Here is a 61,331-nt window from a genome sequence, read left to right as displayed (position 1 = left end):
TCAGACTTCAAAGCCCGGGCTCTTGATCTCTCTGCTTCAAAACCACAATACTTATTTTTTAGAGGGGCAAGAAAAGAAATCTAGTCCAACCCCTCATCTGGCAGATAGGCAGCTGAGAGCAGAGGTCTGTGGCACAGCCGGCCTCTGGCTCCGGCTGGAGGCACTGGCCTGAGGCTCAGGCCAGACATCAGAAGCTGGACAGAACCGACTGGTTTTGTGAGTGTCATCCAACACCAGGCCCCACATCCAGGTGTGCTTCTGGTGGACTGCAGACAGGTTCCTCCCAGACCTGGCAGGGTCTTCCTGTTCCGAGGAAGCGGTGTCTGGAAACAGTTCTTTTGCACAGAGTTGTCTGCTCTCATTTCCACAGAAGCACCATGGTGTTCGGAAGTCCCTGCTGAAAGCTTGCACGTTGCGCCCAATAAAACCCAACTAAAGAGCTTCCCCTCTGTCCACTCGTGGACAAGAACACAGGGAAGGTGAGGCTCGCTGCCCAGGGAGCACTTTCACATGAATGCTTGTCAAGTGGACCGAGATGCCCCTGTCATGCAGGCCCACCAGGCACACGGGGTGCAACTCCACGGCACCAAGTCCTCCTGGGAATGAGTCATGCACACTTTTAGAAAGTAAAAAATGGTGTGTGCACTGCTTTCCCAAGACGTTGCCTTATGACTATAAAAGAATGCTTTTCTGAAATTCAGACTTGGAGCAGCATCATCCTCATAGGAATTGTCACCCAGGGACTCTTCTACAACAAAGGAGACCCCTCCCCTGGCCAGGCCAGTTGGCGTCTGCGATACAGATGTTAACGCTTCTCCAGGAGCCGAGGCCAGGCGGCTGCTGGCTCCCCTCTCACATCCTGCCCCACGGTGGCCCACACCTCTGCTGACTGCAGCGATCTGAGCTGAGCAGCCCGAGGGCCACTCTCCTCCCTGCCTCTAAGAACCAACTTGAGGGCTGCGGTGAGTAATTTCCTTCCCACTTCTGTTGTTAACAGAGGCTAATAACGCCGCACCATCAAGCACAGCTACTGAAAAGGAAACTACACAAATTGTGTCTTAAAGTCACCGTCAGAAGAAACGCTTCTCTGCAGGAAACTGAGCTGTTCAGGCGTCTGCCTCGTCCTGCTCGAGTGACCGCTTCTCGGTTGGCGAGCGAGCGGTTGACTTGCCTCAGGATGGAAACAGCTGGTCTCATCCACGGTGCTTGCAGCTTGTTTGGGGGTGGATGTAACTGTGGGAAGCCACCCCACCCAGATTCTGGAACCTATGTGGTCTGTGTCCTTGATGCTTAGGGTGATGGACAGTTAACCGGCCCCACACCCCCTCCATCTTATTCAGGTCGCAAGACTCAGACTGAGCTGAGTATACCCCATTGTATACCCCACTCTGTTTCTTGTGGGGCTCAGTCGTTCCTTCAGTCAGTCAGTCTGTCACGCACAAACATTCATTGAGGGCTCTTCTGTACCAGGCATCGTGCCAGGCCACAGAAAGTCAGCTGTGACCAGGCAGGTGGGGTCCTAACACTACGTCTGCCTCGAATCAAGAGAGGAACAGTACCCAGGAACTCAACCCTACGTTATCAAGATGAATTCTGGAGCGAGGCCTAACACAGGAGCACCAGAGCCCGTGGAACGGCCGCCTTGCTCCACAGTGATCCCCAGTGAGTACTCTAGGTGGATGGATTCAGGAGGCACCAAGTCTCATGCTATGCCGACGTGTGTTTTGTGAGCTTTCCCCCAGTTCCTGTGTCTAGGTGATCCCACTGAGCTGCGGTGTGAAGCACTCCTGAGCGCCCAAGGGCCAGGGTCGCTGGGCCAGCAGATACCACACTCTACCTCCTGCTGAGCACGTCAGCAACGTGCCCTGGGTCCAGGGGGTCAGCGGGCTGCAGAAGCATGGAAAGGACAATCAGAGCAATAGGAGGCTCTCCCCGGGGCCTGCTGATCATGCCACCTTCACACAGAAAGACCGGCGTGTCTGGGTTCACTGGAGCGTGGCCTGTCTTCCTAGAGCTGATATCATCTAGAGACACAGATGCACCAGGCTCAGTAAGTGCCCTACGATGGCATAATGCTTCTATTTGTTGCCTTGAATAACGAGTCGTTTTACCTCTCAGACTGGTGCATTTTACGATGGATGCTGAAGGATGGATCCTCAAGTTACAGTTACACAAATTCCTTGAAAGCAGCCGTATCACCTGAGCTCCTAATTTCCAGGCGGCCCTGTCACTGGCCAGTGACTCAGGCGTCGGAAACATCTCTTTTTGTTGTTACGTAAGGGAACACGTGGGCGGAGGGAATGAGGTCTGGGTGCATCCACCGAGTTGGACTGTTGGAAAGTGGAGAAAGGACCTCAGCCCTCCCAAGCCGGGATGTGAGGTGGCTTAGAATTCCACTTTTGGGGCAGTCCACCATCAAGGTGAAGTAAATTCTCAAGTAGCAAATTGACTCAGCGTGTTCCTAAGCCACAGGCCCCTGAGGTGACGTATGCTAGACACGTGTCATCTGCCCATTTGCTCTCCATGGGTGACAGGGGTGCCATGTATTTTCCCCGCCTCGAACCTGCACAGAGTGGAAGTGTAGCCAGTCCCCCGCGTGGTCTTGTTCTGAATCATGCTTCTAACAATCGAGACACTCTGTACCCGTCCTTCCTCAGCTTTCAACCTAAACTCTCTCCCCCTCTCCACTGTAGTCTTTCGGTGAAAGTAAACAGTCCTCTGTGACCCTCCTTCTCTGGATGGTGCTTCCTGCCCCTCTGCAGGCGGGAGATGTGATGTGTTGAGTCTGTGCACAAGTCAGCGGGGTGGTCGCCTCTCCGACCTCCGCACCCCTGAGGCGTAAGCCTCTACTCAAAGGGGAGTCGAGCTCTGGAGGGGGCCGCCCCCAACCTTCTCAAGTGTGAGCCACAAGAAAGAGTTTCTCAAGCATTCCTGAAAGAAGGCAGGGAACGGAGACTGCATGTTCTCTCATTTGAAAGCAGAACTTTCTTGTCAGTTTTTCATAAAAGACCAATGATTTTTATTGTAAATAGAGAAGTTCCCAGGGCCAAGTGGATACAGAGTACAGAGGATCGTGAGCCTCTGGCTGACACGTCGTTTCACCTGACACCGGTGATCTCAGCCGGCCTCGCGCCAGGTCCCTCCTGGGCCACTCTCCCGCCGTGGTAGCTGCTCATCAGCACTTAGAAGCACGACCCCGGAAACGTGCAGTGACCTCTCTGAGCCTCTGTCCTCTCGCCTCTCCAGTGGGCGATAGTGGCGCCTCCCACCCGCCAGGTCAGGCGGTTCCTAGGCTTGGTGGGCTCTGGGTGGCCCTGGTTGGGAAGAGGCAGCCCAGCCCTAGAGACCAGGCAGACTGTGAGGTCCAGGAATTCATGAGGGGCAGTGAAACCGGAAGGCCCTGGAGGACAGGCCGGGGATACTGCTAGGCCCACTGGGGAGATGCCCGTGAACCCTGCTGTGCAGGTGGGCCGGCCAAGCCCCTGCACACCCCGGTGTGGCACTGGGCCCCCTGGGCTGTCCTGGTGATGTCAGCAGGGGTAGGACACTCAGCACCCTGGCCTCTTTTTCCTAAACTCAGTCTCGCACAGGTTCAGTGTACGCTGGCAGGCTGACGAGGACTGCTCCCACAGACGGGCAGGAGCCTGCGCCTCCTCTCCCCGCCGGCAGCCCCCAGGAGTCCTCTCAGGGCAGTCGCAGCCCGTGCTGCTCGAGCACCACGGGAGACGCCCCGCCCTCCCAGTGCTGCCGGTCAGTGTCCAGCCCGTCAGTGTCCAGCCCGTCCCAGCTCGCCTTGTTGGGGGGGAGCCTTGGCACCCAGTGGCACCGCACGGCACCTGCAGGGAGACTTTCCCTGTCTCCCGCCTCGGACCTCCCCCCTTCTCATCCCAGCCCAGGGACCCACGGCCACCGGGTGAGGTCCAGCTCTTGGAGGACACACCATGAAGGACACTGAGGCTTCATTCCATGTTAGTGTCTGCTCTCGAGGACTTTCAATTCTCCCTCTTCCCTCCCTCCCTCCTTCCCTCCCTTTCCTTCCTTCCCTCCTTCCTTCTGTCCTTCCTCCCTCCCTCCTTCCCTCCCTCCCTCCTTCCTCCCTTTCCTTCCTTCCCTCCTTCCTTCTGTCCTTCCTCCCTCCCTCCTTCCCTCCCTCCCTCCCTCCCTCCTTCCCTCTCTCCTTCCTCCCTTTCCTTCCTTCCCTCCTTCCTTCTGTCCTTCCTCCCTCCCTCCTTCCCTCCCTCTCTCCCTCCCTCCTTCCTTCCTTCCTTCCTTCCTTCCTTCCCTTCCTCCTTCCCTCCCTCTCTCCTTCCTCCCTTTCCTTCCTTCCCTCCTTCCTTCTGTCCTTCCTCCCTCCCTCCTTCTCTCCCTCTCTCCCTCCCTCCTTCCTTCCTTCCTTCCCTCCCTCTCTCCTTCCTCCCTTTCCTTCCTTCCTTCCTTCCCTCCTTCCCTCCCTCCCTCCTTCCTTCCTTCCCTCCCTCCCTCCCTCCCTCCTTCCCTCCTTCCTTCCTTCCTTCCTTCCTTCCTTCCTTCCTTCCCTCCCTCTCTCCTTCCTCCCTTTCCTTCCTTCCTTCCTTCCCTCCTTCCCTCCCTCCCTCCTTCCTTCCTTCCCTCCCTCCCTCCCTCCCTCCTTCCCTCCTTCCTTCCTTCCTTCCTTCCTTCCTTCCTTCCTTCCCTTCCTCCTTCCCTCCCTCTCTCCTTCCTCCCTTTCCTTCCTTCCCTCCTTCCTTCTGTCCTTCCTCCCTCCCTCCTTCTCTCCCTCTCTCCCTCCCTCCTTCCTTCCTTCCCTCCCTCCCTCCTTCCTTCCTTCCCTCCCTCCCTCCTTCCCTCCTTCCCTCCTTCCTTCCTTCCTTCCTTCCTTCCTTCCTTCCTTCCCTCCTTCCCTCCTTCCCTCCCTCCCTCCTTCCTTCCCTCCCTCCCTCCCTCCCTCCCTCCCTCCCTCCCTCCCTCCCTCCTTCCCTCCTTCCCTCCTTCCTTCCTTTCTTCCTTCCTTCCTTCCTTCCCTCCCTCCCTCCCTCCCTCCTTCCCTCCTTCCTTCCTTCCTTCCTTCCTTCCTTCCTTCCTTCCTTCCTTCCTTCTTTTTTGGTTCTAGGGATTGAGCCCAGGAGTGCTGTACCACTGAGCTACATCCTCAACCCTTTTTACTTTTATTTTGAGACAGGGCTTTGTTAAGTTGCCCAGGTTGGCCTTAAACTTGCATCCTCCTGCCTCAGCCTCCTGAGCAGTTATGATTACAGGCATGTGCCACAGTGTCTGGCAAGGCCTTTTTTTAGTTGTTATTTTTTGGTGCTAGTGATTGCACCCAGGGGCACTTATCATTGAGCTACATCCCAGTTCTTTTTTTGTTTTTTTATTTTTTTGAGACAGGTTCTCGCTAAGTTGCTTGGGTCCTCATTAAGTTGTTGAGGCTGGCTTTGAACTTGTAATCCTCCTGATTCAGTGTCCCAAGTTGCTAGGATTACAGTGTGTGCCACCATACCCAGCTTGACATGGACTTTTGATTCTAATGTCTTTTTCTTGAAACCCTCCCTCAGTTCTGGCCCAGGAAGCCTCTACAATAATAAATTTTATTAACTATTTTTGTGTATCAACTATGAGCTTATAGGGAGTGTAAGCCTATCACACAGCCTTCTCTTCCTGGGTCAGTCAGGACCCTGCAGGTAAGTGAAAAAGAGCAATTCTCTATGCTGGATCCCACACAGAATGGGGCAAAGAGCTTCCTCCCTGGTGGAACCTTCTAGACTGCCTTGGGTCTGGTGTGTGGCACAGATGTTGGATGCACGGTCCTGCTCCCTCTCAGGGCCAAGAGTGACACCCAGAGAGCTTCAGACATGGAAGCTAACAAAGGCCAGAGAAGGCTTCCTAAAGACACCTCCTCCTTAGAGGTTCAGAAGGTGAGCGATTTTCCCAGGCATCTGCTCCCCACGCTAAGCAGATATTGCCTTCTTACAAAGTTCCCCGACTTCTGCAGAAAACCAAATATCATTTGCTTCTAAATCAGGAGAAGCAAATGATATTATTGTTTTTCTGTAAAAGAATCAGGTCATTTAAAAAGACTCTCTCTGTCCTTAGAGTGCAATTCACTTACCTTCAGCAAACATAAAGTAGTAACCAGAAAGCTTCACCTGGAAAAGACTGCAATTAAAGTGATTTGGCCTCACAGTGTGGGGATTTGAGAAGAAACAAACTAGGGTGGAGGAAAACAAAGCAACTCGAAGGAAAGAGGAGAAGTCTGGTAAAGAGGAAGGAGGAACAGACCAGAGCGGCAGAGAGCGGCACAGAGCAGCACAGGAAGAGACCCGGGCAGGAGGCTGAGGCCGGCGTCCCCAGGGGGTGGCAGGCGGCTGTCCTGGTTCACAGAGGGCACTGTCCGCCTCCCTCAGCCACCTTCAGCCTTACCCTCCTGTGGTCAGGTCCACGTGTTGACCTGAACAGTGGGGACATGCATCGCCCAGGGTGCAGAGCTAGGCACACGCAGCCCTAGGCTAGATCCCCAGCACCAAAAAGACCACTCTTTGAACACAGCAGCAGCAGCAGGTCCAGGTCCTGCAGGCTGGGTGGTGCCCGCCACGGAGGGCAGAGGTGCAGTCCCTGTCCCCTCATGGCGCTCCTGGGTGACGCGTATCCCGACTGTGGAAGTAGCAGGATGGCTTTTGACGAATACGCGACTCGAGCTGTGGTGAGCAAGTGGGGTGTCCAGGGACGTCGCCGCCCCCTTGGGCATCTGCAGGTGCACGGCCCGCGGGTTCCCTTCGTAAGCACGCTGCTTTCCTCTTCCTCGGTTCCCTTTCCTTCTCTGTGCTGTGTCCCCGCAGGGAACTTTGAAGTCCTAGATGACAGCTGGGGCCGAGGGGAGCGTTCTGCTGCCCTCCTTCCCGACAGGCTTCCGGCAGCAGGTCAAAGACACAGCTGGACCAGAGCCCGGGACCAAGCCCTGGGACCAAGCTGGCCTCTATGTGGTCAAGATAGTCGAGTTCCTGGTAGGCTTTGTCCATACCATTCAAGGCCCAAGTTATTGCAGGAGTCTCTTCATTTCTTTCCCTTTTATGAACATAAAATACTAGAAAATTACTATCAGGTCTTACACTGGGCCAGGTAGTTCCTCTGCAGAGTAAAGGCGAGTGGGGTGCTGGACTGGTCAGTTCATGAACACAAACCAGATGCACAGTTTAGATTTTGGATATCACCAGAAACAATGTTGCAAAAATCAACTTCTCTCCTCACCGCAAACCCTGTGTCAGGGAACACCTTGATTGGGGTCCAGTCCCTTCACGGGTCTCCGCACAGTGGCTCTAACCCATGACGTGGCAGTGGGGGCAGATCCCGTGAGGACAGCAGTGGTCGGACCCTGGAGGCAGCATCCCCAGCGCCTCAGTGGTCACTTGACTTCTCTGGGCTTTGGTCTCCTAGATGAGGAGAGGAAAGAAGGATGACCACGGCACCCAAGTCCATGTTGTGGCTTTTTGACTGGTCGAGGTCTTTCCTCCAAAGGGGCTTCCTCTTCCCCTTGTAGGCAGCTGAAGGTCAGGCCTAACTATTTCTCAACTTAGAAGCTGACTTCAGAACAGCCCTGCAGCCCAGCACAAGTCTCAGAGGCTGCTTCCCTCTCCTGCACCTTGTTATGGGTCCCTGTGGTTCATGGAGCTACCGTGCACCCCGGACCTGGAGAATCCATGCTTCAAGAATTCAAGTTCAACGAAACGAAAAACCCCAAACTGCAAGAAAACAACAGACCTATACACGGTTTCGGGATTCCAGAGCGCCTTGTCCCTCAGAGTATGGCACAAGACTGGCTCTGTTGTGTGTAAAACTCACGTATCACGCCTAGTCTTTGTTCTGCAGCAAAGGTGTTCAGGGCCCGGGAATCCTCTGCAGCCCACGACGTTGTCTATAACCTGAGGGAACCATCTTCAACCACATATGTATTATCATATTTCAAAAACGTGTGTAGGGGCCGGGGTGAAGCTCAGTGGTAGAACACAAGCCTAGTAGGCACCAGGCACCAGCTTCAAGCCCCAGCACAGAAACAGAACAAAATAAAAATGTGTGTGGTTAGTTTTGTGATGAATTAAGTGTTATCATCTAAAAGCTCTCCTGAATCCATCCTGCCTCCTTGGCACTGGGATTCCTCACTCAAGAGCAGCAGCAACCAAACACTGCCATCTGTCTTTTTGGAAGTTAGATGGTTTTTATATTAAACTGGGGCCCACGACAGAAAACAGAAGGTTCTCATTTGTAATGGCATAAAAACGTAAAACCTCCGTATGGCAAAAGATACCATAGAAAGAGTAGTTGGATATGTTTCCCGGGCCTTTAGTAGGAAAAGAGCCCTCGAGAGCAAGGAGAAACAGCTAAAGATAGGGTCAAAGAATAGGAAGGAGGCTCTTCACAGAAAGAGAAACCGCGATGGCAACACACCAGACCTAACATCAGTCACAGGGAGACAAGCCCCCGACAGGGCACTGCTTTATTTTCTCCTAATTTATTGGCCAACATTTAAAATATTGATAATATGTATACACATAGAAACACATCTCTAATGATGGCCGTTGCAGCATAGTTAGTGGTGAATAAAAATGGAGACAATCTGCATGCTCACCAGTGGGTCCTGAAGGGACAATTCCTGGTCCAGCCACGCCACAGAACGCTAATGCAGACATCGACATGAGCCGGCCAGTGTGGGACCACGCTGTGGACAGCCGCCCTGACACAGGCTGAGAGGAAAAGGGACAGTGACAGGCTTCACCGGGAAAGATTAAGACTTTATGTAAAGAACACGCATTGTCCATGTCTCCATCCTAATGTCCCTATCTCCACATAGGATTCTGTTTCCATCAGTCCCTGCCCATCTATTCCTTCATTGTTTTATGCACCTGGGAAAACCGTCTAGAATGACATACGGTAAACTCTCAGGAGTCCCCTAGGAAGCAAAAATTAAGGAAGAACAGGGATTAATTTTATATTCTGCTCTTTCACTTATTTGTACATTTTGAATTCTTTGTTTCTTGACACACCTAAACAGATGAAGAACAGCAGTTTCTCAAAGAGAATCCTCACTCCTGGAAACAGAACTCTGATCTTGAATGTGAGTGCCTTCTGCTGTGGACTCCCCCCCAGGAAGACCTTCTGTGGCCTTTGGGGAAAGGCCAGGAGGGGCTCAGTGGACTCCTTGCAGGAGGACTCACCCACCCCCGCTGCCGGGCTGCTGTCCTTCCATGACCACATGTTGGGTGTTTCAGGGCCAAGCCTCCACCACTCTCAGCTACCCTGGCCCCAGAGCAGGACCTCGGGGCAGGCTGGAGTTAGAGAGAATAGCACTGGTTAGAGACGGGAGGTGGGAGAGGCCGGCGGTGCGGTGGACCTGGGTCGAGCAGTGTGGACCTTCCAGCTCTTTGTCTCCTGGCGGTCTGGTGTGAAGCACTCTGTCTCCAGCCTCCCTGGCCGGTGCCATAGGCACCTAGCATGTTAGAATCGAGTCCAGAAGCTTCCTCAGAAAAGCCACTGTGGGGGGAGCAGGGGCAGTGAGACCTGCCCCCCAGCACACTGACCTTCAGACCCCAGAACCCTGCAGTGCCCAAGGGCCTCAGCCACAGAGCAAGGGAGCGCTGTGGCCCAAGGCTTGGGCTTTCCACTGACACAATGATGGGAACTGACCCTTGGGTCTCCATAGCTCGTTGGCCTTCTTGGAGTTATCCCAAGAGGGAAGACCCTGGGATGGAAAGAAAGAACCTACTATGAGGATGTGCAGTCGCGATTCGGGATCTTTATGTCTCGAATCTCGGGAGGCATAGCCCTTGCTAAGGACACACATGGGCCATCAATACATCACCTGCACATGTCCTAGAAAACGATGCAAGTCAGTGACATCAGCCGTGCATTGAGTTCCGGGGAGGGAGAGAAGTTCCAGGAGTGTCCAGGTGGGTCTCTCCAAGGCACCTGGGCGAATCCTTGGGACTCTTCTCCTTGGTTTTCCTCCCTCAAGCCAAACAGGTAAAAATATTCCAGTGGTTACCTGAACATCCTTGGAAAGTGGAAAAATGACCTTGAACTATTCTAGTGAAACTTCTTCTTGGGAAAAAAATGGCTACCCACCCAAGGTTCAACAGCCCAGAGATGAGCCACTTATCTGCCCACGGTTAGCACTCGAAGCTCAGGAGACCTCCTGCCCCAGAGGTCACCATGGAGAACATGTAACCCTCCCCAGGAGCGGGCAGAGCAGATGAAAGCAGAAAGGGCGAGTGGTGCGTGGAGATGGAAGGAAGGCTGGCCGCCGGGCAGCTTTCCCTTGCAGACCACCCCTCCTGGACACCAGGCCTTTCCTGCCTCCGCTCAGCCCTGCCTCTAGCTGGAAGCTCTCCTGCAGCTCCCTGGCCTGCTGATGCCCTGACCAGGCATCTATAAGTACAGGCCATTAAAGGAAATTTTTGAGGGCTGGAGATGTGGCTCAGGGCCTGGGGTCCTAACCCCAGGACCAGGGGGAAAAAAAAATCTTGCAGCATGCCCCTGAATCCTTGGGAAAGAAGACTGGAGTTTCTTAAGCCCCACAGGGATGGCCTTGCTGTCCTGGAGAGAGCACACCTGGCGAAACTCAGCTGCACTCCAGGTGCTCAGGACCGGGAGTGAGGGAAGAACAGTGTGTGGGCTCCAGGGCGGCCTCCTTGGGCCCCTCAGCCTCTCCCAGGCACCTCGAGGCCTGAGTTGAACTAACAAGGCCTGCAGTGACTCGGACCTCTGGAGGCTGGAAAATAAAAATGGTGGTTGCTTGACAGCTGGTAGAATTGAAGCTTTTTCTCTCCTTTCAAAAGTAAACAAATTCTGCACGTGATTTTGGGAGGCTCATGGAGCTCTGAACACATTTATGACCTCTGGGGTCCACAGACGCCAAGACACTCCCCTGTGCCCAGTGCTGAGGGCAAAGGTTTTCACATAGCCTGGGCCTGGTGGGCCACCTGCAAAACTGAGAAAGTGCACTTTTCATTTCCTCTTCCTTCCCCATCCCCTTTTCCCCCTTCCTTAAGAATGAATCCTGTATCCTAATCTCGCTTGTTACCTGGATATACACAGTTGCTGATTGGGCTCAACTTGAAATTGCAGATGGAGCACAGTCAGTTCTGCTTCATTCTGACATGTGTGTTTGTGAAAATCACTGCACTGTACAAACTCACACAACAAAAACCACAGGCTCATGGGGAAAATGAGGTTAGGGCACGGCAATCAGAAACTTTATCAGTGACACTGAGAAAGAAGACAGGAACCTAACCGTTTGGACACGCTCAGTGGTTAAGAGCTGCACACACGCTGCCGTGTGTGCCTAGAGAAAGACCCGTCGTGGCTCACCGAGACGGGGACAGGAGGGCTGCAGTGGGTGAGCCATCGAGAGGCCTTTAAGGAGGCTTCTCTGGGATGGAAAACAGTGGCAGCGATGTGGATGGGTGTGGCTTGTGACACTCAGAGCCTCTGTGGTGACCGGTGCACGTCTGAGGAGTGGGTGTAGCTGGTGTGTTCTCACTTGGCTTGTTCAGCCACCTGAAGCTCTTTGCACCACCTGCACGTAAGAGAACACGACGCTCAAACTCATGCTCAATTCATGCTCAAACTATTCCTTGAGCTTATGCTCAAATTATGCTCAAACTGTTCCTTGAGGCGTTCATCCCATTAGGACGAACTCGCGTTTGAAAAGCAGGTGCTTCAGCAGACTGATGCATCCAGACCATCAACAGTAACAGCCACTAGACACTGGTGACACTGGACGCACAGCAACAGGCTTGATGTTTGTAAGCAGAGAACAGCCTGCCTAGCCTCGGTGACTCAGCTACATCTGTGCCTCCTGGTCCTGATGTGAGGTCCATCTCCACATGGTGACAAGTTCAAAGGATGGGCAAAGTGGGCTAAGGGACCTTGAAACATGCTGCATCCTGACTGAGACACTCAGGGCTTCCTGGACAGCCCCACGCACCAGCCCTGGACAGTACCCATGCACCTGACCCCTGGGTGGTCCCCCCACACACCTGAACGGTCCCCACTAACCCTGACCCCTGGATGGTCCCCACGCACTCTAATCCCTTAAGAGTCCCCATGTACCTAGCCCTAGATAGTCCCACACACCCTGAACCCCAGTAGTCCCCATGCACTCTGACCCCTGGACAGTCCCCATCATTCTGACCCCTAGTGGTTCCCATGTGCCCTGACCCCTGGACACCCTGGACAGTCCCCATGTACCCTGACCCCTGGATAGTCTCCACACACCCTGACCCCCAGTGGTCCCCAGGCACCCTGACCCCTGAAGCCCACAGCATGCTGCAGCCACACTAGTCTGGCTTCCCTCTCCTCTTCACCTGTCCCGGTCCCCTGGCCTGCGCCCTCCAGAGCCCCCATAGAACGCTGCTGGCTGGCTCCTGTCTTCTCCAGGAGTAGCCCCATCCCACAAGTGTCGCCACAGATGGACCACCTCATGGTGCTGAGGGCCGGAGGTCCACGAGGAGCTCTGCAGGGCTGAGTCGGGATGGCAGGCTGGCCCTGCAGAAGCCTGGGGTCTGCCCCTGGCCCTGCAGCTCCCAGAGGCCACGGCCACCTGCTCCTGTTGTCACAGCTCCTCTAGACCTTGACCTTGCCTCCCTCCCTCCTTCCCTCCCTTCCTCCCTCCTTCCCTCCTTCCCTCCCTCCCTCCTTCCCTCTTTCTTTCCTTCCCTCCTTCCCTCCCTCCCTCCCTCCTTCCCTCTTTCTTTCCTTCCTTCCTTCCCTCCTTCCTCCTTCCTTTCCTCCCTCCCTCCTTCCCTCCTTCCCTTTTTCTTTCCTTCCTTCCTTCCCTCCTTCCCTTTTTCTTTCCTTCCTTCCCTCCTTCCTCCTTCCCTCTTTCCTTCCCTCCTTCCTTCCTTCCCTCCTTCCCTCTTTCCTTCCTTCCCTCTTTCCTTCCTTTCTTCCTTCCTTCCCTCCCTCCTTCCTTCCTTCCTTCCCTCCTTCCCTCTTTCCTTCCCTCCCTCTTTCCTTCCTTCCCTCTTTCCTTCCTTCCCTCCTTCCTTCCTTCCTTCCTTCCTTCCTTCGGTGAGCACAGTGAGCACCTTGGCTCATGGGACAGCCCATGAAGCCCTCCCCATCTGGGAGTCTTGACTTAATCACAGCAGCATCCCTTTTGTCATGTAAAGTGACACATTCACTGGTACCCAGGGTTAGGACAAGGACATCTTGGTGGGAGGCAGTACTGCAGAAGTTCTGACCCTCGGGTTTTGGGTCAAAATTCTGGACTGGCCCTGGGGTCCCTGATACCTTAGTTTAGGGACTGGAGAGAGGCGGGGAGGTCCCAGGAGGTGGGCGTCTAGCACTGAGGGGGGGCACTGGTGGAGAGTCTTGGTGGAGACGCTCATCTCCGTGGGCAGATGAGGAAGGCTTGCACAGACATGGGGTCCTGAGGTGATCCTGAGTCTATATGGATTAGTGAGTTCTCCCAGAGCCCCTACAGAGTGTGATGTTTATGAGGAGAACTTCCTGATCATGTTGGAAAAGTTTTCATCTATTGTAACACCAAACCTGTATATTCTAGATATTCTAGAATAAAAAAAAATCCATAGTCAACCCCCAGAACCAATGAAGTACAAACTCCCATTTATCTTGGTTACATAACATTCCAGAATAAAGTATGGCTGCAAGTAAGTGTGTAACAACATAGATGAGCAATGGGAGTATAAATAACATCCATACCCAGGGTTAGTTTTCAGACCGACCTGACTGTGGAGCAAGGCTCTCTTAGGCTAGAATATTATAGTCAACTTTCTCAAATGGGTAGAGCCACAGAGACAAGAGGCAGAGGAGAGGGGTTGGCCAACCTTTTCTGCTGGTCGCAGACACAGTTAGGATCGTGTGCTCACACCCACAGGTGACAACATCTAGCAGAAGTGGCAGACACTGCCCTCCAAGAAAGCACCATTTCTCAGCACTGCCAATGTCGCTGTTTAAACTCTTGTTTGACTTGGATAGGACCGAGTATCAGCACCTGTCACTCACTTAACTGATGCATCATAGAGAAGAGAGGGACAATAGAAGAATTTGTGGGTGCCTTTTTTGTACCTTTTTATTTTATTTATTTATTTTTATGTGGTGCTGAGGATCACACCCAGGGCCTCACACATACCAGGTGAGCGCTCTACCACTGAACCACAACCCCGGCCCTGTGGGTGCTTATTTTAATGGTAGAATGATATCTTGATCAGGGGGAATACATTTTCTATAGAATATTAGAATCACTCATGTATTTATAAATCAGATTGCTAAATAAAATGTCAGAAGCCAACATTACTGTTGCTTAATGAAGAGTTGGGAGCCAGTTCTATTTTTAGCCCTTCAAACCTGATAAAAACCTAAAATATTCCGGCAAGTTAGGAAAACACCCCCTTTATTTAAAATTTCCTAAAAGGTAGTCTTCCCTCCTCCCCTTATGATGGAATACAGGGTGATTTCAGTCAAAGACAGAGTCTACCTAAAAAAAATTCCTGCCAGTAGGTACTCACTCCACTTTACTCATTATTGAAGTACCCTTATGACTGTCAGAGGGGACAGGTCAGATGCCAGGGGTGCAGAGGAAAAGAGATCAAAGTGTTTTTGTTTACCTCTTTGAAGTATCACAGTACCTGCCACTTAGCACACACTCTCTTGGTTCAAGCTGAACATTGGAATTCACCCATTTCTGTCTTTTTCCTGTGTAAGGTGCAGACGGGGCACATTTCGTTCACTCCAGCGATCCCTGCCCCCACGCACTATTGCATGCACACGTATACCTAGCCAGTGGAAAAGAAAATCGAGTTACTCACATTCATCCATTCTAGAGAGATTTCCAGGCTCACTGGGAGGGCCTCTCCCTGGGGGGGAATAAAAGGCTCCCTGACAGCCTGTCCCCAGTCACACTCCAGTGAGCAGAAGGCTCCTGCCCTCCTGTTGCACCGAGGGGACCCACCCTGGCCACATGGAGAGGATGCTGCTCTGTCTGATGGTCATCCTTCTGGGGACAGTGGCCCATAACTCAAGCTCCCCAGGGCAAGATCGTCGCCTCCTGATTAGAATGCGCCACCTTATACACACAGTTGACCAGCTGAAAAAATATGTGAATAACTTGGTAAGAGCCCACGCACCCCGGCAGCGTGGAAGGGCATTTGTAGGGAGTGTGCAAGCAGGCTTTCAACTCACAAGTGTCAATTGGAATTGATTTCTTTTTCTCTCTAGGAGCCTGAACTTCTGCCAGCTCCGCAAGATGTGAAGGTAAGACCTGTTGAATTTATTTCTGAAAATATATGTGATATGTCTTTAATCCTATAAGAAAGGCATTATGATGGTTATTTGGGAACACACTTGATTTCAATGCATCTGGGCATTTAATAACTGGCAAAATACTTATTTCTATTTTATTCAATAGTCATAGATTTACCAACAAACTGCTACATTATGCTTCTTATAAAACAAATGTCTATATTCAAGTATCTCTAAGAGTACTCTTAAGTAGTTTTGTAAGACAGAATGATAAAACTGGAAAAGAAAGCTTCTGTACAAGGAACAGGGCCCTCGGGCATGGAGATTCTTCAGTCTTCTCTGTAGTCTTATTTAGGGAACACAGACACAATTCCTCCCAGAAGGAGAGGAACTCCCCAATAATAAACTAGAAATAAAGTAAAAAGATAGCGAGAATTAGATTACAGGGACAGCGCTGCGGAAGCCCCAGCCCTCCCAGGAAGTATAATTCACACGTACCTTGGCCCTCGGTGGGGTCTTTCGAAAGGACCATTTTCAACAACGTAGTCCATCTCTTCAGCCCTTCAAATCCGAGTCCCAGGGAGAAGAGCCAGGCAGCTCGTTCAAGAGCAGTGTCTACTGGTCTTTTCCCGGTAACCTCTTCAGTGTGGTCTGCTGGCTTGGCACCCTGAGCGCATAAATGCAATCTGGGAAACCTGACATTCATTGTCACCAACCTTTAATTGCATAAATTAGGATAACTATGAAAGTGCTACCAGTAATTAGGACACTACAAAGGGGCAGATTTACCAAGAGGCATTGCAAAGAAAACAGTTATGGTAAATGACTGTGTAAAACTTTAGAAAGTGAATGAGTCACAACTATTGCTTTCCTCTAAAATTCACTCTCCAGCTCAGAACCTAGCTACTCTCATATTTACTAGGTCCTTTTCTACTAAGTAGCATCTAAAATGAAAGTAGCACAATTAGGAATACTTCTTAATTCAAGGTGCCTGAGTATCAAAAGATGCGTTTTTCAGCATCTTGTGCACCTTGTTTGACTAGGGTTCCTGTTCTTCCCAGAGTTGCCTAGCTGCACTCTTCAACTTGCAAAATAGGAAAATAGCCCATTTTCTAACTTAAACTCATCCAACGGGTAATTCCTTTATATATTTCTAAAGTGTAAATTTTTCATAGCCACTTTCATTTTTTATCTTTCCATTATGATTATTAGTGCATATCCATTGTACACATTAGTGGATCAAGGTGATGTTTCCATACATGCACACGTACCCACACCTCCTAGTCCTGCACCTTCCATTCCCTCCTTGTCCCTGCTCCACTGAAAGACATTTATATCTTACATCTAAAAGAGCGGGTTTTGCCTCAGCAATACCAGAGCTGTCTGATAATCTGCTTTCTATGGTACAGGGGAGTCGTGTGCACCTGAGATCTTTAAGCTCACTGGCTGAAAAGCTCAGGAAGGAAGAAGAGAGTTGAGGCCAAGTTTTTCAGGGCCAGCTCCAAAGCAGGGCCTGTCACAGAATTTAGAAGTTTACTAAAAATAAGGCCATAAATGTGCATTTATGTAACAGTGCTCAGCCAGGATCTCTAACTGGCCCTCCAGGTTTCTCGCCCCTCTCTCTCTCCTTCTTCCTTCAGTCGAATAACCAGGGGTCCTCCAGTAGTGGTGATTTTGCCCCCAAGGGACCTTTGACATTGTCCAGAGAAATTTGGGGTTGGAAGGACTGGGGCTGGCAGGGAGGGTGCCACCGCCTCTGGTAGTTAGAGGACAGGACGCTGCTCAGTGGAGTGCATTAGACAGCTCTGACAGCCAAGAATGGTCCAGGATGTCTGTGGTGCTGCTGTTGCAAACCCTGATACAAGTTCAGTTTGTGGGGGGCTCAGAGGTGATCTTCCCAGGGAGCAAGGCTTCCTGCCACAAATGAGCATGGCTTTCTTTGCAAAAGAAGAAGAAGAAAAAACCTAATAAGTCTAAAAGTAGGCTCTGAGGAGGCAAATGCTTTCAAATATTCAATTGCAAAATAAAGTGAGCTTTTTTCCAAAAGCAGCTCCTGACTGCTTCCCGGCCTGAGAGGAGTGGGTTCTGCTCCTGCTTCTGACTCCCTTGATTCCCTCTAGTCTGCAAAACCCAGGTGGGCCCAGGGAGCTCCTCATGCTTTCCAGTATCGATGGCCCAGGGAACAAAACCTTCCCCAGGACTTTGCTGTCACCCAGGCCCAGCAAAGGAGAGCACAGGGATGCCCCCAGAGGTGCTGAACAGGGACTTGGGCTGGCCCAGGACTCCTGAGGCCAGGGCACCGAGGCTGCCTGGGTCTAGGTCCACTCCCTGCCTGCACACCTCTGGGCAGGTGGCAGGGCAGGTTCTCATTTCTGTTCCTTCCTGAGGCTGCTCTGGCGTGCTCCTGAGGTGAGACCCAGCGGTTAGCTGTCTAGACTAGGCACAGCTCTGCTCTTGCGGGACAGGACCACAAGGCGAACACAGTACTGTCCACACAGGTGGACAGGGAGGGCTGGGAGATGCAGCCCCATCAGCACCAGCCTTGGCACCCATGTACCATCTTCTTCTAATGACAGAGGCTCTCAGAAAGCCTTTCTTAGGGTTAAAAGTTTTGACCATTGGTCTTGATCATTCCTGGTGATATTGTCACAGGGCACTGGTTCCGTAGGGCCCCTGTACTTCTTTGGAACCTAATTTGGTTTCAACATACAAATGAAAATGTTAACTCAGCAAAACAGGCCCCTGTGAGAAATGCTGGTTTCTCAGATCAACACGGATGAAGCAGTTAGTGTTTTCAGTTTCAGCTGGAAAATTTATCTCTTTAAATATGAATATTATTTTTTTCCAGTAAGTTAAGCCGGTTGTGGTCAAAAAGAAGAGAAAAGAAAAAACTTCAACAAACATGAACATGTGGTTTTCAAGGAAAAAAAAGTGCTATAATTAACATTTATAAATAGTTTCTATTAAATAAGCATTTTGGCAAAATTGGAAAGGACACCACCTTGCCGGATGAAAGGCAACCCGGCCTGGTATGAGGAAACCAGATAAGCAGGTTCTCGGCTTGTGGCCACATATGCAAAGCGAAACTGGGGGTTTGTGACTTAGAGATGCATGTTATTAATCAACATCCATGTGGGGTGCACACATGGGCTGGAAAATGCAAAGCAGGCTCGGGCTGCTTCCAGCTGACTGCCCTGAGCAGAGGCAGGGAATGCTGTCCTGCACTGCCCACGCCTCTTTCTGGAGGTTTCTGGATAGAAGGCCATGGCTTCCATGTGCATGAGCAAGGCCAAGATGTGGCATTTGGGGGGAAACAGCATCGCATGCACGGGCTAAAGGAAAACAGGTAGCCTGGACAGAAGGGACCCAGGTACAGGCCCTTCCTAGGTCAGCATCCGTGTGCTCTGGGGAGTGGACTTAAGAGTTGCTCTCCCAAGGAGTTCCATTCCCTTTCTGGTTTGATTGTTAAGATTCTGGCTTCTTCCCTAGTCATTTTGCAAGGCAAGTCTTTGTTCTATAGTGGGAGACACTACTTTTATCTCCTTCCTTCCTTCCTGTGGTGCTAGTGATGGACCCTGGGCCTCTACTGCTAGGCAAGTGCTCTGCCACTGAGCTGTGTCCTTAGCCCTATTCTGTCTTCTAAGGAATGGTCCTGCTCCCATCGGTTGGGCAAATCTCAAATACTGTTCTCGGCTGTGTGATTGGTTTGTTGGTTTGGAATCCTACCCTAACTTACCCGAGGATGTGAACAGGATTTTAGAAAAGCCATGCCTAGCCTTGGGAAGGACCGGAATCTTCGAATGTGTCCTCAGAGATAGGAACCCACTTCCCTTCCCAAATGTGGGCTTTCACTCTGTCACTCACCTGTGGGCTGCACCATCAGTGCTAAGTGCATCTCCTCTCAGCAAGACCTGGGGCCATCGCTGCACAGGGTGGAAAGCTGCTTACAGCCCACCTCTGAGAGGTGCTCTGTGGATCTCCCAGAGTGACAGCTGGCAAACCAGACTGCAGTGTAATTTACCAAAGCCACAGAGCAACTCGGAGCCTCATAATGGAGCAGCCGGGCTCTTAAACCAACGAGCTCTCCCTGGCCACCTGCCTCCCACCAGCCAGACCTCAATACGTACCTCGGTGTGGCACTAAGAATAAAGAGCCATGGAAAAGGGAGGCTCTCCTCTCCTGTCTCGGCAAGGCAGAACCCGTTCCTTCTTCCCAGCACAAGGGGAAATTTACACCCAGGCACCTCTGTCTTCTCTGGCCAACGATTCAGAGGTGCTGCGCTCAGCCCTTCCTGCTCTGTTGAGATAAGTGTGACCCTACACACGCTGGTACAGGTGGAAGGAGAGGCCGGGAGAGTCACTCTCAGCACTGTGATGACTTCCCTAACGTCTGTGCAAATTGGTTCTCTTTCAGGGACGCTGTGAGCAGTCAGCTTTGCTGTGCTTTCAGAAGTCTGCTGGCCAACTCAAGCCACCAAACACAGGAGACAACGGAACGAGGATCAGTTTATTCATCAAAAACCTGAAGAGGAGAGTACCTTCTACAAATGCAAGCAGAGAGCAGGAACTCATTCCAGTAAGACTGTCACTTGTCACCTATCCCATTTGTATTTGTTGACTACCATGCAATATGTCTGTTATGGTGCACACACACACACACACACACACACTCTCACAGCTGGAACCTCTAGGGCTCTAGTGACACCTTGTCACATGTGGTACATTTTGAGAAGTAGCTTGATTTTTTCAAGACCTCAAAAGTGCCCAGAAACCCCGTTAGAATTTGCTGCTAATCTCTAGTAGCTGGACTCTGTTCATGTAGCTTCCCGAGGGGAGTCCTTAGGAAGAGCATCCGACTGTGACTTAGACACTGAGAAGCATTTTCCTCCTGTGATATATGGCCACATACAGCTTGTGCTCTTGTTCATGGGAGCTGGATCCTAGCTTTCCGACAAGAAAAGGGACAGCCTGCAGGAGATCAAGATCATCTTAAACTTTGCTCTTCTCTCTTAAAGAACATTTTTGTCCTGAACAGTAACAGAGTCAGCATTGAACTTAAAAAGGTGTACCCTGTTGCTTGGCTGGGGAATTTCCACATCCCTGGTTTTTCAGATACCCAAGTCTCTCTTGTGTATATCTTCTGATGCCAACTCATGGGCAACCGTAATACTCAAGAACATGAGTAACTGGTGTTCATCTCAACCAGTGGAAACCACATAAAATAAGTTACTCTAAAATTTTGTTATTAAGTCTCCCTCCTCCAAGAAATTCCCCACGTGCTTCAAGTGAAATCTTAATGACACTATCAAAATGATTCTTATTTCCTTTGGCTGCTTGGCCAGGTTGCCATGTGAAAATAGCCCTTTAAAACCTTCCTCAGAATGAAAGGAGCTGGGCGTGGCTTTAGAACCCAACACCTCAGCACTGAACTTGGAACTATCCAGTTAAGCACCTTCCTTTTACAGAGGAAGAGAGTGAGACCTACTCAAGAAGTCGAGAGACTCACCAGGTGCCACAAATAGTTGTCAGAATGACTTACTCATGTCTCTCAGCCAGATGTTGTCACTACATGAAACTGGTACACCTGGAAGAAGAATAGAGAATGTAAATCCAGAGCCAGGAAGGAAGGGAGGGAGGGAGGAGTGTGAGCAGGCAGTTCAATCTCCCAGCCATCAAATGCATGTTAAAACAAGGAAATCTTATTTTTTCCCAATTAAATGAGAATTTGTTTATCATTTTTTCCCAATAATAAGAATACTGTAAGTGAAAAGACATGCAATTATTTTACAATGTATATCAAAAACCTTAAAAATTATTTGTCTTCAATTTAGTTATTCTACTTCTAGAAATTTATCAAATAAACTAAATATCTATGAAAAATGATTTACAGAGGTGGTTTTTGAAGTATTGCTTACCAAAGGGAAAAATTAGAAGCTACCTAGGTGTCCAAAAATGGTAATAATTTCATTCTTTGTTGGCATACAAAGTAACCGTTATATTTAATACTTTTGAAGACTATGTAATACCTAGGAAATTCTTGTGATGTGTTAGGGGAAAAAAGCAGATTATCAACCAGTGTGACATAAAAGCAAAGTAAAAACAAAAATCTTAAACAACACTGGGGGAGATATACCAGACCTTGAAGGCTTTCCCAGGAACAGGATCATAAGTGATTTTTACCATTGTTACCTTCAGAACAATTCTGTGTACTTTCCCAGATTTTTTATTTTTGTTTTGTTTTTGTACCAGGAATTGAACCCGGGGGAGCACTTAACTATTGAGCCACATCCCCAGCCGTTTTTAAAAATATTTTATCTAGAGACAGGGTCTTGCTGAGTTGCTTATGACCTTGCTGAGTTGCTGAGGCTGGCTTTGAACTCATGATCCTCCTTCCTCAGCCTCCTGACCCACTGGGATTACAGGCCTGTGCCATCAAGCCCGGCTGGAAAATAAATTCTAAATAAACACTTTATTCAGTAGGAAGGGGTTTTAAAGAAGAATGTTGCTCTTCCTTGATTTCTAGACATGCCCTTCATGTGACTCCTATGAGAAGAAACCACCTAAGGAATTTCTGGAAAGACTGAAGTCGCTTCTCCAAAAGGTATCTTCCTTAAATCACCCTGCGGCCGTCCTGGGTCTGCGTCTAACCGAGTGCTTCTCAGGTCGAGTGCTCACGGCACACTCTCTCCACAGATGGTCCACCAGCATCTTCCCTAGACACGAGGCAGAAGAAGGTTCCTGGAGACCTGACTTGGAGCTGGGCGCTTCGTTACACACTCTAACAGCAGGCGGACTCACTTCTTGGTACTCTGGGAGCAGAAGTGCAGTCCATTAGTGTGGGAAAAGACCTCAGTAAGTGTGCAAAGCTAGGATCTTCCCCTAAATTAGTATGCCACACTTCAGGGCCAGGAGTCTGACTTCCCAGGTCATGGGTTTCTATGGCTTCTGCATTTTTACTTTATCTCACTGCCCAACGGTGACATTCCTTGGCTGACAGAGAAGGCTAAAATTGTTAACCAAAAATATTCCTCAAGAATTTATTGATCTTCCGTTAACTTTAGTGTTGATTACCACAAGAATGGGTTCTGTCATGACCATACCTTAAAAGTGCATGCCTTCATTCAAGCTGAACATAGAGAAGCACAGGATCAAAATGAAAAGTTGAAATCTGTATTCTTCTAAGGAAATGTAAACTGAATGTTTAAAAATGCCTATCTGAAGATGTTTTACGTTTTATTTCAAAGTGCCTAACAAATAAATATGTAACTTATTTATGTATCAGGGGACAGATTTACCAGATGGGGACCAAAAAAATCCTGCTTTTTTATAGTTCTGTCAAAAATATTTAAATTCTATAGTTATGAATGTATTTATGAAATATACGTGGCCTTTGAGGTGTGCAAACATGTCAAGTGAACTCTGCCGAGGGACAGGCACTGGTGGCCTCCTGGCTCTCAGATGGTGCGGTCATACTACAGGGGACTCAGTAACTCCAGAGGTCTCCCTCCTCCATCTTTGCTTTCTCCGTTTTAAAATGAAACTTACGTGATGAGTATACTTCAGAACAGGTTTCTCGTGTTAGAGACTCTGAGTTCACTTTGGAGAAGACAAATTCAGTCACTGACACAAACTCAAAGCTAGGAGACAAAGTGGCCGGGAGGCCTGTCTCAGGCTTTCCAGTAAACTTTCCCATCTTTTGGTCAAGAGTTGTAAAAACAAGATATCTGCTCCAACTGATCTTTCATATCAATTTCAGCAGAGTGTGTTTAAATAGCAAGTTAAAAACTCTAGAAAAATAAAATTTCCGCGAGACTGGTATAAGCTATTTGAGAATTTCTTATCGTTCAGTGGCTCTGAGCATGCGAGAGCAGGAGGTGGGAGTGCCTTACACTCTGAGAAGAAAACTTGTCCACTTGGAAGTGTTTTCCAGACAGATTCAGATTGGAAAGGTGCGTCCAGCATGGTTCTTTCCTGAAAGCTCCTTCAAGTGCTTTATCGTCAGAAATGAGTCACTTTTCTAAGCCTTTAGAATATGCCATCCCGAGGGACTGTGGGAGCGTGGCCTGGGATGGCCACAGCAGCCTGCTGAGCCTCCGGGGTGCCACCCAGGCTGCCGGGCAGAGCCAAGAGTGGCAGGGGCCAGGGATGCAGCCCCCCTGGAGCGAGGGAAAGACCCAGACTGTGTTTGGGTTTGGGCTTTATACTTGCTGACTTCTTGACATTGTGATGTTCTATTTAATGTATTTATTTTGGTGTGTTTACTGTTAAAGATCTGTCCTAGCCCTTTTGGCCAGGCTCTTCACTCTAAAAGGGAGCAGGACTCTCGGGGCTGGCTGAGGACCTCGACCTTCAGGCTCAGCACAGCCCCAGCGCCAGGAGAGGCAGTGCTGCCCTCTGCAGTGCCGCCTTCAGGAAGCCCGTCCAGAGGGGACGGAGGAGAACCACAGACACCACCGCTCACCTGGGGACAGTGACGCGGGACACCTGCATCCGTGGGCACTGGTTAACTCGGAGGATTTCCACTTCCTTGTGTACGTCCAGGGCGCTGGACTCAGTCCCCAGGGGCTGCTGTCTTCTGCAGAGCTGTGGCCACGCGAGTCTCTCCAGTTCTGGGCGCTCCTGCAGGAGCAGGGACCAGCCTTGCAGCGCAACTCCAGCAGAGCCTGATGCTCCGGTGCTCAGCGTGATCCCAATACCATTTGTAGGAACAGAAAAAGGTCCTGAGAGGAAAGGCACAGAGGGGAAACTCTGCTGTAGGTCCTGGAGTTCAAGGAAGATCAATCTGAATTTTGACTATTTTAGGTGAAACTGTCTTCTCTGGACTCTTGTATAAAATTGTAGCATTATTATTCTATATTATTGCTCTTCTGTATTTACATTTGCATCTGAGAATTTAGTTTTAATATAAACTATGTACTTTATAACTTAATGATTATTTATTATATATTTCATTTTAATTGTTTATGCTCCTGTCTTCTTATTTAAGACCTGATCATATTAAATACTATGCGGTCAGTACAACCGTCTGTTGTGATTCCCTGGAAACCTTAATGCAACAGAAAAGACGGCTCTTGGTTTCTGGAGCAGGTGACTTTACAAGTCCTTGATGAAGACGAGCTTCTCTCCTTGCCTCTGACCACCGACACACACTGTCCACTGCCTGTCCCAGCCTTCGGGGGTCTCAGCAGCCCTCCCACATGAACAGCGGGCCCCGGAGGTGTGAGAGCACACTCCTGGTGCCCACGGGCACCTGGCTCACACGCTCCTGTGCACGCCTTCCAGGGGCTCCCAGTCCTGTTCTGCTTAGTGATGTCAGATCCTGCTCACTGCCCCAGGTTCAGCCAGCACCAGGCACGCTCCTTCCCTTGAACCCAACGTCTGCCACCATCCCAGGTGACTTTGGTGCCCGCCCATGGGGCAGATTCCCACACTGCGGCTTCCTGGGGCCTTGACCTTGAGGCTGAGCACCCGTGTTCTGCCCCGCCCCACAGTCCACCCAGGCTCTCTGAAACCTCCACACATCTCCACCTCTGGAGCCCTCCACGCCCACATGGCCGGACCACCCCTCCACTTCCTTCCTCTTCCAAGGTCTTCACTTTCCCAAGACTCCTGGCTCTGGTGGATGGGCCGGCGTCCCCGGCCTGCGGTCTGCTCCCTCCTCATTCACTGAGGCACTGGGTCCCCAGCCCCCAGTCCCTCCTCCGCTAGGCTCCATTCAGGTTCTCAGCTTTCTCCTCTTTATTCTTTTGGTACTGGGGATTGAACTCGGGGCACTTTACCCTGAACTTGGTCCCCAGCCCTGTGTGTGTGGGGGTCTCCCTAGGTGGCTGAGGCTGGCCCTGAACTTGTGATCCTCCTGCTGTGCTGGGATTACAGGCAGGTGCCACCCCCTCGCTGCCATGGTTACAGTGACCTCCAGCTGTTTCCCGCCTCTCCCTTCTCCTCTGACTACTTCCACATGCTGCCAGACTGAGCTTATAAGTTTAATGAGTCTATTATGCTTAAGTTTTATAAGTTTATAAAACTTGTTCTGATCACAAGAAACCCTATTGGAAACCTTCCCTGAGCCAGGTGTAGCCACGCACCTGTAGTCCCATCGACTTGGGAGGATGAGGCAGAAGATCACTTGAGCCAGGAGCTGGAGGCCAGCAGGGGCAATGTGGTGACAGGTTTGCCTCAAAGCACAAAACCTGTCCCTGCTGTCTTTCAAGCAAGGTCCAGGCAGGATTGGGCCCCAAAACCCACCATCATCCGCTCTACCCAGCGCCGTTTCTTCCCCGCTGTGTGGTCATCCCAGCCAACCCAGTGTGCTTCCAGCCTCCTTCCTGGGGCCTCCCTCCTGCAGGGTCCTCTCCCGGAGCACCCCATCCCCCTCAGAACACCCAGGAAACCCTCCTCTGTCCATCACCGGCAGAATGACTTCCATCTCGGTCTCATGGTGACAGTGGCAGCCCCACTGTCAGAACTCGGGCACACTTTGATCATTAGACTTCACGTGGGTCTGGTCTTTATTGGCATGTCCGCCTCTTTCCAGAGCACAGGCTCTTGGCAGGGAGGCCTGCATCCTGCTGGTGCCGTGCCTCATACGCAGCCAGAGACGCAGAGTAGAAAACAAACATTTGCAAAATTGAACTAAACACAGGACGCAAGACTTATTCATTAACGTCTCCCTTGGCATTCCCCTTACACGCTGAGTCCAGTTATCACCAGAGTCAGTTGATTCTGTCTCAAAACTGCCAGAATCCAATCACTTCATGCTGACAGCCACTTGTGCTTGCTTACTGTGGCTCAATCTCCCACTCAGATGATCACAACAGCTCCTAAGTAGTTTTCCTGCTTTTGTCCCTGTCTGTCACCAAAACCTACATGCAAGGAAGCAAACTGGGTGGGCCTTTAAAATCCAGCCACAGTCGGCCCTCAGCTCAGAGCCTTCCAGGGGCTCCCACGCCGTGTGGGGGAAGGCCTGAGCTGAACGGGGCTCCGAAGCCTCCTCCTACTCCCCTTCCACTCAGCCAGCCACACTGCTGCTTTCCTGTCTCCAGTTCCATTTCCCCCTCGACCTCCTGCCACCAACCACCTGCCCCAGGGCAGCCCCCTCCCCCCACAGAGCGTGTTTCCCAGGGGAGGACGTGTGTGCAGGGAGTCCAGACTCCTAGTAAGCCACCCTTCCAGCATTGACTGGCTGGGAACCAGCCCCTCCCTGGAGGGCCCCTGGGGAAAGCGTCATTGTGACGGGATGAACATGTTTCCGTCTGTTGACGGATCCCACCGTCCTGCAGAGAGAGGAGATGCGAGCTGTCACAGGAAGAGTGTGGAAGGGAAGGAGGCGGGCAGAGGGGCCCTCACAGCTGCCTGGGGAAGTGGGCTCCCTGGAGCTTCTCCAGCGTGCTGAGCCTGGGGGATGCGCTCCCTGTGCCGTGGGTCCAAGGAGAAGTGTGACTGGAGGTGAAAGCCTGGCAGGTGACCCCCCCACTCCCGGCCAGAAGTGCCACAGGCACAGCGTGTGGCAGGGAACGCTGGCCACGTGCCCTTGCTGTGAGCACCACGGCTGTGTTTCCCAGCAGAAGCTCCTCACCTCGACCCGTCAAGTCTCTTTAAAAGGAGAGGACTTGCTGCCACCTAGTGAAGCCACGTGGACGCACCCTGTTGGGTCCCAGAGGACGCTGCCACCCCTCCTGGAGAACCCAGCGCTTTCCCTGCTGGATCCACAGAGGTTCCCACTGCCCAGGGCAGCCCTCAGGCAGCCCCAGCGCCAGGACCTGCAGAAGCAGAGGGAGGAAGGGTGACAGGAGGGTGGGGCCTGTTCTGGGACACTGCTGGCCTGCACGTACAGCAGCCGCCCCTGAGGGGACACAGTAGAAGACCTGGCAGAGTGAGCTGAATGTAGCCAGAGTCCCCGTGGCTCCCTGAGCCCGGTGCCTGGGCCTCCATCTTTCACTCAGAGGAGTCTGAGGCTCTGGGGCTTTCCTGGTGTGTGGGGTCCTGGTGACAGGTGACCCTGCCGGGGTTGGTGCTGGTGCTCACAGGGACGACGTGAGCTGTGGCAGGGGAATGCCTTGCACGGTGTCACCCCCTGCCCAGGAGCAAGCTTGTCTTCTGACTTCTGTTGCCTCTAGGGACACGGCGTGGGGAATTCCCATGGGCCCCATCCTGCGTGGGGGGTCTCTCCAGACAGAGGGCCCACGAGAGCCTCCTCTCCACGAACCTGGCCTCACTGAACCGTGTGTCGATGCCCATTCCATTTCGTAGCCCAAGGAGTCAGAAGAGGAAAGAGTGGGGGGTGTGGCATTTTAATCAACCTCTTCCATGACTGCCTCTGACCGGGTGCCCTCTTTCCAGAGTCCAGCATCGCTGTCTGTGCGTCCGGCGATCCAGGATGACCTGGCGTCCCTCTGCCTTCGCGGCCCTCTGGTCTAGCCTCGCTGCTTCTACTTCTAAGGAGCGACTTCTTTTTCTCTGTGGAGGAGCAATGGCAGCCAGTAGAAGCCCCAGCCTCCGTCTCCATCGGCCTTACGTCTACTCTCCTTCCTCTTTCCCCGGCAGGCTCCTCGCCCAACTCGCAGCCCCTGGGGCTGGTCTCACCCCAGCTGCGGGTGGGAATGTAACTCCAGCCCAGCGATGACCTCTTGGGTTGCTGAGGCCAGGCCGGGGCTGAGCACCTGCTGCTGCCCGTCCCCCAGCCATTCTTCTGAGCACAGAGCAGAGTGCAAGGGCGCCCCGAGGGCCCAGATCCTGCCCAGGACTCCCACCAACCTGACTAGGTGGGACAGTGAGTCCCCTTTTACATTTAAGTCAATTCAGCTGTGTTCTGTCACTTATAACTTAAGAACCCTGAATTAATAGATTCACAATTTTTAAAATCACCTTTAACAATTTCTATTAAAAAATAGAGAGCATCCTCGTCCAACCCCAGGTTAAATGAAGTGGAGGCGTGCAGCGCCCCTTCCCCGGCTGGACATCCACAGAAGACAGGAGGGTAGATGGCAGGTGGGGTCAGGTGCAGAGTCCCCTCCTGCGCTCACCCCTCCCGGGAAGGCCAGGTCAACACGGAGAAGGCAGCCGATCTAACCAGGTGGAAGGGGTTCACTGAGTCAAAGGTCCTGGGTCGGGGGTCCCGGGTTCTGTGCACTGTTTATATTTTCTTCCACAATCAGGAAACATGTTTTGTCACGTGCTGATTGGTACATACAACAGCCGGCCACCTCGCCCCTGGTTTCCTCTGACTGGGAATGCCTGGCGCCTCACAGGGGGACACATTTGGGCTGAACTGAGGAGATTCTCCCTCCTTATTCTCTCCTGAGGAGGGCCAGGGCGGCCGCATCTGCTGTTCGTTTTAATAAAGAAAAAAAATTTTAAAGCAATAATGCATCTTTATTTCTTATTTGCCATGTTCATCCATAATCTAGAACTAACAACACACTGGTTTTTATTTGTATCACTAAACATGAATTTAAAGACCATCAAGGCTAGACAAGAGAGGGGACAGTGCTCTGCAGTGCTCAGACACCCTTCACGTGGCCGGCACAAAGTTCTGGGTTCAATCCCCAGCTCTGCAGGGGGAAGAGAAGTCAAGTGAGAGAAGCACCGAGTGAAAATCCACGATTCGGTACAACGGGACCGTCTGTGGTAGAGAGATGGTCAGCATTCCATGGTGAAGCTTTGGTTCTGGAAGGTGGAGTAGTTCCTACTAGACTAGCTGTCCCACCCGGAGTAATGATAAAATGTGGAAATGACCCTTTGTCATTCTCTGAAAAGGAACCCAAATTGGGAAAACTGTGGAGAGGATTTGAGTCTTGAAAGAAGGAGATCATGTTGATTGACATCTCCGTTGACGTGCTTCCACCTTGGGGCTCTGCCCAGTCCTGCAGGTGTGGAGCGACAAGGACCCGGCACAGCTAGAGCACACGGTTTGGGGTGGCAGAGCCACCACTGAGGGAGGTCTCCATAGAGACCCTCTGGAGCTGCGTCTCATTATTGGATGGGCCCAGGGACAAGGATGGAGATCCCCGTAACAGGTTGGCAACCCAGATGGCACTGAGAGCAACCCTGTGTGGCCTTCGTGGGCAGGCCTGGCTCTCCAAGCAACCCCACTGCCGTGCTGAGGTTGCCCCGTGGCTGGCGCGCGGGTGGCCAGCCGACGGCTGGATAGTTAGGGGACAGTGGGTTGGCTTCAGGTCCAACTGCAGGGGCTGTTCCTGTGAGTAAAGGGAGGGACCGAGGGACAAGCCCAGAGCTGCCACAGCTCCCCTGCTTCAGGAGACTCCTGGCTTCTCCCCGTGAATGGTTGAGACGGCTCCATCTGGGTCCACTCTGACAAAGGAAACCGAGCTCAGTAGGTCTCCACACCCTCGGCCATCAGGTAAGTCCCCCTGTGTGCACACTGAGACCCTTGATTCCACACATCTGGTTCCTTCTTTGAGGGGACATCTGTGGTGCTGCTGGTGTAGGGTCGCAGTTAAGCAGGACGAGGAAAACTACGGATTGTACTCCCTTTTGGTCTGTTCTAGGTTCCCAGCTGTTTGTTGGCCTGAGGTTCAGGAATTGCCTCTGGTTGTCTGTGTTTTGTTGGTATCTGTTACTGGCCCTTTAAGACATGGGCAATATAGAGCTAGTCCTAGTCTCTTGGGAAAAATCTTGGCAGACAGGGCCACCTATAGGTAAAACCTGTCTAAGAAAAAGGTGCTGTTTTACTGTAACAGTTGGGCCTCTGAGTGGCTTTGTGAATTATTATAGACCTTGCAGTTGAGATTGGCCTTAAGGAGGTAAAGTGAGAGGAAGAAATGTGGTTTGCGTAAATCCCTCTGTTTTAAAGTTCTGTCTGTCAGCTTGGTTTCAGGGTCCTCTCTGGATAGGTCTCTGTGGTTCTTTTCTGTTTGTTACTGGCCCTTTAAGACATTGCTCTTACTGGTGGTCCCTGGGGAGGAAGATCCTGGCTGAATGGCACCTACAGGGAGAGCCTGCCTAGGAGAAAGGTGTGGCCTTTGGCTGGTTTCTGTGGATCACTCATGATCTTAAGCAGGAGGAAGGCGTCTGTGCGGCAGGCCTTGGGCAGCGGCACCATGAGGGTCTGAATGGTCAGAAACTGACCTGAAGACAAAACAGCCACTGTCGGTGCCAGGCTGCGTGACGCCCCGAGAAAGGGCTAAAAAAGAAAGGCTTCCACCCTCTCGAGGCCGTGCAGCAGGGCCGCGGGCGGGCACTGGTCTCCCCGTGGGTCGTCCCTCTGTGGGTCAGGGACTGGCCCTGGGCTGGGAAAACAGAAAAACAACCAAACAGGAAGCTGCCTGGGATGCAGACAATGGCCAGAGAGGACTGGCCTCGGCCTGCCTTCAGCCCTTTGGTCGCAGGGATGTGGAGGCTGCTGGCCACAAAGGATGTGGCCATAGGTCCCAGCACCGTCAGTGTATGACCTGGGGACAGGAATGGCCTCCCCCTTTAAGACCTGAGAGGAGACCCACTTGGCCAGGGCATAGCCATCCCTGGGCAGAGCCACCCTGGCTGTGACAGTCTCCCATCACACCAGATGCCTGGGGAGACTGCAGCAGACAACGGCACCCAGAAAAGGGGGCGCAGAAACTCAGGCCCTGTGTTTAGCAGCCTCTGCAGAGGGACCTCAGGAAGCCCAAAGGAAAGGACGGAAGTGCCTCCTCCCTGAGTGTCAATGTGCCCAGTGTAAGGGGAGGGCCCCGCGGAGCCTCTGGGGACAACTGGCAGCAGGGCCCTCCAAGGGGACGGCACTTGATGATGAGGAGGCAGACAGGGCAGGCTCAGTGTCCTGTGATCCAACCCCGGAGCGCCACCCAGGAGGGAAACGGTTCACACAGTTTTGTACATGCCAGGTTGTCTGCTCCCTCTCCTGGTGACGTTTGTTGTGTAAGTTACATGCACAGATCACATTCATGAGGACTGTTTCAGAATATGGATTTTGAAAAGGGGTCTGAAACTAGAAAAGACATTAAAAACATATAGGCATGAAAATACATCTTAGTGTGGAAAATTAGAAGGTAAAAGAAATGTTTCTGAATGAGAAAGTGTTTTGTATGGTGCAGTCATATTCTTGGCTAAAGTGGAAGATGAAAGTGAGGAGAAACCCAAAGACGTAAACAAGTTGTGGGATATCTAAGTAACTTGTAGAAAGTTTTAGAAGGTAAATCTCAAGAAATTTTTGCATGTGACTAAGTTGCCTATAATTAGCACCATCAGTTAAAGTTATTTGAATTTTAATGTACTGGTGTGAAGCAAAGTCTGAACAGTGAACCTCTCTTGTCTATCAAGATGATTTTCTTGTGTTTTACTAAGTCTTAAAGGAATTAGTGTTTGCACCTATTTCAAAGTCTTTTTAATGATTACTTCATAATTTGTTAAATTAACAACAGTTATTTTAACAACATAGTGGACACTTAACAATATGTGACCACATATATGTTTACATATGAGAACTATGTTTGTCTGAGTCTTGTCAAAGTGTCATGTAAAAGTTTGTAAAATGAAAGTTTATGTAGATTTGCTGGCAAGATAACCAATTAGTGCTCTCTTTTATGCATTGTATCTGACATTAAATGACCACACTGCCATTTGGTGACTTGTCTTATATCTGTTTGCTTTGAGTAAGTCTATTTCTGATAATTAACATTTTTATAAATGTGTAAGAGATTTAAAGCTATCTTTTGATTTTTGCTAGTATTTCTAACCCATGCAGACCTGTGATTATTGTACACTATGGATTCTAAATTTTACTTTAAAGGTTAAACTTAGTTAATATAAGGATATCTGTGTAATTGTAACACTAACCATTACTGGCTTCTTTATATATTAGACACATTCATGTCCTCAAGTATGCAAGCCTTTTAAAATGTAAAGCTTGGGAGAATACTTTACCAAGTTAATGTTATCTGTAGCAATAGTCTCCTTTGGATTTATGTAGAAATAACAAATTTGTTTGATATTTATTTATGTCAATTAATTTTTTGTAAAATTTTCTGTAAAATTTCTGGGTAAAGGTAACCTGTTGTCAATAAGTTATATAAAAAATTTTGTGTTACTCTTTACAATGGAATGGAAATTTAAATGTATTTTTGGAAGGTCATAAAGAAGGGCCGGTTGTTCAAAGGTTGATCATATGGAACATGAAAACATTATGCCACTTTTCCCTCAAAAAAGAAGTTAAGAACTCTCTTAGCCTTTCTGTTTGATTCATGTTTCAGGTGTAATGCATTATATTGACTGATATCCAGATACTCAGGAAAGAACAAATGAGAACTTTGTAGAATGATGTTTTGCTGCAGGCTGCTCGCCCGGGCCGCGTGGGCTCTCCCGAGCTCCGCTCTTGCCACTGCTCTCACCGAGCACAGCCTGCTGCCTTTATGCTGGGCGCCTTCCTGCTGGGCTGTCAGTGCACGCCGGTCCACACACGTGTGTGTCTATCTGAGCCGGGGGCTCCACTTCCCCCGGAACACCCTCCTACCATCCTTCCCCAACCAATGGGAACTCTCCGGGAGTCCAGTAACTTGAGTTCCCAAACTGGCCTAGGTGAACAGCAGGAGTCCATTTACCATATGAATGTAATACTTTTGCAGTGGCTCCTAGCATCTGCCCCCTTCTGTTTAATTAAGCAATGGCAATGTGGCTAGGGACCGTGCCTGGTAGGTTGTCCAATTTAACATGTGGTTCTTACCCGTCATGGGAGAACTGACCTTTACACGTCAGTTTCCTGTCTTAGGTTGAATCCACTGTAACCAGATCAACCCGTCACTGACTACCGGTCCAGCATAGCCATGCTTGTGGATAGGCCTAAGCGCCAGTGGGGGGGTGAGGTTCTTGCCTCACCTCTGTTGGCCCCCAAATTTAACCTTGGTGCCAGTGGGGGGGTGAGGTTCTTGCCTCACCTCTGTTGGCCCCCAAATTCAGACCATCACTAGCAGAAGGGAGAAAGATACAGAATTGCCACGACACCAAGCCAATTGACGGCTCCTTTGGAAACACTGGTGACACATCGGCTAAGATATTTAGCACTACCAGTTCGCTGTATCAACAAATAGAGCACAATGCATACAGGTGATACATAGTCCAGGCAAGTTGTGTAAGCAGTTCAAAGTGGAGGAGTCTATCAATATGTCCATTTCCTCCCAAAGTAAATTAAGTCCTTGATTGAGCAGTTCAAAGTGGAGGAGTCTATCAATATGTCCATTTCCTCCCAAAGTAAATTAAGTCCTTGATTGAGCAGTTCAAAGTGGAGGAGTCTATCAATATGTCCATTTCCTCCCAAAGTAAATTAAGTCCTTGATTGAGCATACTTATTGAGTTATATTGATTGATGTATCAGTTTATACAGTTTACTGTGATAGCTATCATAAAAGTTGTAGTTTGGTTTTATCTTAGTCTTCACCGGCACTGGGATGGAGATGGGAATTATGGCCATGTTGCTAAAGAGACATTATCCTGAACAGAATTATTAAATATAATGAAAAGGAAAGGTGAAAATAAACAAACAGATCTGTTAACCACCTTTAAAAGCAAAATTTATAACAGCTGTTTACCTAATGTAAATTAAACCATATAAGTCACGTGACTAAAAATTTTTTTTTTGGATCCTTTATATCTATTTATACATGAGCGCTCCTTATAAATGAAATATGGACATACACACATACAGACATACAACACAAAACAGTGCATACATAACATAGAACATATAAGACAATAGTAAATAAAGGCCTTGTAGCTATAGCTAGGTGAAATCTCCATTGCAATGTTTAAAAACTTTACAGTTAAAAAAATAAAACACAGTCAAAAAATAAAACTGATCAGAAAAACATTAACCTAGGTTTGTATGAGCTCAAAAAATAAGGTAAAATAAAATAAAATAAAATAAAATAGAACTTTATGATGTGGGAAAAATGCAAATAATAAAATAGATATTGAAAAAGGCACCGTGGTAAATCACTGTCGCAGATGTAAGAATAGCCAGGCTGGAACTCTGGATATCAGCTGTTATGGATTTGAGTCAAATCATCTTCTTTTTCTGTAGAAATTGTTTTAGTTAATCTCTCTGGAATCCAAATTGGTTGCTCTGGAATCCAAATTGGTTGCTGTTCCTCCTGTGGAAAAACACAGACGGAGCCCCGACTCCAGACTATTACTGGGTCGGGACCTTTCCGTTGTCCTGTTAGAATATCTTTCCAAAGTACCTTAGGCTTATGTACATTTTTCGGATACATATGTCTTTCCTCAGCACTAAGTCCTGATGAATCCAAATTTAGAAAGTTTAGAGTAAAAAGGGTTATTTTAAGTTTATCTTTGGGGGATATATACCCCTTACTAATTCCCTCCTTTTGTTTTAATAAGTACATTTTAATAGTTTGATGAGCTCTTTCAACTATGCCTTGTCCCTGTGGGTTGTATGGGATTCCTGTTATATGAGTAATACCAAAAGATGAGCAAAATTGTTTAAAAGACTTGGAGGTGTAACCAGGACCGTTATCAGTTTTTAACTGTTTAGGAACACCCACAGTGGCAAAATTTTGTAAGCAATGAGCTATAACATCTTTAGTTTTTTTCTCCGGGATGAAGGGAGCCCATCAAAAATCCAGAAGAAGTATCAACTGTAACATGTAAATATTTTAATTTTCCAAATTCTGGCAAGTGTGTGACGTCCATCTGCCAAATATGGTTAGGTATCAGTCCTCTAGGATTGACTCCAAGATTAACTTGTGGCAAAAATGTCACACAATTTTGACATTGTTTTATTATATGTCTGGCTTGTTCTTTAGTTATTTTAAAACGTTTTTGTAAAGTATTAGCATTGACATGGAACCTTTTATGAAAATTTATAGCTTCTTCTATTGTGGAGAAAATATGTATGTCATGTGTAGATTTATCTGCTAGTTCATTACCCAAACTAAGGGCTCCAGGCAATCCTGTATGTGCTCTGATATGTCCTATAAAGAATGGATCCTTTCTATCCCAGATTAGACTTTGTATAGCAGAAAACAAAGAGAAAACAGTAGAGGAAGGAGAAATCCTACCAGCATCTTCAAGAGATACAATAGCATTAACTACATACTGACTATCAGAAAATAAATTAAATGTAGAATCTTTGAACATCATAAAAGCTTGCAATACTGCATTGAGCTCTACCTTTTGAGCTGATTGTTTGGGTACTAAAAATGTAAAAGTTTGATCAGGAGTAACTACTGCTGCTGTACCATTGTTTGACCCATCAGTGAATATATTTGGAGCATTTATGATAGGGGTTTTTCTTGTCATTTTTGGAAAAACTACAGGATGCTTAGACCAAAAAGACAACAAAGGATTAGATGGCAAGTGATTATCAAATGCAACACTAGATTTACACATGATTATTGCCCAAGTATTTAACTCATTAGCTAACTCATCAATTTGATCCATAGTATATGGAGTAATAATTTTATTGGGAGAAATCCCAAACACTCCTTTTGCTGCTTTTATTTCTTTGAGTATTAATTGCCCTACAGCCTCAGGATATCTAGTAAGAATAGTATTAGGAGAATAAGATAAATGTATCCATAATAATGGACCTTCTTGCCAAAATACTCCTGTAGGAATATTTTTTGTTGGTAGTACAATAAATAATAAAGGCAAACTTATATCAATTCTATCCAAATGCATATTTTCCATATATGTTTCAATGATTTTTAATGCCTTTCTAGCTTCAGGCGTTAACATGCGGGGTGAATTTGGATCTGATGGACCTTTTAGAATATCAAATAAAGGTCCTAATTCTCCTGTTGGTATGCCTAGATAAGGCCTTATCCAATTTATATCTCCCAATAACTTTTGAAAGTCATTAAGCGATTTGAGTTGATCTACTCGTATTTGAATTTTTGGTGGACGGACCATGGTTAAGGATAATAGAACTCCTAAATAATTAATTAGAAGATTTAATTGTACTTTATCTATTGCTATCTCAAGATTATAATTTTTTAATAAGTTTGTAAGCGTGGCATAACATTCTAGCAATGTGTTTTTATCTTTATGTGCCATTAACACATCATCCATATAGTGAAATATCTGTAGTTCAGGATTTTGATTTCTAAGTGGCTGGATTGCTTTATCAACATAAATTTGGCACAAAGTTGGGCTGTTAGCCATCCCTTGAGGGAGTACTTTCCATTCATATCTCTGATCAGGACCTTCATGATTCAGTGCAGGGATAGTAAATGCAAAATGTGGACTATCCTCAGGATGAATTGGAATTGAGAAGAAACAATCTTTAATATCTATAGCTAGAACATGCCAGGTTTTTGGTAGAGCAGACAATTGGGGAATCCCTGATTGAGCAGGTCCCATAATAACCATCTCATTATTAATGGCTCTTAAATCTTGTAATAATCTCCATTTACCAGATTTCTTTTTAATGACAAAAATGGGAGTATTATGGGGAGATACGGAAGGTTGTATATGTCCTTCCGCTAATTGCTGTTTGACCAGGTCATGGGCTACTTGTATCTTTTCTTTAGTTAGGGGCCACTGAGGAACCCACACTGGTCTTTCTGATTTCCAAGTAATTTTGATTGTCTCAGTGGCCCTTTTTGAAAACCCAATCCATGTTTATTTATTTCTTGATCTATTTGAATTGGTGCTGTTATATCTTGTTCTTGATCTCTTAATCTCTTTTCTTTTCTAAAGCCTTGTTTTGCCCTAGTAGTGGGCGCGTTAGGATTGACGTTATTTGTTAATGTCAATCCTAATTGATCTAGGACGTCTCGTCCCCATAAATTTATGGGGAGATGGTCCAATACATAGGGCTGTATAGTTCCTTCACATCCTTCAGGATCTTTCCAATCTAATACCATTGCACTTCTATGGGGATTAGTCGCCACTCCTAGGCCTCTAAGCGTTTGGGTGGCTTGTTGCAATGGCCAGTGCTTAGGCCATTCCTGGCGAGATATGATGCTGAGGTCAGCGCCTGTGTCCAGCAGTCCATTAAAGTCATGTCCTTGAATATTTAATTTTAGCATAGGGCGAGAATCTAAATTTAAAGATAGCATAGCCCAATCTACACCTGTGGAGCCTAATCCCTTGGAACCTCTTTCTACATTACAACTGGAAAATTTATCATGTAGGCTTGGTATTATTAATAACTGTGCTATTCTATCTCCTGATGAAATTACTGATATACCTCTTGGAGAACTAGCTATAATTTTTATTTCACCCTCATAATAGGGATCAATTACCCCAGGACTTATCATAAGTCCTTTAAGTGTAGAAGAACTTCGTCCCAATAATAAGCCTACTGTTCCCTGGGGAAGAGGTCCTTTTACTCCTGTGGGAATGATTTGAACTCCCATCTCTGGAGTTAATACTGCTCTGGCAGAGGCACAGATGTCCAACCCTGCGCTCCCTCTAGTCTGTCTGATGAGGGATCTAATGGATAATGTGTCCTGGGCACCACCTTGATGGTGCTGTTGGGTTCCTCCATTGCCCCGTATATTTGTGGTTTTGGGCCCCGGGGCATTGGGCCCTCCAATTCGTTTTTTGGCAACGGGGCCTGATACCTTTCTCCACGATATCGTGGGTAGACACTTGGTCTTTGTCCATTTTTTGATAACGGAATACCCTCTATGGTGGTTTGAGAACGGCATTCATTAGTCCAATGTCTCCCTCTATGGCATCTTGGGCAAATACCCGGGATTCTACTCCTTTGATACCTAGCTTTGTTAAACCCTCCTCCTATGGGGCAATTTCTTTTAAAATGTCCTTCTTGATTGCAATTATAGCATGTTTTTGGCTTGGTATCTAAAGCTTGTTTTACTTCAGCTGCCATGACTTGTCCTTGTTCATTAATGTCTCTACATAATTTAATATATGTGTTTAAATCTTCATGTTTCCATGGTCTAATGACCTCTTTGCAGCAACGATTTGCTTGGTCATAAGCCAGTTGTTTTATAAATGGCATTGCCTGTTCTGTATTTTCAAATGTCTTAGAGGCTGTTTCAATAAGTCTAGCTACAAAGTCAGCGTAGGGCTCATTAACTCCTTGTATTATCTTAGATAGTTGACCTTGTAAATCCCCTTGTCCCTTCAAAGTTTTCCATGCCCTAATTGCATCTATAGTGATCTGAGCGTATACGCCAGGATCATATCTGATCTGTTGCCTCTGCCCTTCAAAAGCTTCTCTCCCTAGTAACATTTGTAAATCTCTTTCAGGGTAACCTGCTGCTGCATTTCGCCTAGCTGTCTCCTTGCAAAATTCCTCAGTGGCAATTTTCCATAATAAATATTGTCCTCTATTTAGCACAGAATTACACACGTTAGCCCAATCTGCTGGTGTTAAGTCCCAGCTGGTAATAGATTCGACCATACTGACTGTGAAGGGAGCGGCCGGGCCGTAGGTTGCTACAGCTTCCTTTAATTGCTTTACTATTTTGAAATCTAAGGCACGGTAAACTCGTTGTCTTTCTTCTCCCCGCTCAACTACAGGGCATGCTAACTTTTGGGGTCCTGCCTCAGGATTCCGTTCATCATCTATGGAGGCAGGCGAAGCTGTTGGTTGAATTACGCCCTCTGGTGATGGAACGGAGTTAGTAGCAGCCTCCCTATCTGATGGCCGTTTTTTCCCTGAGCTTGCCTTCTTCAAATTTTCTTCTGTCTGACTATCTTGAGAGACCTTTTGTTTTGCTTGACCTAATATGTTTTCTGCCATGGCCTGGACCTCTAACAATTTACTTAACAGTTTTTCGGTTTGTTTTTTACTAGATTCTAACCTACTATAAAGGTAACGTAACCCAATAAGATAGGATAGAAGAAAGCCAAAACAGAATGAAACAGAAACGGAGAGGAGGAAAATGATTATGTCAATTTTCTCTCTCTCAGGGCCGAATAACTTCAAACCTTGAGCCAACCATTTTTCCCAATTCTCCTGAAAAAATTGTAAGGCTAGAGAGCCTGAAATAAAAGCAGAATAAATCAAAACAGGAATACTCATTCTGTCGCCTTTCCTTAGGGGCGAGCGATATTACTCACCTTTAAATTTTGGGCGTTCCCCGTACAGGGCCACCAAAATGCTGCAGGCTGCTTGGCCGGGCCGCGTGGGCTCTCCCGAGCTCCGCTCCTGCCGCTGCTCTCACCAAGCACAGCCTGCTGCCTTCCTGCTGGGCGCCTTCCTGCTGGGCTGTCAGTGCACGCTGGCTTGCAATCTTGCAAACCAGTTGGGCACAAAAACACAAGCCAGTCAAACTGAAACAAAGTTTTATTTTGTGAGAGGCCGTGTGCGTCCCCTAACAAGCCGGTCCACACACGTGTGTGTCTACCTGAGCCGGGGGCTCCACTTCCCCCGGAACACCCTCCTACCATCCTTCCCCAACCAATGGGAACTCTCCGGGAGTCCAGTAACTTGAGTTCCCAAACAGGCCTAGGTGAACAGCAGGAGTCCATTTACCATATGAATGTAATACTTTTGCAGTGGCTCCTAGCAATGTTTAAAAAAAAAAAAAAGGCAAAGATCAGCTTCAGGAATAAAACAGATTTTTCAAGAGTCCAGCCTCAATGTAGGCTGAATCAAGACTCTGTCCCTCATCCTTCTCCATGTCAGGGTGACTCTGGAATAGGCTAGAATTAAGGTTAAAGTTGCATTCAAAAGAGAAATTATTTTTTTTGTTGTTGTAAAGATTACTATGATCTCAAAATAAACAGGGGATATAACAGAACATTTTAAAAGTTTGGGCAAATTGTAAAAGGTATTTAGGTTTGTAAAGGTTTTTTTGTTGTTATTGTTTTGTTTATTAATTTTTATGTGGTGCTAGGATCGAACCCAGGGCCTGGCACATACTGGGCGAGCGCTCTACTGCTGAGCCACAATCTCAGTCCCAAGGTTTGTAAAGGTGTTTAAAGAGTATAACTTGTATGTAGTTGAGTTAATAAATATATGGGTCTTTGTAGAAGCTAAATAGATACCAAAGATACTTTAGTGTTAATTTCATATCTTCCTTGCCTGTTATATAACTGTTGCCTGTTCGTGCTTTGCAGAAGTACTCCTCTAACAAGCCTAGCTAGAAGACAGCGAGTCGTCACCTACAGGACAGGTAGGGTTGAACGCTGACTTCCAATACTGACCCAAAGTAAATGAACGGGGCAAATGTCAAAATATAGAATTGAAGTTGTCACCTGTTATTTCCCCTTTAAGACTCCTGAAACTGTTACGCTGTTGACTGGTGACGAGTCCTTGCTTCCCGATGTTGAAGAATAACACCAAAGAAGCACGCCGAGGCAAGGTCAGAGCAGAAATTAGAAGTTTATTAAAGGACAGCAGAAAAGACTTGTCCCGGAGGAAGAAGGGGACCTGAGAGGTGGAATCCCTGGAAGTGTGGTTGTCTCCCCTTTTTATAGTTCTTTCAGTGATGGAATGTAGGTGGGAAGGCCCAGGGGTGGGACACAGGTGGGCCAAAAGGGCAGGAAGGACTTTTGGGATGGGCTTATCACTTCTCTGGGATGGGCCATCTCCAAATCTGTTGGGGGCTGTTCATTAACACTTCTTTGAGGTGGACTTTGGCCTAGGGCCTTTTCGGGACTTCACTAACATTCCATGAGTTGTCCTGTTTTCCCTGAGTCATTCCCAGCATGGCCTCCATTTTAGATTTCACTGGGTATTAGACCCGATTTACCTAACTACACTGACTACCTAACTCTAAATCTGGCTTCAAAACTAGCCTCTATAACCCTGAGGATCGCCTTCCATTTCCATGCGATTACAAAATGACATATAAGAGGAAAGGAGGGGTAAGACAAGATAATACAAATGGAAGAAATGATTTACAGTAGAAGGGGTAGAGAGAGAAAAGGGGAGGGGAGGGGAGGGGAGGGGGGATGGTAGAGAATAGGACAGACAGCAGAATGCATCAGACACTAGAAAGGCAATATGTCAATCAATGGAAGGGTAACTGATGTGATTCAGCAATCTGTATACGGGGTAAAAGCGGGAGTTCATAACCCACTTGAAGCAAACCGTGAAATATGATGTATTAAGAACTATGTAATGTTTTGAACGACCAACAATAAAAAAATAAAATAATAATAATAATAATATATTTGTATTACTGTTAAAAAAAAACAAAACTGGCCTCTAGTGTGGAACACCAAAACGTGGAGAGCAGCGTCAAGGAAAGTAAAAGGGCCAGGAAAAAGAAGCCAATATTTTGACCCTTGCCCTCTCAGACCAGGCAGGACCCCGAGAAGAATGGACCCCCCAAGGACCCTGCAGCTCCAGTAAGTCCCCCGACTTCCTCATCAGGGGGTCCAGAGAACCAACCAGTGCTCCATCTGCCAAGAGGAGGGCCGTCGGAGAGAAAACTGTCCCTGATGCTCTCAAAGGAAGCCACTCGTGATGAGCAAGGTCCCTCCTGGCAGGTGGAACAGGAAAGGCAGAGAGACCCAGGAGGCTTCTCGCATGTTCCCAGGTGAGTTCTGAGGAACCTCAGCCGCCTGGTAGAGTAGAGAAGAACAAGGTCATTCTGACCAACGTGGTCCTAAACACCTCTCAAGAGAGGGCCAGCAAGGCACAGGCCGACGTGGGCTCCATTCACTGTGACTTAAGTCGTACACTGTGTCAGCCCGACCACAAGTAGAAAGCTGGAGGCCTAAAGGAAGCCTCCTTACCAGGAAGTGCCCAGTAAGATGATCCCCAGGCTCAGGGCCTCAGGTTTGACTCTGAGCTCACAGGCCCCCAGAGCCTCCTGACCCCCTGTGGATAAACTCTGTTTCTCAGTGGTACGCTAAGAGGCTGGCTGAAAGACGAATGGCTTTTGTGCTAATTGTTCACTAAACTGTGAAGTGTTACTGTCTTTTTATTGTTGTCTTAGCACCATCCCTGCCCTATGTGTGCCTTGTCCAGTCACCCACCAACTGCCAGTATTGAAAATCAGGATCAGGTCCTGTCCCCCTCGTGTTGGGGACTGAACACCCTAGAAATGCTGAGGCGAGAGCGAAAGGTTTTATTTAAAGGGTAAAACAGAGGGAGAGAGGGGGAGAGGGAGAGGGAGAGGGAGAGGGAGAAGGAGAGGGAGAGGGAGAGGGGAGAGACGGAGAGAGGGGGGGAGAGAGAGAAAGGGAGAGAGGGAGGGGGAGAGACAGAGAGGGGGGAGAGAGAGAGGGAGAGGGAGAGAAAGAGAGAGAGAGAGAGGGAGGTGGGAGAGAGGGAGAGAGGGAGAGGGGAGGGGGAGAGGGGAGGGGGAGAGACAGAGAGAGGGAGGTAGGAGAGAGGGGGAGAGGGAGAGGGGAGGGGAGAGACAGAGAGAGGGGAAGAGAGAGGGAGGGAGAGAGGGAGGGAGGGAGAGGGAGAGAGGGAGGAGAGGGGGGGAGAGAGGGGAAGAGAGAGGGAGAGAGAGAGGGAGGGAGAGGGAGAGAGGAGAGGAGAGGGGGGAGAGAGAGGGGGGAGAGAGGGAGAGAGAGGGAGGGAGGGAGGGAGGGAGAGAGGGAGAGAGGGAGGGAGGGAGGGAGGGAGGAGAGAGGGAGAGGGGGAGAGAGAGAGAGAGAGAGAGAGAGAGAGAGAGAGAGAGACTACTCCATAGAGGAAGGGTCCAAAGCTAGAGCCTGAGGAAGTGAGAGTCTTTCCCTTTCATAGATTGCACGTTTTCTTTCTTCTCATGTCCCCTCCTCCTATCGTGCCTATGAGACCAAAAGGTGGAGTGACCAAGGGCAGGAGAGGAACTGCCCAAGGAGTAAGTCCTCCTGGAGGAGCAATCCCTAGGGCTGTAACCTTGGCAGCAGGTGGCGAGGGGGACGCATCCTGGAGGCGTTACATTACACTTCCCTTTGGATCAGCCCCATCTTCCACGCCCCACCTGATAGGGAACAAGGCCTTCAGGTCACTTCCCACACTCCACCCTCTCTCAGCAGGAAGCAGTCGGACAGGGTGTCATCCATTTTCCCACAGAAATGGAGAAGTGTAGAGGTCGACAGTGGGGAGTGTGACCCTGTCCATGCCACGCTTGCTGCTCTGCCCTGTGACTTGTCTCCCTCCCTCCTCCCCACCCCAGGCAGAGCTCTCTGAGCACACTCCCACCACACAGATGGAGCAGTCAGACTTGGGGTGCCCCAGGAGATCTAAGAAACGACCCTCCACATCAGTGAGTGCACTACAGCTCCCCTGGAGAACCCCTCGTTCCCCTGCTGGGCGGGACCACAGCCTCTGGGACAGGAGTCTCCTGGTGTCTCCTTTGCCAGCAAAGCCATGACACTTCCTTTTCCCTGTGTGACAGGGCTCCACTGGATGCCTTGACCAGATCCCTGTGGCTTGGAAACTTGCATGTTGTTTTTTTTTCTTTTTCCCAATCTTCTTTTCCCTGAACTTCTCCTCCCTGACCCTCTCTTTCCTGATCTTTCCTCCCTAATCTCATTTCTCTCTGAATCAGCTCCCTAAAAGGCCCTGTTCCTGCAGATAGGCAGAAACACAGCCTTTGGGACAGCAGTCTCCTTTGCTAGCAAAGAAATAAACCATTTTTTCCTTTCTCTCAAAACCTTGTCTTCATTAGTGGATTGGTGTCAAGGACGAGGACTGAGCTTTTAGTTACACACTTTTTTTTTTTCTAGAAAAAAGAAGAAAGAAAAAATGAAGACAATTGAAAATGGTGGATATGTGAGTAAATGTAAAAATCATGTTTTCTCCTTCTCTTAACTTCCTTCAAGTACTTGTTTATACAAAAATCATAGCACCTTGTTGAGAAGATTATGAAAATATGTAACAGCATACAAGAGGGAGTGGTGGTTTTTGAATCTAATATGAAGTGGTACACGTTAAATCCACACCAACTATGATATATTAAGAACTTTAAAAGGAAATAGTTAAAATTAGGGGATTAAGGTTCAGTAATAGAAACATTAAATTAACCAAAATAAGGTAGGGAATAAGGAGCACAAACAAAAGGCAGATGGCCTGGAGAAGAAGATGAGAGACTAGATCCAACCTCAGGACTCACTGTGTCAAAGGAACATCAACTGAATGTTCCAGGAGACAGCAGAGAGGACTGCGGAAAACACAGGGCACAGCCATGCATTCTGCAAGAGACTCACTTTAAATAGAGAGACAGCGGGGTTCAAAAGGACGGGACGGGGAGAGAAGGTGATGAAAACAAGCACAAGGAGGCGTGTATCAAGGTCACCCTCAGACCAAGTGGACCCTAGGCCAGCAGCATTGGTGTGACAGGGACATTTCACAGCCACACACTTGCTCCGCCAGGAAGGCCTGGAAGTTGTCCATTTATGTGTGTCTAGTGCAGAGCTTTGAAGTGCACAAAGGGACCCTGACAAAATAGGGAACAGCACACAATCCACAGTCACCACTGGAGACGTCAGCAAATCCAGTCCTCTGAGAAGCGACAGACACCTTTAAAAGATCACCAAGTGGAAAGAAGGTGCAGGGCACTGTCAACGTGAGCTCACCTTCGGCATGGGACACCACACAGCGACTCCAAAAAGCACTCTTTTTAAGTGGACAGGGAACCTTCATCAAAGTAGGCCATATTTTCTCAGTCTTGAAATAAATCTCAAAAAAGTTTTTCAAACTCTTAGAGTATGTGCCTTTTTAAAAAAAATGTTTATTTTTTAGTTGTAGTTGGACACAATACCTTTATTTTACTTATTCATTTTTATGTGGTGCTGAGGATTGAACCCGGGGTCCCGCCCGTGCGAGGCGAGCGCTCGACTGCTGAGCCACAACCCCAGCTCCGAGAATGTGCCTTTTTAACAATTAAATGAAACTAGGAATTATTAATATTAAGACATCTAGACAATCACCAACTATTTGAAAGATTAAGACATAGCTTTCCAAATAACTTATGAGTCAATGAAGAAATTGCCAGAGATATTAGAAAAATCTCTTAAATTAATAATGACAAAACACACTTCAAAATTGTGAAATGCAGCTAAAGCAGCAGATAGAGGAAATTTTTTAGCATTAAATACTTACATTTGATTGAAAAAAAGGCATGACATCAATTATCTAAGACTTCATCACAAGAAGCTAAAAAAAGAAGAGTAAAATAAACCTGAAGCAGGTAGAAGGAAGAAAATAATGATGAAAAGTGAAAAAAAATCCATGAATAAGAAAAATGACTAGTACAGAAAATTAAACTTAAAATTTGTTCTTTGAAAGGATTAATAAAATTAACAAATCTCAAGCAAGACTGGTGAATTAAAAAGGGAAATATAGGTAAACAGTGTGAATAAAAGATCATTATCCCACAGGCATTTGATTATAAAAATAATATTATTTTAATACATTTATATCAATAAACAAATACATTATATAACATGGACAGATTCTGTAAAAGATAAATTTACCAAAGTTGACATCAGAAGGAAGAGAACCCCTGAAGAACCTGTGTCTATTGAAGGAATATAACCCTAGCTGTACAAATGGTCTCTGCAGCTCTGTGCTCGAGTTCTTGGCTAAGGTGTGAAATCCTGGATTTGATTCCCAGCACTGTATGGAAAAAATGTTTCACCAGGAACTCTCTAGGCCCAGGCGGATTTCCTGGTGAATTCTATTGACTGCTTATGAAAGAAATGAAATCAAGTTACACAAACTGTTTTAGAAAACACAGGATAAGGGAATACTTCCAAATTCATTTTACAAGATCAATATAACATCGACTACAAAGGCAGGGAGAAATCTTCATGAAGAGAAAACTAGAGGTTGATGTCTTTCACCAGCAGAGATGGAAAAAGTACTTTAAAAGCTCAGCTTTATCCAGCAATGTGTAAAAGCTTACTACTTCACTATGAACTATGGTTCATGCAAATTATGAGTTATTTAATATTAAAAATTCAAGTTATCTACTATATTAATAGAATACAGAAAGATCATTAGTTTAGTAGATGCAGAGAGGGCATTTGACAAAATTTAGCACCTACCCATAATTTAACAATAACAAAAATATTTGCAAACTAAAAAGAGAAGAAAACTTCTGCATTCCAACAGGGTAAGTTTAAAAGCCTGTTACTGACTTTAAACTTAATGGTGACTTATAAAATCTTTCCACTAAGATCAGGAACAAGGATCTTACTATCATCAGTTTTGCCCCAAATGATTTTGTAAGTCCAAAAATGTGTAGTTAAGAACAAAAGGATGTAAAATATATTGGAAAGGAAGCAGTTAAATTGTTACTGCACATAGAAAGTCCATGGAATCTAAAAACCTCCTAGAACTGATAAGTAAATTAATCAATATATAATGTCAATATACAAAATTAATTCTGTATATACCAACATAAAACCAGAAAAGGAAAAATGTTTTAAATTCCATTCATGATAGTCTCAAAATATGAAATGCTTAGTAACATATTTAATAAAAGACAAGCAAGACCTCTCAACTAAAAACTAGACAACATTGCTGAAAGTGGATCTCAGTAAATGGAGAAGGAGTTGTTTGCATCTGGAGCCCCAAAGCTCCTGTGTTTGGCTTGGTCCCCAGTGCAGCAGTGTTTGGAGGCAGGTTCGTGAGTTCTAACCTCATCAGTAGATCAGTTCATCCACTGATGGACTCATAATTTAGTGGTCTATCTGAAGGCAGTGGGAACTTAGGAGTTGGGACCTGCTTAGGGGAATGGCTTAAAGGTCACATTTGTCCCCAGCTCTCTCCTCTCCCCCGTCCCACTTCCTCTTTTTCAGTGTCTGGGGTGAGCAGCTTTGCTTGGCCATGTGCCCTCTACCGTGGGGTCCTCCTCATCAGAGGCCTAAAAGCAGCAGCCGGTGCACTGAAACCTCTGAGATTATGAGCCCAAATAAATCTTTCCTCTTTCAAGTTGATTTTCTCAGGTATTTTTTCACAGGGAAGGAAAGCTGACAACACAGAGGATACTACAGTCATGGACGGAAAGACAGAATATCGGTAAAAGACAAGTTCCCCAATTTTATCTTTGAATTTGATGCAAATACAATTACATTCATAGCACCATCAGGCTCTTTTTGATAGAGGTTAGCAAGTTGATTGTAAAATTTATGTAGCAATGCAAAATAACAACAGTCAAAATATTTTTAAAGAACAAAGTTAGTGATCTCATGTAACCTGAATTCAAGACTTACTATAATGCCTCAACAATGAAAACAATGTTGCATTGTTGTAAAGAAAACAAGTAAATTAAAAGAACAGATTAGAGAGTCCACAAATGGACACACATAATGAAAAATTCATACAGTCATGTATTGCATAATAATTTCAATCAATGACTGATCACATATATAATGGTGGTCCCATAAGACCATACAGCCCATCAACATTGAACCACCCTAGTTTGTATACACACACCAAGAAAATTGTTTAGCATTGCATTTTTCAGAATGAATTCTCACTATTTGAAAAAGGCACCAAGACAATTCATGGGGGAAAGAAAAGTTTATTAAAATTATGGTGCTTGGAAAATTGAAAGAACAATAAGAAAAAATGAAGCTCAATGTCAATTTTATACCACACATAAAATTAATTTGCAGTCAGCCATTAGCCTATAGCTTTGCAACTTAAAAAAGAAACATAGAATAACATGTTTTGGTTGGCAAAACGTTTTCAGGACACAATGAGCACTCAGAAAAAAAGCTTGATTGGTTGCACTTCATCAGAACCAAAACATTTTGCTTGGGCTGGGGTTGTAGCTCTGTAGTAGCGCACTTGCCTAGATGGGTGAGGCACCAGGTTTGATTCTCAGCACCACATAAAAATAAGTAAAATAAAATAAAGGTATTGTGTCCATCTACAACTAAAAAAAAAACTATTTTGCTCATCAAAAGATATCTCTAAGAATATGCAAAGATAAGCACAAGACCAAGAGAAAATATTTTCAATATTTATATTTGACAAATGGATTATATCAATAATATATCCTACAAATCAATAGCAAAAACATAATCAATGTTTGAATGGGAAAAAGACTTGGACAGTAACTTCATACACACACACACAAACACACACACACACACACACACACACACACACCATGAAAAGATTTCTGAGATTGTTAGGCATTAAGAAAATGTAAGTGAAGGCCATATGACTAAAATCATAAAGACTGGCAATCCAAATACTGGGCAGATTTGGAGCAATATAAGTCCCTTATATTGGGCATGATACAGGCACTTTGAAAACCAGTTTGGTAATTTATTAAAACTTAACCATACATCTACTTTGTTATTTCTCTAATTCCATTCCTAGCTATTTACCAAGAGAAGTGAAAACATATGAACCAAAAAATGCTAGGAATGGTCATAGCAGCTTTATTCTCAGTATCCAAAGCATGGAATTCAATGTCCGTCAACAGGGCACTGAATCAACCAAACTGTCTGTGATGTGGTCAAGCAAGAAAAGGAAGGAGCTTCCAAAACAGACAACGGACACACAGGGCAAAAGGAATTCTTCCCCATGGAGGTCTGTCTTTAAATCTGTACGAAATAAATGGCCAGTAGGCAGCTGACAGAGGAGAGTCACGGGCACGTTATGAGAGCCGCATGAACAGGGTCCAGCGTCGGGGACTTAAATGCCCTCTTCATAGGGCAGGGGACAAGGGTCTGTAGACAATTTCCGAGAGGTAGTTGGGGGAAATGAATAGGCCCAAAGAACTGCAGAGGCCCAGCATAGAGGCCCCGTCCCAGGTGAGTGTTTGGTTTTCCGTCCCTTCTCCGTGGTGAGTCCTTCCAGGTTAATGAGCTTTTACACAACTGCATTCTTTCTGGAAAGGGGATGTTCCTTAATCAGACAAGGAGACTGCAGAGAAGACTCTCTCAGCTTCAGGAGAGAAAATGATGGAGACATCAACAGATGGCCGGGAAAGGTCCGGGGCAGCTCTGAGACAGCCCCCAGTTCAGCAGTCAAGGCACCGCACTTTGGAGTACACTTTCTGAGTCCCAGCAGATGAGTCATGATACCATCAGGTTAAACAAAAGAAGTTGAGCACAAAAGAGTCTACGCCTCGTGACCCCTGTATATCCAGTACAGAACAGGAAACCCATGTTGGTGATGGGAATTAGGAGGGAGGCTGCCCTGGGGAACGGGTGGGGGTGGACAAGAGGGGAGTTCTCTGTATTTTGATCAGGACAGTGTTACATGGGAGTGTGTAAGTTCACTAAAACGCTTTGATCACACACTCAGGAACTATTTTACTAACTGAGAACTTCTCAGTAAGTGAGAGCTACCACTGGAGCCTTGGGATAAAGAAGGAGGCGTGAGGAGGAGCTGTGGGAAGCCCAAGTGGGGGTTGACCAGAGGAAGACAGGGTTGAGGATTGAAGAGGAGAGTCTGAAGGTGGGGAGGGACGGAAATATAGCTAGACTGTGCCTGACCAAAGGTGCGACGTACGCAGTCGACGGGGAGAAACAATGTCCATGTGCTTCTGCCCTTTTCAATGCTTTATTCACTCAGACCACTCAGTGCAATTCCAATTTATGGTTCTTAATCGAGGAAATGACAGTCCACAGCAAACAATTCTAGATTAATTAATCTACAGCAAACAATTCTAGATTAATTCTCAGCACTGCAGACGCACTTAGTCACGACAGGCTAAGGACAGACATTCCCTCTGCAGGCTGAGCTCAAGTGTCAGATCAGAAGTCTCAGCCTTGGGCTCTGCGTCCAGCAGATAGATGCCCACTCACTCAGACGGCGGTGATCAGGTCAGGAACCAAGGCAGGCTTCTCCGGGGTGGAGCTGACGGCTGGCTGAGGAGAGGGTCATAGGGAGAAGTTTCGGCTCTCACCAGGGTCAAGATGTGGCTGTGGAGTTTGAGAGCCGTGAGAACAACGCAGAGGACCAGGCAGATGGGAAGAGTTGGATGCCAGTCCAGGTCCTCACCAGGCTCTCAGGCTTGTGTGCATCAGTGTGGGCTGGCTGAATGTCTGTTCATCTGCTCCATCATTTAAACTAAATTTCGGGGCTTCTGACCACCTTTTCAGTCCCGATCAGCCGCCACCAGGTATCTCAGTGATGTCATTTGCCCTGGGGTTAAAGCATCTGGTCTGGTGGTCCCTCCTGATTGTCTTACCTTTCCCCCTTATTGGGGTGAGGGCCACAGAACAGAGACTTCACTCTGAGCTTGTCAGGGTGGGGACAAGTGACCCATTGGTGCCTGAGGGCCACCCTGGAGGGCTCCGTAGGTGTGCCTGGTGAGACTGCAGGTGTCAAACTGGAGATTTAAAATGGAGTTGCTTAGGCCCAGGCCTGAGGCCACCTTGACACCTTGGGAGGAGGAACAGGGAGGAAGGAGCCGGAGGAGGAAGAGGGCCGTGATGGAAAGGGCCCCGTGGGGGGAGTTTGCAGTTCACCCCGAAAGCTGGGGGAAGGACAAACTGGCTTTAGGTGCGGGGGTGGGGGACACCATGGGCCTGAAGGTGTGCAGGCACACAAGAGGGACGGGGTCTCAGCAGGGGCAGAGGGGTGCACTGTGGGAGAGCTGGGGAGGAGCTGGAGAGGTAGATGCTCTCACGGGCAGGCAGCCTGGCCACGGACTCCATGCCTCTCCTTTCTCCTCAGCCCGTCACTAGCTCTGAGAGTTGTTGGCACAGGGTACTCAGGTAGGAGTTGTGAGTGAAATCTAGAAAACAATCGGGTTTCTCAAATTATCCATAATGTCAACGAAAAGGAAAGACTTAGAAAGCAAAATATGTTTTGCCTCGCAAAGATCAAAGTTTTCACCAAGGTGAAAGAAAAAGAAACTTCACTGTGACATAAAAAGTCTAACCTACAAAAAAAAGCCCAAACATGAACAACCCCAAACCCCAGCGTCTGCTGAAGACTTACTGTGCGCCGGGCACTATGCTGGGCACGTTTCCTGATCAGACAGATGTCCTGAGGGAAGAGACTTTTAAATGGCCGACCCGAGGACTCGAAGAATCACTGGGAGAGGGTCTTCCACCTGGACACCCCTGACGTTGGGGGCAGAGAGTCCCTTGTTTGGAGGGCTTGCTTCTGCAGAGGAGGGCATTTAGAAGTGTCCCGGCCAGTTACCCCTAAGTTGTAACAACCAAAAATGTCTGTCGACATGGCCAATGTCCCCTGAGAGCTGGAGTGCCCCCAGTTGGCCAGGAGGGTGGTGGCCTCTGAGCTGAGCAGGGTGCAGCCAGGCCAAAGACAGCGTGCCCTTGGGAGCCGGCAGCCTCTCAGGCCACAGAGAAGCTGAGGCTCAGTGAATCCAGAGCACCCGGGACACAGGGGAGGTGAACACAAGTCCAGGGGGAATCTCCAACATGGTGCACGTGTGTGCCTGCGTGCGTGTGCGCGTGCACGCACACACGTGTTTAAAGAAAAAGAGGGTCAAGCTCTTGTCTGTTGCAGACTGGGAGTGCATGTCCTGGCACCTAGAGGAGCAAAACGAGGAGCAATGCTGGGCTGACCCTGGCTGACCCTGAACCAGCCGGGATGTGACATCTGGTCACAGTTCTCAAAGGAGCACCGTGTGACTCTGATTGGGCACACACACACACGTACTGGGCTGAGAAGTGGAGAAATGCCAGCCAGCACTGCCAGGGCTTCCTACGACAGGCTTGCAGGGCTCCCCTGGCTGGCAGGACTGTCCCCTGGGCTGGAGATGCTGTTAAGACAGCCTCTGAGTGGGCATGGTGGCTGTGTCTGCAACCCCAGTGACTTGGAGGCTGAGGCAGGAGGACCACCAGTTTGAGGCCCGTGTTGACAAGGTAGGGAGACCCTGTCTCAGTGCCTGGACCCCTAAGACTAGTGAACACTGCTGCAAAGGTGTCTGCTGGGAACTCCACCCAAAAGGGGCAACACAGAAACAGTCCCACAAAAGTGACTGGGTTTCTCAGTTCACAGCTGATGGCCAGCTGTGCCTGACGTCAGGGACACTCAGCATTTCAAACTGAAGCACGCAGCTCACGCAGGACATTGAAATGGCCACAGGAAGAGTCCTCTCTGTGGCTGTGGAGAGTGAATTCAGGCCTAAGCCAGCAGCATGGGCTTCAGAGCCCCTCTAGGGAGCCTTGTGGGGCTGCCTCTGCCCTCCCCTCAGTCCTCATGTTGACCCCTGGCCTGACCCGGGAGGCGCTCAGTAAGGCTTAGGGACAGTGGGCTTCTCTCACGGGTTCCCTGGCTCTCAAGGAGGACTCTGCCTTCTGGACCCTGTCCCTCCCCACCACCCTATTCCTCCTACCACCTGCTCTGACGCCTGTTAGCACTTCCTGAGCTGGGCAGGCGGGCGGGGGTCCTCAGGCAGGGGGCTGGAGTGCAAGAGGAACTTCCCCAGGACCCGCCCGGAGAGGACGGTCCCTCGCTCCTCCAGCCACCTTTGGGCTGTCTTCAAAACTCTCCCAAGGTTCCTAGAAGTGCAATTAGAAGACTGCCGCTCTGTTCCGGTGGTCAGGGACCCAGCGGCTGCCCAGGTGGCTGCCCACGCCAGTTCTGTCTTGAGTGGCATGGCCTGCACCAGAACCTACACCCTTCCTCCTACGCCAGGGAGCCGTGAGTCACCCCTCCCAGTTAGCAAAGGCTGCTCGGGGCCCCAGGGCTGGTGACCGCACCCAGAAGGCCAAGGACACAGACGCCGACCCCACAAATGGTGACGAAGTCCGGCTGACTAACCGCAGATTCAGATACTGTGGCGAGGTCAGTCCTCAGGCCACCACCACCGGTGATCACCGAGGTACCGAACACTCGCTGGGGACAGCTTTCACTCGGCCTGTAGGTTAGAGTCCCGTGGGCTCGGGATTGCCTTGGAGACTCAGGAGGTCCACCCCAGGAGCCCTCTCACTATGTTCATGGGGCCAGCAAATGCTGCACTCTCCACGTAGACCTTGTCCTTTCTTTGAAGGGAGCTCAGCATAGGCCAACAGACGCAGGAAGAGGCCTTCCTGAGAGGTCAGGACTGCAGGAGCCCCTCTCCTCAGGAAGTGTCCTGGCCTGTGGGCAGCGAGCCGGACCTGTGGTCAGGCTGCCCAGGCCGCATCCACCTGCCGTCAGCTTCCACAGGCACAACCCTGATGAGCAGACTTAGAATTCAACAGTAACAAGAGGATATGATAGGATAGTCTTATTTAATCAATAGTGGCCCCAGGGAGAGCAGCATCCAGTGTCACCTCTGGGGACTGAGGAACGGAGGCGGGAAGGGGTGGCTGTCTGTTTTAGCAAAGCTTCCAAGTGATTCTGATGCCTGGTGAAGTTGAGAGCCCCAGTTCCAGGTTAAGACTAGAGACGGGGCAGGACAGGGCAGCAGATGCCGTGGGAGACTCCCCTAGGCTCAGACCTGGGGAGCCGGTGGGGCCGTGGACAGTCCAGGGCCTTGCCAGGGCGGCTGGGGAAGCGAGAATGTGAACTATCCGCTGGGTCAGAACTTCTGGGAGCAGAGTGCGCACACGCGTCCCCGGGTCTGGTTAAGAGGGGCTCTGAGTCTGCGTGTTGGGGTTGGGGCCTGGGACTTTGCTCTCCCAGAACTCCTGGGGGTGGTCAGAGCTGGTCCAGCGCCCACATCTTGAGGACACATCTGAGGCGATCCTGACCTTAGTTTGTTCTGTTTTCCGTTACACTGGCTTCTTGGAAGAGCTCAGCCCACGGATTTGAGAACGGCCGTCCGATTTGGATGTGCTGGTTGCTTCCTCCCGGCAGATCTGGAGAGGGGTTTTTGGTGGGAATGCCGCACCTGCCCTTCGTGGTACAGAGGCTCGGGGGGCAAAAGGCTGGGTCTCTCAATGCCCATCTTCTTCCGGGCAGGCCAAGGGGACTGACCTACACGCACACTGTTCCCAGGGCTGGGGACAGCAGGCAGAGCCGCCCAGCAGAGGGATGTCCCCAGGCCTGTTCCCTGCACCGCTGTGTCCCTAACAAACACCCAGAGCCATGTCTGTGAGCCCCGGCTGAAGATGAATCACTGGTTCGCCTCCGAAATGAAAGGACTGTTCAGACCAGCTCTGTTGCCAGAAATACCTCACAGAGGATGTTAGAGCGAAAACAGAAAGCACTGCCAGGCCGGGAGAAACCCAGGGCGCGGTGAACTACAAAGCTCCTTTTGAAGGGATGTACGGTAACAGGCCTGAGCCGCTCCTGGGAAAGGGTGACCCACCCCTCACTCACCGTCAAGGGAACCTCAAAACAGAGCGGGGTTCTTCGGGTCTGAAGAGGCGCACTCCACACAGAAGCCACAGGAAGTGCTGATGGAAGCCCGAAGGCACGGATGCGTGATCTGGGGGCGAATGAGGCCTAAAGTCAACAGCCCGCTGCTGGACAGTGGCACGGGAGCCAGGACCGGTCCTTGAGTCCAGGGAAGACCGAGGCGTGACACTCGAGAGTCGTGGGAATGGCTGACTCGGGTTCCGTCCTCGGAGCACGGTGCCTTGGTGGGGGACTGCAGGAACCCCACCAGCCTGGGCTGCCGGCCTCCCCTAGCCCAGGGGGACCCGGCGGCAGGCGGGAGTGGGCCAGCGGGTGCCCTTGCTGTGTGCTCCAGGCCTGGCACTGACAGGGCTGGGGAGTCGGCTTTCCCAGAAGCTGGGAGGCCTGGGTCCTCCGCCCCGACTCCGAGGCTTCCCCACAGGCACAGCTGGAGCACCCTGTCACTCCAGCCCAGAAGTGGACAGCATGACCCACGCCGTCTCTCGCCAACCCTTCCCTCCAGGTGTGGTGTGGAGTCGAGGGCCGCAGGAGGGAGAAGGGCCAAAGGAGGCCCAGGAGGAGGGGCGTGGCCAGCCGCACTCTGTTCTGGAGACTTAGGAAAGCCCACAGGGAACTGCAGCCCACGACCTGGCCTCTCCAGTTCCCTGTCTCCTGCAGCCCACGACCTGGCCTCTCCAGTTCCCTGTCTCCTGCAGCCCACGACCTGGCCTCTCCAGTTCCCTGTCTCCTGCAGCCCACGACCTGGCCTCTCCAGTTCCCTGTCTCCTGCAGCCCACGACCTGGCCTCTCCAGTTCCCTGTCTCCTGCAGCCCCTGGCGGGCTGCTCCCTGTTCTGAACCACCTGGGCCTCAGTCCGGCCCAGACCCTCACCTCCAGGCCTCTGGAGTGCCTCTTCTGCCTTCACCTGCTCACTTCCCATGACACCACCCTCCCCGGGAGCCCTCCTGGCCCCAGCGCCGTCCACTGCTCTCTGCCTGGGGGGTGTCTGGCAAACCTTGAGTAGAAACCCTGCCTGCTCTCTAGCCCAGTGCCTGGTGCGGGGTGGAATGACGGTGGCATTGATGTGCTCATTATACGCCAGGCTCTGAGTTCTTCCCGCTGACCATTCCAGTTAGTGTTGGGGACATGAATGAGGCAGGCACCGTTCTGTGTGGTCAGCTTGGTGTCACTGTGACCACAGGACCTGGCAAGAACAATTTAGAGGAGGGAGAGTTTGTTTTGGCTCCTGGTCTCAGAGGTTCGGTCCATGGTGGCCACTCCATGGCTCTGGGCCCAGGTGAGGCAGCACATCATGGCAGAAGGCCGTGGCAGAGGAGAGCTGCTTGGGGTGTGGGGACAGGGAGGCTGGGAGAGGGCACATGCACCCTTCCAGGTCACACCCCAGAGACCCTCCAGCATGCCCCACCTGCCTGCCTGCAGTTCCCACCCAGTCAGCCCATTCCCACTAGGATGGACGGACCAGTCTCAGCTCTCCCAGCCCAGCCACTCACCTCCAAGCACTCCTGCTCTAGCAGGGAGTTTTGGGGTGACTCACCTCCAGCCACGACAGTTACTGTTTCCACTTCACAGGGAAAGGAGGCACAGATTTAGAAAGTAGCTTGTGCCTCGTCTCAGAGTAAGTGTTAGAGGCCAACCAACTCAGCTCTGCAGACCTTGCTCTTAAACTCTAAACGGCTTGGTCTCAACAACCCCTAGACAGAGGAAGGACCATGGCGAAGACATGGTGAGGGGAGGGTGGTCTCACGTGTGCACAAGTCTCCAGCAGTTAAAGAAGGCCAGAGTGCGAGCAAGTGCACATCAGAGGCCTCTTCCAAAAAACAGAACGCTTTCAACAAACCGTTTTACACTGAAGCAGGGTTCTTGACCTAGGTGCATACCCCAAAGCAGACAGTGAGACATGGAGAGAGCATGGTATTTGCCATCAAAGGACTGGTTTGGGATCAGACTTCTGCCAATTTCTCGCTGTCCCACAATACCCCAGGTACATGTAGAGGATGTGTCCAGAAGAGTGGAAATTAAGAACATGACGATAAGAAATCATGTGTCACCTTGATCTGATTGATCTTAAGTAGAAAAATGCCGAAAAGAATTGGAGGAGCTGGCTCTCAAGGCAGGGCTGGCCGGGAAGTGCCCTCTTTGTGGGACTGGGCTTTGGTTTTGCCGAGAGGGGCAGGGTCACGGCGTTCTCAGGGCCACCAACTTTGTAAGTCCTAGCATTGGTAAGCAAGTCACATTCCAGCTTGGGAAGCTATGCTTGTGTACACCAATGTCGTGCCCTTGAAGACAGGGTGTCGGTGTGCCTATTTTAACACTTTTTCTCACGCGATGAAAGCAATTAATGCTCATTGCAATAAAAATTAAATAGAAGGATATAAAAACTGAGAGATCAGCCCACACCTGACATCTGGAGGATGCGTCTTAATCTCTCTTGGCAGATATAAGTCGTACACTTTTCTAGAAACAGAATCAGCACAGACAGCTGTTTTCACTTGGTGATGTGCGTGTGGCTATGGTGACACAGGGGACATCCCTCACCGCACAGACTCCAGGGACAGGAGGAACCTCAAGTCACTCAACAAACCCTACGTGACATTCCTAGGAAAACATGATTATAAATAATCTGTCAGTGAGATTCCTTGAGTACCCGTCCTGGAGCCTCGTTTCTGTTATCTCCTTGGACAAATTCCTGAAATGAGCATTTCCAGGTAGGAAATGCTGGTGTCTTTATTTTTGTTTCTTTCATGTTTGTTTTTTAGTTTTTGGTGGACACAATATCTTTATTTTACACTCATGTGGTGCTGAGGACGAACCCAGTGCCTCGTGCGTGCTAGGCGAACGCTCTGCCACTGAGCCACAGCCCCGCCCCAGGGCTGGTGCCTTTATTTTGGTGAAATTGCCAGACTCTTCTGTGGGTGTGTTATTTCATCAACAGTACAGGAAGGTGACCCCACGTGTTTCTAACATTAAGCATAGACATTGTTCCTAATTTTTGTCACAAACTAAAAAAAAAAAGTTTCTCATTTTAGCATGTATTTCTTTAACTGCTAGTGAATTACACATATTTGAATGTTTATGAACTATTTGAAATTTCTTTTGTGGATTGGACGTCTAGTTCATACTCTACGCACATGGTGTGGGTTTTGTTTTGTTTCGTTTTGTTTTCCTTTTTCTACTACTGGGGATTGGACCCAGCAGAGTTGTACCACTCAGCTAAATTTCCAACTCTTTTTCTTCTTTTTGGTACCAGGAATGGAACCCAGGAACATTTAGCTAGATCTCCAGCCCTTTTTATTTTTTATTGAGACAGCATCTCCCTATGTTGCTTAGGACCTTGTTAAGTTACTGAGGATGGCCTCAAACTTGTGATCCTCCTGTCTCAGCCTCCCAAGTCTGGGATTACAGGTGTGTGCCCAGCTTAGTGTTTAATTTGAGTGTGTGTTTAAGTTTATTTTGTGTTTCATGTTAAGGACATGTGTCTGCATTTTCTCCCTGTTTACTTATGTTTTAATTTTCACAGTATTTTTATGACACCAGATGGTTGGCCAGTCAAGAACCACAGCCCTGAGCCTCAGGCTGTACCATGGTGAGGAGCCTCCTGGTGTCTCGGGGAGTCTTTGAAACCCCCTCGGATAGGTGGCAGACCTCCAGGGGAAGTCCCGGGTGTTTTGTTTGTCTGTCGTCTTACGTGCCCACTTTTCACAAGCACGTCCCACTCAACCTTCCCTCACATTCCCCCAGGAAGACCAAAGTGGCCACGTGGGGCTCTAGGAGGTCACTGAGTAGACCACACACCTTTACCTAGTAGTGCATTTTGATTTCTTTTTTTTTTAGACTACTCCCCGTTAAACGTACACCTTTAAAACTGCTGTCAGATTCCAGGAGTGTTAAAATGCCAGAGAAAAGGCATTCTCGGCCACCAGGACGGGGCACAGGCTCCGTTTTCCATGAGAAAACCAGGAAACGGGCCGTCTCCCTCAGGGAGGCCAGTGCTGAGCCCTCCTCTGCTCAGGGCTCTTCGGGGGACGGCCGTGACAGAGCAGAGGGGGCCCGAAGCCAGCTGAAGTCCGAGGCCGAGTCACCCTGGGGGCAGAGGGACCTGGCCGATGAGGAGGGGGACAGAGAGGCCACGGCCTGTGACCCGCCTTTGGTCACTCCGTTCCGACTCTGCTGCCGCTGCGCCGTGTGGGCCCGCTGCCTCCCGCGGTCCTCGGTCACACACCCTCCCTGTCACTCCCCTTCCACAGGTGGCCTCCCAAGCCAGGGCAAAGGTTCTCCCACAAAGGAAGGACTCCCAGGGCACTGGGGAGCCTGCAGACAGCGAGGCCTTTGGGCCAGCCGCCCAATGCGTGCATCTGCACGTCCACGTACAGCTGTGACCCCAAACCCTGGGTCTGGGACTCAGCTGCTGACCGCTTGCCAGGCTGTCCTGGGAGGCCACCGGGCGGCTTGCTGAACAGTGGCATGCACTGGTGAGGCTGCGAGACGTGGCGTGGCCCCGCAGGCATGGCTCCTGTGCACGTGGCTCCTCACGAGGCCGGGCTCAGGCCAGTTTTACCTGTGGTCACGTGGTCACCAGCTGTTGTCCTTGGTCAAGCTGAGATAGGTGATCCAGAGTGTCGAGGCTTAAGGCTGAGGCTTGCTTTGGGGACCTCTGCCTGCCTCTCTGGTCCTCTGGCAGGTGGCACACCAACTGGCAGTCCCTAGGTCCCTGGGAGGCATCCACGGCAGGGCGGAGGCGCCAGGTGACGAGGGACAACTCCACGCAAACGTGCTGTGCCCTGGTTTACTGCCCAGCTTCCTCCCTGTCACCCCGATGTTTCCAGACAACTGAGACTTTCTGTTTGATAAAGTCTTTCTTTGCCCACATGAAAGGGCCGTTGTGTCGGGGAGCTCGCGAGCTTGCTGGGGAGCAGCTGCCGTGGAGAACCGCAGCCCCGCTCCGGGCCAGCAGCCCCGACGGCCGCATCCCTCCACCCTCCAGCAGGAGCAGGAGCTCACTCAACTCCAGAGCTCTGAGCACGTCATTTCTGAAACCACAGCGAGTCCCTCGAGCTTCCTGAACAGAGTGCTCAGGGTGGGAAGCCTCAAGTCCTCCCGGGCCTCCTGAAACCAAAAAGCTGGCAGGCGAACAAAGCCCCGGAGCCCGGGCTGGGGCGTCCTGGCAGCTCCTCTCAACCTGAACGGCTGTCCCAGGGCACTGGGCCGGGGTGGTGGGCGAGCCTGCTACCTGCTTAGCCCTGTCGGGGCAGTCTGCACCAGGGTAGCTGACCTCCTTTTCAAGGTCGAGGACCTACTCACAATGTCAGATTCCAATAATTGTGTTGTTAGTGGAATCTAATTCAAAAATATATAATACCAAAAGCTAGCATAAATTCAGCCATGCTTTTACTCAAATGGATGTTTTCCTACTTCTAGTCATCCTCATAGTTTTGAAAAATATTGGTGCATTTGTACAATACATTATTTTTTCACTCCTGAAATGCATCCAAAATGTGGTCCCCAACACTTTGCAATAACCCCAGGGTCCACTAGAGGTCTCACCTGGGGTGGGGACCAGGGATAGAAGGCAGCTGCCTGTTATCTCTTTCTCAGGTCTGCAAGCTCACGTGCACCGGAAGAGACTATGGGGTGGGTGCCTGTGGCCCAGTGTTCATTTAGCAGTCAGGTTGCTGGAAGATATTCTTCTTGGAACACCAAGCCAAGGGTGCCGTACCTATCCCTCACGATGGTTCTATTTTCTCATTCTAGACAGCGCAAACCAGACAATTCCCTGTATTTCCAGCTTTTTCTTAGCTACAAGGAAATTTAGAAGTAAATGCAATGCTGAAGTCCCTGTACCCTCTGCTCCTTCCTCCAGATGGCTCCTGGTCCCCATCTCGACCTCACGTGGCCCTGTGAAGCAGATGCTCACTGTGGACTTCCACATCCCTGGAGCTGGACGGACACACACCACGAACAAGCAGCAAGGCCCTCTCCTGTCTGAGAGTCTCCAGGGTGGCTGACAGGCTGCAGTGCTCCCGGGGGGACTTCTGGCCACTGAGCCACCTTGCCAACAACTGCATAAGCACAGGTTCTGCATGGCCTGTCACAATGCCAGGAGATGATTGGGAGTGCAGGGCACAGTGGTGGCTGAACCATCAACTCAGGCCACAACTCAGGCTGAGTTTTTTTTCAGTTTTGCCAAGAAAAGCAAAACAAGCACGGGTAGCCTCTTCAGCCTGAGGCCCTGGAGAGCTGACCCGTGTAGATGGGCAGCCACAGCGGCCCCCTCCTCTGCTGGGGCCCAGCCTCCTCCTGGCCACTCTCCGGGCTGCTCTTGGGAAAGAAACAGCACCCTCCTTTTCCATTCCATTGCTCTCCTGTTGCCTCCTTCTTGCCTGGCCTCTCTCCTCTGCCTCCCCCGCTCCCAAGCGGCCTCTTCCCTGGACGCCATCTACCACGAGGGGGCAGTGCAGGTAAGGAGACAGCCAGGCAGGCTGCAGGAACCTGTCTTCAGGCTCTTCCTGGTCTGCCTCCCTCAGACTCAACCTCTGTGATGTCGGAGGATACCTCTGTGCTCTGCCAGAGGGAATCTATGTGGACACCAGTGTTTCCGCAAGAGGGTTGTCCTGGATTCTCTCAAAGTCCACGTCACTCGGCACCAAGCAGAGATCCGGAGGTCGCTGCAGGGGATTAGGGCCTCTTTGGGGTACACACCCCAGAGTGACCGTGAGGAGGAAGCCCTTCTGGGAATTAACGACTTCCCACGCGCTGTGAGGGGACTGCAGAGGAGGGGCTCCTGCCGGAGGAAGCTGCTCCCCTGTGCCAGCGTGGCTGTGTGGGAGGACCCTTGCCCTGGCCACCGGGGGCTTTGAAGTCTGAGCTGCTGTGGGGGGCGTGGGGCCCACCTAGCCTGCTGGTCCACTCCCCGGCGTCTCCTCCGACCGCGTGGAAACAGGGTTTGCTTCTCTTAGACATATTGGTACTAGCAAAGGGGGTGTGTGTTATGACCACTGCCCGGTCATGCCTGGAAACATCGACTCTCATTTAAC

At 49.4% G+C, this 61,331-nt stretch overlaps 1 protein-coding gene across 1 annotated transcript; it reads left to right on the top strand.

Moving 5' to 3' along the window:
• Window positions 1-14,947: 14,947 nt before the first annotated feature.
• On the top strand, window positions 14,948-21,947 carry Il21 (interleukin 21). Its single transcript, XM_026382222.1, has 5 exons — window positions 14,948-15,100; window positions 15,208-15,243; window positions 19,645-19,806; window positions 21,754-21,831; window positions 21,924-21,947. Exons 1-5 carry the CDS (start codon window positions 14,951-14,953, stop codon window positions 21,945-21,947), a joined length of 450 nt encoding a protein of 149 aa, XP_026238007.1. The 5' UTR covers window positions 14,948-14,950.
• Window positions 21,948-61,331: the final 39,384 nt, after the last annotated feature.

This window comes from Urocitellus parryii, chromosome 10 (assembly GCF_045843805.1).
Source record: "Urocitellus parryii isolate mUroPar1 chromosome 10, mUroPar1.hap1, whole genome shotgun sequence".
Classification (NCBI taxonomy): domain Eukaryota; kingdom Metazoa; phylum Chordata; class Mammalia; order Rodentia; family Sciuridae; genus Urocitellus; species Urocitellus parryii.
This window is presented reverse-complemented; position numbering and strand designations above follow the sequence as displayed.

What these genes read in the sequence shown, in the direction of transcription:
- Il21 (XM_026382222.1), top strand. Translation starts at nt 14,951, where the DNA reads ATGGAGAGGATGCTGCTCTGTCTGATGGTCATCCTTCTGGGGACAGTG. An exon ending in CAGCTCCGCAAGATGTGAAG is followed by an intron (nt 15,244 to 19,644) that starts GTAAGACCTGTT and finishes GTTCTCTTTCAG; the next exon opens with GGACGCTGTGAGCAGTCAGC. An exon ending in GAGAGCAGGAACTCATTCCA is followed by an intron (nt 19,807 to 21,753) that starts GTAAGACTGTCA and finishes CTTGATTTCTAG; the next exon opens with ACATGCCCTTCATGTGACTC.